This window comes from Silene latifolia, chromosome Y, assembly GCF_048544455.1.
Source record: "Silene latifolia isolate original U9 population chromosome Y, ASM4854445v1, whole genome shotgun sequence".
In the NCBI taxonomy this organism is placed as follows: Eukaryota; Viridiplantae; Streptophyta; class Magnoliopsida; order Caryophyllales; family Caryophyllaceae; genus Silene; species Silene latifolia.
In genome coordinates this window covers 294,664,184-294,733,331 of record NC_133538.1, presented here as the reverse complement: position 1 = coordinate 294,733,331, position 69,148 = coordinate 294,664,184, and the positions used below count along the sequence as shown (strand labels likewise).

Below are 69,148 nucleotides of genomic sequence, written 5' to 3'. Positions count from 1 at the left end.
AATTCCGACTACTATTTTCCGACCATTACTCAAATTAAAATAAGAATCAAGGGTACCATCGTTTGACGTCATATAGGATGATGCACCAGTGTCCATGTACCAGTTGTCATCGGGTTGTTGCAGCGTGATTGTTTGCATAGCAGATGCGATATCAGTTGGTACCAATGCTCCTTGTGGGACCCCAGCCGACCGGGATTGAACAAAGAAGGATTGAGGATACGGGCAAAAAATGTAATACCCGCCCCGTTAGGGACCCGTTGACTAGTCGTTAACTGACCTTAGACACATGGTAGACCCTTGAGAACCTTTCATACAATCGGACTTAGTACTTGGTGACCTTTAGAAGTGGGGACTCGATCTAGCGTAGGCTACTCGATTGAGTAGTCTAGTAACTCGATCGAGTAGAGGCCACTCGGTCGAGTTTGGCAGTTTCAGTGATAAGTTATAAATCATGAAGACGTAAAGCCCAAATCAGTTTTTCATTTCTTCTTTCCTAAACCTAATCGACGATATGCTTTCTGCCTCACAAACCTTCAACCTTTTGAGACCCTCTACACTTAGAGACACCATAGGGATGGAGATTTGAGTCAGGTAGTGGTCTTATCGCCGGAATGCCGAGCATAGGTAAGTCATCATCATCATACCTAGGTTTGTTTGTGGTTATGCTTGTGTGTAATAGGGTTTCCTCTACTGGTTGTGATAGGTGTGGATGGAGTTTGTCTCATTGTCCTTTGGTCGTATGCGGTGTTGCTGCTAATTGCTAAAAATAGGCTTTCCTACTCAGTACTGTTGATTGATTGTCATGCGTGGTGTGTAGTATTGTAGATTGTGTGATAGAAATATTGTGTTTTTGTACGCGGTGCATCCCTGGCTGAGTTGAGTCATCGTCAGTAATGGCTTCGCCATTGATTCGCCCCTTGTGTTTCCCGTCACAAGGGGATGTGCACATTAATGGACATGAGTTATTTGCTCGATGGAGATGAGCGGGGCTTAGGTGGGAAAGGCTGCGGTTCCCCATTGGCAATGTGGAATATCTGTTGCGATGGATATTCTGGCAGGACTTTACCTTCGGGTTAGTTAAATGACTGATGGATGATTGGAGTTGGAGATGGATGTGTGTATGTTGTACCTTGTGTTGTGTGTTTTCTTCAGTTACTGAACTTGTGTGGTTTTATTTGTCTTTTTTCTTTTTATGTGTCTGTCGTGATCTGGTATGGTGAACAGTCAGTCTTAGCAGGTATTGATATGTGGAGCTTAGCCGGGAGCGTCGGAGGGATGAGTCTTTCACTGAGTCTTGGCATGGAGTAGCATCACCATAGTTGATAGTTGTTGTTGATCAGTTGTATCTTTTCTTTTGTTAAGTTAATTTGTAATAAACTTTAAATAGTTCTTTTATTGACATCATGATAGACTTTTCCTCGGGCAACCGAGATGGTAATGCCCGTATCTGCTAGGGAAGGTCTTGTTAAGGCTCCTTGGTAGATGGGGTATTACAAAGTGGTATCAGAGCGACTATTTTGGAACCTGTAACCAATGAACATAATGAACGTGGTGAGTCTAATAAAATGAACCTGGTGTATGTGTGTTGGGAGCCCCTTGAATTGCTTGATTTTGGGTGAGATGGCGCTCTCATTCCAAAATCCCGGCCCCAATATGCTTAGGCCAGCCACTTCGAATGGGGATATGGAGTCGGGAATTCTGTGACTGTGTGTGTAATATGTGATATATATATACATATATATCAAGGTAATGTCTTGTGTGTAGATGATAGAACATGTGATGCGTAACTGCTTATATAGTTGTATATGCGTAAATGTGTGGATGGACGGTAAGGTGTAATGCAAGTATACATGTAATGTAAGTATAAATAAGGCTATTAGGTGATATGTAAGTGATAATTGATTTACGGGTTTGTAATGTTTGATAAAATTGTATGAACATGTATGTTGTGTTGTAATGAAGAATTCGATACGCATATGAATAGGGTATAATACTGTTATCGATATGGGTGAGTATGTCGATTAAAGTATGTAATGTCAAAATCGAATTGTATGTTGTTTCAAAGGTAATAGAGTAGAGCTATAATGTTTAATTGCGGTAGTTGTGTTATATGAAAAGTAATGGTAATCTATAGTAGTAGTATAGAGATAATAAGTGATGAGTTCTAAGTATACCTTAGACTCCGAACGATTTGTTGTTTTGCAGGAACGACCAAACAATTCGTAATCTTTCGTTGAGTATTTTGACTTACTCGACCGAGTACGAAGGACTACTCGACTGAGTAGGCCTTTTGATAGAAAAAAGAATCAATGTTAATTGTACCAACATCAAAACTCGACCGAGCAACATCAACTCGATCGAGTAGAGGCTATTCGATCGAGTACCTCAGATACTCGATCGAGTATCACTGCTATAGTACACCGGTTTCTTAAAAGAATTTTCGAGCCTATAACTTCATTCTCCTCATTCTTTTCTTCTTATTTCCTATTTCAAAACCTAAAAACTCTGTTAATATTCTTTCTCTACCAAAACTTGGTGTATTTGTGCTTGGTTTTCTTCCAAATCCTTCAAGTTCATCCATCAATTTCGTTTGCAAACTTATTCAAGGTAAATCTTTTCTTTGATTTTAAAGTATTTTGAAAGCATGTTTTGGTGTTGGATTTTCTGAAATTTCGGTTTATACCCTAATTTTTTATTGTAATTGTTGTACTTTGATAGAAACTACCTTGAATCATTGTTATTGATGTTAGGAATTACAAATTAAGCCCGATTTGTGACTATCTACCTGGATTTTTCTAGGGTTTGCCCCAAATTTTCGATTTTCTTCATCAAATCCCTTTTAAGGTGTTGAAAAAGGGTAAGGGATGTTAGAAGTATCATATTTGGTGCTTGATTTTGGTTATTTTCATCAAAAAATTCGTCTTAAAACTCTGTCTTAAAAGTGCACAAAGCTGAAATTTTGTCCCAATTCCTCAACAATAATCGACTTACTAAGCCTGTTTTTGGTAGAAATTCAGTCCGATTACTTCTATTACTTGTTTAAACTTCATATTTTGGAAATTTTAAACCATCTTTTATGAATTGTGAAGGGTAAGAGGAATTGACAAAATCTTGTTTTGTCTCCAATTTTTCATGTTTTAGCAAGAAAATCCGTCTTAAGCATCACCTTCATCATATTGTAGACATGGGCCACACCGCGGCGTGCGCAGGCGGCGCTTGAAATAAGCGGGCATTTGTGGAGTCGCCACCAATTTTAATGGAAAATTGGAACCGTTCGAATACCTCGTGCCATGTCAAGACACAAAGTAGTGACATGAACACTAAGAACTCGTTACCCTTAGCATTCTATGTCTAGAATGACTCTCGTGGATGCCAATGAACACGGATGTTCACAAAGATCTGGAGTAAGGGGTGAGGGTATATATTAGGAAGTCCTTTTAATGAACACCTAATCCCACCCGCCTCGATAGCGGCCTCCACTAATGATTAGGGAAGTTGTTCATATTTGATGTGTCGTCGATTATATGCATGCAATGCAACAAACAGTAGATTAATCCTAGCATGTGAGATTAAACTAGGTCGGTTGACACATAATTTAGCAAACAATTGAGTCGAAGTTGATGTTAGATTAATTATATGTGGAAAAACAAGGAAATAAATCATACAAGAGCGATAAACAAACGGTAACTAAATTACAATAATTAAAATTACAAGGATTACAATGGTTTAATTGATTTACGTCAAAAATATACTTGAGACGGAATTTTGAAGATGAAGGTAAAGAAAAATGAAAGGGTTAGAATTAAAGCGATAAAATAGGTCAAATTAGGGGCGATATTACGATTAATAGTTAATTAAACACGTAATTAGAGACTACGTCAAGGCGAAAAGGAGTTCAGGGACAAAAATTATCTCAGAACAGGTGCAGCATATGCTGCGTCCCTTGGAAGAGGCGCAACTCTTCATGCGTCTGTTTTGGAGTTGAGCTCTGCCTGTGAAGTCAGAACCACAATCCGTTAATGTTCGTTGGTAAGTTTAAGATCGATTATTGATTGGGAACTCGAGTAAAAGTGATTTAGCAGGTTATATACATATGGAACTGTCAAAAAAGCAATAGAAAAACGGATTAAATCGAATTAAAACGAATTAGATTTATTTATGACGTCGGAATTAATTTATTAACCAAACTTAGGTTTAAGACGGTTTAAAGAACAAACTAAACAAAATATAAAAAGGTATGTACAAAACACGAATCCCAGAAACTTGATATGGACAAATCGAGTTCCTAAAATCCGAGTTTGATTTAGTGACGAAAACCCTCAAATATCGAATTATAAGAGATTTACCTCTTAATAAAATGTTATAATTAATAAGGAATTATTAAAACATGTTTTGTGTACTGAAGGATGAAAGAAAGTAGGAAAATAAGACGAAAAAGAACAAAACAATGAAAACCCAAGGAAGAAGAAGAAGAGCAGGAGCAGTGATGGAAGGTGTCTTCGTGTCTCCCAATCAAACACATTTATATTCTCAACAAACAACTAGTTAGTGGTTAAGCCGAGGTCGATCCACGGGACGGTGTGCTTTGGGTTCTAAGTCTATCTATATCGATTTATGCTAGTGTCACAATTAATTTGGGTTTGTAGTTGTGTTCTAAACTAATGCAAGCAACAAAGTAGAACAAGCAATAAAGGTGTAGACAAATAATAAAGGATACTAGGACGTCATGCGATCATAAGGGATTCATAGGAGTTGATCATACAAACACGTTCTCAATTATATAGCAAGCACTTATTGTTGTGATGGGATCGAGTTGGTTTATAAGCTTACAATCCCTAAGAAGGTTTAGGTCCCGGAGCCAAATCGATTAGATTGTATAACACCTATAAGTCGACTTAGTCCTTCCTATTCAATTCTATATGTGGTCTAATGAGACTCGAGTTGGTGTATAAGCTACAAGTCTCATTGAAAAGATAAGTGATGGGTAAAAATACAAGGATTCATAGGCTCGCATTTCATCAAACATAACATGTGAATGAGTTGAAACCACAACAAGCAAGCAATTTAATTATGAAAATATATTAGATTAAGCATGGATCATTCCCCATGTTTGTTTCCCCTAATTTCCCATTAATCCTAGCTAAAGAACTACTCACTCATTATCATGGGAAATATGTCATTAATGGTGTCAATCATCACAACAAGTATAAACATGATAAGAAGATGAGGAAATCCACAATAAAGAGTAAAGAGTAAAGAGATTATATCAAACTTTAGATGATCCAAATAATAAAGCAAAAAATAAAATAAGAGAACTTGATTGAGTGATGAAGAGTTGTCAATCCTCCAATAATAACCCAATAATCTTCAATTACCTAATAATAATAAACTTGAACAATAATTAAGGAAAGATTAATGTGTGATTTTGTGGAATGATTAAAGGATACTCTATTCTAATCTACTCCTAATCCAATCTAAGAGGATTTTCTATTATGGGGACCTCTTGGTGTCCTCTTGAATATTACAAATGGAGTATATATAGTAGTACATCATTATGTTAAGTAAGGATAGATTAGTAAATAACAATGCTAAGTTTTAAAGTGGAGAAATGCAAGTCTTGCGAGGAGATAAGCATATCATGTCGCTAGTGCTACCACGATCCGCTCGGACCAGGAGAGGAGACGCTCGGATCAGGAGGGAATAATCCGCTTGTCTCTTGTACGGGACGCTCGAATCATGATATGTCAGTCCGCTCGTCTTGCGCCTAAGCCGTTCGGATTGTTGCACAGTGTGATCCTTTTGCTTCACGGCCTTTAATCCTTGCATACTCCTTATTCTTGCTTTGTCAGTCGTTGTTCTTGCCTCCTATTCATACTAGCCCATCTAAGGTTGTCAACATCCTTCCAAATGTGCATGGGGGATGGGAATTCCGCCTCATTATCCTCTTTCCTGCAAAGCATATAAAATGCACTAGGAAAGTAAAGTAGAAAGGATTTGACGGACATAATGGCCATAAAATGTTATAATAGTATGCAGAATAGGATCAATTAGGGGACTAAATATACGCAAATAAGAGTCACATCAAACATCCCCAAACCGAACCTTTACTCGTCCCGAGTAAAGAGGTGACTAAAACTAGACCTTTATTTAAACTATTCTAATAATATAACCGATGTGAGACAATTAGCGGGTCTCACTCCACCCCTTCAACTCACAACAAGACAACCATGAGGTAAGATGCCTTCTTGCAAGGCAAGGTGGGTCTTGCCAAAACGGCGATACATCCAAGCATTAAGCACACAAAACAAGTAATGGATACATCTACAAAAATGAATAGCCACTTTCCTCATCTAAGTGGCGGAAATTATCTACAAGGGAAGCAATCTAAGGGTACACACTCGATCATAGATATGGTTTCTTCAAACTACTAAGCCTATAAGGATACCAATAAATCACCTCCAAGTTGTGTCAAGCTAGGGTACCTTTGTCCTCAATTGTTAAATGATTTTGTCAAGAGTAGGCTCATTATGGTGTTAGAAACACTGGAGGATCGCAGAATTCCCCTTCTTTCCTAGACAAGAAGAAGGGTCGTCCCCTCTCCACCATCCACAAAAGTGGATTCGAAGAAAAAGGGATCAATAGATTTTGAGTTTCATATGGGAGTTTGCTTTTGTTGTTATTTTTTCCCCTCAATTTCTTGTGGCATTTGACATTTTGAGAACATTTCTTTTTGCCATTTCTTTTGATGTTTGGCATTTCAATACTTGACAACTTTCAATTTTTTGCATTTCTTTTGAACATTTTCAATTCTACCCCATTTGTAGTGAGGGTGCTTATATTTGAAGCATAGGAGTTTTTATTTTTGTTACTCCTCCTTTCTTTTGATGCCATTGCAAACTTTTTTACTTTCATTTCAATGCTTGAACTCAAATTTGAACAATTTTTGTGCGCATTCCCTTTTTGATGACAAAATGTGGTAGAATATGGAAGATGGTTGCATGGTTTCAAGGGTCACCTTGGAATAAACGGTAGCCAAGGAGTTATCACATCATAAGGTACTCTTGACTAGGCCTTAATCCATGGGTCAAAGGATACTAGCATGACACATCCTAGGGTGTTTTACAAGCATTCTAATGAGCAATGTCTCAAGAAAAAAAAAGTATCTACAAGGGCCTTATATACACTTGTCAAGCTTCCCAAATAGGCATTTTCACAAAATTTTCTAACCATGCAACTACATGCCATGATGCGACTAACATTTATACAACCTAATGCATATGCTTCTACCAACTAATATGCCATATAAACTAAATGCAACTCCTAACAACACATAGATACACAAATCGCAACAACAAAATATACCACATCCTCCTTGACATGTAAGCCCATCCTCCTCATAAATAATGAAAAGAAATGGAAGGGAAATAGGGATTAGAATGATCATACCAAGCGGTCTTCACATTCCCTTGCCAATACCTCAAATGTAGTGTTGTATCTATATGAGAAGAGAACAAAAACACAAGTATATACAATTCTACAGTACTAAATTAAAGAACATGTTTTTGATTTTTGAAATTTTCAAATTTTTATAGATTTTTGTTTTCATGAAATTAAAAGGACATATTTTTGGGTTTTTTCGAAATTTTTCAATTTTTTGTATTTTTGGAATATAAATTCCCATCCCCCACTTTATTTTGGACATTGTCCTCAATGTACATGTAAGGGTAGGAATGAAAAGGAAATACATGTTTTTGGATTTTTGATTTTATGGAAATGAAGTACAAATGCAATGATATGATATGAATGAATGCATGCTCTAACTAAATGCAATCCTATATGTCGTATATAACAAATGAAGGCAATCTAAACTATATTATAAGATGCATGATTTCTAGTAAACTATGGTCACCTATGATCAAACCTCCCTAAACCGAAATAAACACTATTTCTAGTGTAGAAAGAAATAGGTTTGGTCATTAGTGACTATGCATGAATTCTAGTCTATATGCAACTAACTACATGAATCATGTGAGATATATTACAATGTAAACTATACTATATGAACTAACTAATGTGCAATGCAATGTGGAATATAATACAAATGTAAGATAATTGAAAATGCAATACAACTATACATGAGAGAAAGGAAAAGAAGGAGTATCATACAATTGGAGGTGGTGTGGTAGACACCTCTTGCCATCTCACTCGTCATCATCATCATCATCATCGCGGTATCTTTACCCGCTAGAACCTCCTTGGTCATACCCTCCTCCTTGGCCAAAAAATCTTCCACCTTGGCTGCCAAAGTTCCCGTCTTGGTTCCCTTGATTAGGGAACAAAAGGTGCGGTTGAGCCCAATATGGGCGAGGGCCTCTAGGGTCGATATACCCCTGTTGAGCCAGATTGTAGTATTGAGGATAAAAGGGCCAAATAGTTTTCAACCCTCCCATCATACACTCCAAGATCGACTCGTCGCATAAGCTTCATCAAGTCATCCATGTCCGGAGCATCGAGAACTTGGGGAGTGAACGGTACATGTTGAGTGGGGTAGGGTGGAATGAGTACATAGGATGGTGGTGCATTACCCCGTACCGGCATCCCACGAGGTTGTTGAGGTTTACGAGGTGCTTCTTCTCTTTGTGGTGGGTTGGGGTGAATCTCAATATCGAGTAGGTAGCTCGGTTTAGATGAGTACCGACTCAACCGTGGCTCGGTAGGTGGTACGTTCCACCCTATGAGGACAATTGAAGAGCATCCCTTTTTAAACCACTCTACACTTCCGGTTTGAGTGTATGTGCACCACCGGTGGTGGTTGAAGATAGCATCTTCATCAATCAAAGTGCTCCCTTCGAGCTTTTCATAAGCCCCATGTAGGTAAAACCCAGAGCAAAGATAATTTTCCAACATTGTGATTAGGCTCCCATCACAAAGGACTTAATGTTAGAGTTCCCTTGAGAATAATCAAAGAGCTTTGTAAGCATCTCAAGGGGTGTGTTGAAATTGTAAGCCCTTGTCCCTTGAACATTTAAGTAGGACTCTAAGAAGGTCAAGTCAATAAGAGTGCGCCTATCTTGTTCTAGCCTTCCATTGATGGTGCCGGCTATAAAGCGCTCGGTGATTCGAATCACCAGATGTTGAATGGCAAAGGTATAGCATTGTTTCAAGGCAAATTGGTCCCTCCCGGAGATAGCTCTCCAAATGTGGTTAACGTTGAAGTCGGAGGGTTTATCGGTGTTTTCCCTCGGAACTTCAAGACCAAAAATGTTTGCAAATTGGTCAAGGGTCAATCTATGGTCTTGAATACAAAGTTGAAACTCCATAGAAACACTTCTCCGTGTATTAATGACGATTAGAATACGACACAAAAACCCGAGGGTAAGACTAAGGTAAGTATCCTCATGGGCATAGAATAGCTTCCCGAGACCTAAACCATCGAAGAACATTTCAGTTTGATACCTTATGACTAGAACTTCTAAAACAGCGGTATCAATAAATTGAGTGGGCTCGTAACGCTTACCTAGCAAATGAACGAATTTTTGGCGGTGTTCATTGCAAGTGAAGATTACATCGGGGAAGTATTCGAGTTGTTCAACACCTTGTATCATGACATTGCGATGGCCCCTTGCCTCCTTGGAGTGGATGAAGAAGTACCCTTGCACTTCTTAGGTGCGGTCTCGACGGATTTCTTGCACTTGCCTCTTAGGTTCATCATTTTCGATTGAAAAGTTAGGGTTTTTGGGTTGATTTTTGTGATGGGGATTTTTGAGAGATGATGATATGAGATTTTAAGGAGATACGATAAGGAAAATGAGGGATGGTGGGGGTGTTTATAAAGGAAAACAGGTGGAAGTCGAGCAGATAAGGGCCGGGCTCAGGCGGATTCTACGAGGTTTCAGCAAAAATTTAAGCCGATCCGAGCGTCCCGTACTGGAGACGAGGGTCTTGATGGAGTAATTCGAGCATCTTGCTAAGAGGACGCGTGGATTCATACTCAGGGAGTCTGGTTGTTTTAATTACAGCTGAAGACGAGCATCTTGTGGGAGAGACGAGCGTCTTTTCTGGGACGAACAGATTCATGTGAATCTGAGCTGATTCTCATCCAGCATAGATTTGTTTCCAAGGCTATGCTCAAGACGAGCTTCTTATAGGAGAGACGAGCGTCTTTCTTCTGAGACAAGTCGTCTCCTGAGGAATCCGAGCGGATTGCAGGTCACTGCTGAATTATGCTCATGGCAAGGCTCGGGACGAGCGTCTCCTGCCACTCTTCGTCAATTCCTTATTTCTTTCATTCAAATTCTTTCCCTTGCACCCTTTTGAGATTCCTTCTTATCTTTTTTTTTGAAAATATGCTCAATAAATGGGTAAGAAACCCTCTCTCACTACTCTCATGTAAGGAAATGTAAGAAATGCGAAATTATATACAATATTATACAATGCAAAGATTATGGGAAGGAATATTTTACAAATGGTGGTTTGAGATAGGACTCCACCAAACTAGTTCAAATTGTCGAGATTCCTTGTCCATAGAGCTCAAGGCTCTTAGAAGAAGGTCAAAGGCTTGTGAACAAGCCCCAAATAAGCATAAGTATGGTTTGCTCAAATTCAAAATAAAGCTTGGCCAAGGAAACTTGTCATCCATTCTCTTTTTCACCTTTCTCTTGGCACTTGAATATTTGCAATGTTTCAAACCAACAAGCCCATGATTCTTGTCAATGCTAGGGATGAAGTATGTTTCAAATAATGATGATAGCATTTTGATTACTCAATCCTTCCAAAGTAGAAGGAGAATTTTCACAACATTGATGATCGTGTTCCTTTATATGATGATTTGACTTTTTGGAGAAGGTCCACCATATCATCTCCAACAATCATACGTTCCATGGTGGGTGCGAAATGGTCTTCATAGGCAATAGGGAAGAGGCATTCATCTTCTTCATGATAAAAAATCTCAAATTTCTCAAGGATGGGTTCCTTAATTAAGGTGATCTCACATGTCCATCCGTCTTCCCTATTCGAAAGGTCCTTGCAAAACACATAAGCTTCTTTCACGATCTCGTCATAATGGCTATCCTCATAAGAATCATAAATGGGGGCTTCATCTCTCTCCAATAATCGTTCCTCCACCATCTCAAAAGTCACATCAAAAGACACACCCTCATACTCGCAAAGGCTAAGAGTATTTGGCTTACTCAACCTCGTGTCCTCTTCATCGAGCACAACACTTTCGTACTCACAAGAGCTCAAAGGGATTGGCTCTTCCCACTTCACATCTTCCATATCAAAGGTCACTCCTTCAAATTCGCATTTATGGACAATGTTGAAGTATTGGTGGGGAGTAGCCACTTGGGTTTCCTTTATTTGGGCAATTTGATTTGCCAACTCCTCACCATGGGTAACAATATTTTGAAGAACATTGTCTCTATTTTGGCTCTCCTCTAGCACTTGTTTGAAAAAGTTTTGTTGATCTCCCATCAATTGGAGGATCATACTTTGAATGTCAAAGTCAGGCCCATCTTTTTGTTGTGGGTGGGTGTGAAAGTGGTTGTATTGTGGTATTTGGAATTCATTGTAGGGTGGGTCGTGGATGGGTGGTTGTTGTGGATATTGGATGTGATGATTTTGGTGGGTAAATTTGGGGTAGTAGTTAGGATTTTCATTGTATGAGTAGTAAGGTAGGTTTGTGTTGACTTGCTTCTCAAACTCCCCATACCCATAGTCATACTCCAAAGATCCAACATATACTCCATATGTCAAGTCTTGAGCCATCATAGCTAAAACAAGGAAACAACTACAAGCATAGAAACTACACAAAAATGGTGAGAACAATCCTTGAGGAACAAGTTCCTCAAGGTTAAAGCAAAATTGAAATGGACAAAAAATTAAGAACTTAATCACATAACACTGTCCCCGGCAACGGCGCCATTTTGATGGAAGGTATCCTCGTGTCTCCCAATTAAACATATTTATATTCTCAACAAACAACTAGTTAGTGGTTAAGTCGAGGTCGATCCACGGGACGGTATGCTTTCGGTTCTAAGTCTATCTATCTCGATTTATGCTAGTGTCACAATTAATTTGGGTTTGTAGTTGTGTTCTAAACTAATGCAAGCAACAAAGTAAAACAAGCAATAAAGGTGTAGACAAATAATAAAGGATACTAGGATGGCATGGGATCATAAGGGATTCATAGGAGTTGATCATACAAACATGTTCTCAATTATATAGCAAGCACTTATTGTTGTGATGGGATCGAGTTGGTTTATAAGCTTACAATCCTCAAGAAGGTTTAGGTCCCGGAGCCGAATCGATTAGATTGTACAACACCTAAAAGTCGACTTAGTCCTTCCTATTCAATTCTATGCATGGTCTAATGAGACTCGAGTTGGTGTATAAGCTTACAAGTCTCATTGAAAACATAAGTGATGGGTAAAAATGCAAGGATTCATAGGCTCGCATTTCATCAAACATAACATGTGCATGAGTTGAAACCACAACAAGCAAGCAATTTAATTATGAAAACATATTAGATTAAGCATGGATCATTCCCCATGTTTGTTTCCCCTAATTTCCCATTAATCCTAGCTAAAGAACTACTCACTCATTATCATGGGAAACATGTCATTAATAATGTCAATCATCACAACAAGTATAAACATAATAAGAAGATGAGGAAATCAACAATAAAGAGTAAAGAGTAAAGAGATTATACCAAACTTGAGATGATCCAAATAATAAAGCAAAGAATAAAAGAAGAGAACTTGATTGATTGATGAAGAGTTGTCAATCCTCCAATAATAACCCAATAATCTTCAATTACCCAATAATAATAAACTTGAACAATAATTAAGGAAATATTAATGTGTGATTTTGTGGAATGATTAAAGGATAATCTATTCTAATCTACTCGAAATCTAATCTAAGAGGATTTTCTATTATGGGGACCTCTTGGTGTCCTCTTGAATATTACAAATGGAGTATATATATAGTAGTACATCATTAGGTTAAATAAGGATAGATTAGTAAATAACAATGCTAAGTTTTAAAGTGGAGAAATGCAAGTCTTGCGAGGAGATGAGCATATCACGTCGCTAGTGCTACCACGATCCGCTCGGACCAGGAGAGGAGACGCTCGGATCAAGAGGGGAGAATCCGCTCGTCCCTTTCACGGGACGCTCGGATCATGCTATGCCATTCCGCTCGTCTTGTGCCTAAGCCGCTCGGATTGTTGCACAATGTGATCCTTTTGCTTCACGGCCTTTAATCCTTGCATACTCCTTATTCTTGCTTTGTCGGTCGTCGTTCTTGCCTCCTCTTCATACTAGCCCATCTAAGGTTGTCAACATCCTTCCAAATGTGCAAGGGGGACGGGAATTTCGCCTCATTATCTTCTTTCATGCAAAGCAATAGAAAACAATGATATTCCCAGTATCCAATGTTTATGTGCAAATACCATGCTTCAGAACAAAAAGAACATGCCTATATCAATATCAGTGTCAAACATTGCACCATTTACGAATATACGTAAATTCCTAACAACTTAAAATGGCACATATCAAAATAAGGTCGGAGTGTACTTATCTCTTGTGGTATTTCCATTATTGATCTCGCAAATACATAAATGTCATCAAGCAAAACTGTCAATCGTTCCGCTCCACAAACCCATGCATTCAACAACACAAACCCATGTGTATAACAAACGAACATGTCGTCATCAAAGCGTATGAAAATCCAGATTTGGACACTGTCTCTAGTACCATTTCCGCCATTATCATATACGAAATTACTCAAAGAATCCTTCATTGTCATTTCCTTAACATTCGCCAACTTGACATATTTCGAAAATATTCTATTAGATTGTTAGATTTTTGAGTGTGCACGAATAAGGATTGACAATAAAACCGCACCGAATCGACTTCGCTTTCCTAATAGAATAATTCGACCCTTAACAGTGCCTGGGTATAATCGAACTTTCTACTGAGATAAGACGGTGCCCTCTGATTTTTGGCACAAAAAACAGAGACATAATATAGAAGTATTTTGTTGTAGAATGTTACGTCGTTCGTTCTTTTTGATGCAAAAGAAGATTTTTCTATATCTTTCTTTTCTTCTTATCCCTTTGCCTATTTATAATGACAAAGAACCTGGAAATTCGGGGATTGGGAGATGCATTCATGAAGAGTTACAACTCTTCAGAAATTCCGGTTTCAATTAATTAAAACCCGAGTAATTTAATTACTGCCAACCTCCGTCATTGTTATTCGAACCAAAAACTATACCGTAAATAATTATGCGAGTGTACATTCCGTACTTCCCGAACTCGCATTATATTAATTAGAAATTACCCATTACGAACCAATCTTAATTACGCCAAATCACCAACACCACATTTTGTTTCAACATTTTTTTCGATCATCTCTCTCACCTTCAACAAAATCAAATCCCCCCTTTTCCGATTTAGGGTTTCTCTTCAATCCATTCCAGGCGTCTGATCTACTTCGATTGCTCACATTGGATCGATTTGATCTAGAACGTTAAGAAGAAGAAGTGTTGAAGAAGTTGCCATTAATGGAGGCGATTGAAGAATTGTCGCAGCTTTCCGATTCAATGCGGCAAGCTGCTGCTGTTCTTGCTGATGATGATCTCCATGACACTTTCGATTCTCCGTCGAGGCGAAATTCCACTTTCCTTAATGCTGTTACCTTAGGCAATGTTGTATGTTACCGTTATCTTATTCTTTTGAATTCGGTTTCAGTTTGATTGCTTTAATCGTCGCAGATCTAGGCAATGTTGTATGTTACCGTTATCTTATTCTTTTGAATTCGGTTTCAGTTTGATTGCTTTAATCGTCATAGATCTGCTTGGTTTTATGTGATTTCGGCTGTTTGATTGAATAATTTATGATTTGGTAAGTTATTGTTGGTGATCATTGTTATTGTTGAATTGAAATCATTGTGATTGAATCAATGCGTGTGTTAGAAGCTTTTGTTTTGCATTGTTAGTGCCAGTAGTTCGGCTAACTGCGATACTAGAGTTGAGTTTCTGGTGTGACAGCTGAAATACTTGACCCCCAGGACGAGGCAAAAGCTGTGGACTTGTAGATATGAGTTTGTGATTATGGTTGAACTGATGCTTGTGGATCAAGCCTTGATGCGTTGTTGTGCTTGTCGTAATGTAATGTAAGTATGATTAGTTCAGCTGACTGCCCACTAGGAAGTAGTTTATATTGTACTTGTCGTTTTACTAAAACTTCGGCTACACAGATATCATGGAACTGTAGTTTTTTGTTACAAGCCTGATCTACTCCGGTTTCGAGTGTTTACCTTATCTTCCCCCGAGAACCTGACACGGTGTACTGTCTCAACGATCATCAAGACTGATAGGTAGTTGTTGTGATCTGTTTTTTGAAGATCGGGGAGCAGTGATCTAACAGTCGACTATAACATATAGTTAACTGCCAGTTGAAATATGTAGCATAGACTTTTAAACATCTTTGTGATGGTAAGAGATAATGTGTGCATGTAAGTTTCGGGTTAGTTTCCCTGTGTTAGTTTCCCCATGTAGATCTTTGATTATTGTATCTTTTCTGATTTGCCGATTGACTAGAAACATTCCTATTGCCTAAGGGCTTCGGTAGATAATAGGTAGGGGGTCAGATGTACGTAATCTTTGTGTGAGAGGCTTGTTAACTCATAGAGGCTGTTTTGGCATGACTTGATTAATGGATTTTTATTCGTTATTTCTTCATAATCCTTTTTGGTGGTGGACTACGTATCGTTGTTAGATACATTCTATGCACGCAGTGCCTCATGGTGTTATAATAGAAGATACTTTCAAATGAATACTTTTAGCCAAGTATAGAAACATGTATCTATGTAGTACAATTTGTCTCTGAAATTGGTACAAATTCTCTGAGTTCGTAACACAAAGAGGTTGTTTCCGAATAACCCAAGATGAAAATTGCATAGAACTACATCGAATGACTAGTACCTTACAATAGAAAGAAGCGTTATAAATGAGTCATTTTACTTTATTCCATCACAATCCAGAACCAAGGGGCTGTGTCTTTGGCTTCATTGGAAATAGAAAGTGAGACAACTATGTGGCAATAAAGTAGGAAAAAGACATGTGATTTTGAAAGAGTTCAGAGGATCGTACATAAAAATTTGCAGTCCTTTGTCTTGTGTCTTTGTCTTTGTCTTGTGTCTGTGATTTGCATATTTACCTCACGGCAGACGCCCGGTTGTAATTGAGGTTAAGAAGGCCATGCTACGATAACTCACTTATGTATTAGAATGGATTCAGGCTACTGAATTTAAGCATTTTTGAAAGGTATTTAGAGATCACTCAACCTTGTGAAAGCAGATATGAAAAACCTAATTTAATTGCTGTTTATGGGGATTGGTTGAACTATGTGGCTACCTTCGTCCTTATCTATCATAGACATGATATGTAAAAGAATTGACACATTGAAAATATGCAATTGTACAAAGACGAATCTTGTCAGAAAAAATAAGGGAGGGGGAAAGGGTGAATCCATGATGAAAATTAGGGGGCCGCACTTGATTCATATAGATTACAATTACCAAAAACACAAAAACATAAGTTTTAGGGCCCTGCTCAGGCTTCTAAGGTCTTCTCGTGTTTATAGATATACAAGGTTGCAAAGTTAATTTACCAGGTTGATGATAATTCTAAACAAAATGGAATTTTATCATACGTAACTTTGAGATCAGTAACGTTCATAAGATAAATCTGGTAGAGTGTGTGTATGATACAGTGGCATGTGTGCCATCTAAGTAAGCATCGATTGAAGATAGATGATTAAGGAGAGAGTAATATTTGCATTTAATAAAGATAAGAGAGATCCGCCAAAGGTTGTTTGGTGTGGTCTTGTGAGACAGATCAGGTGGTGCTGTGGTTAGGAGGCTTGGACGTTGGGAACTGAGAAGATAGTTAGGGGTAGGTGAATGCCTAAGGAAACATGAACACGATACAAGTGACCGGAAATATTTCAAGTCTACTTATTATGGAAAGAATTTATTTATACGTGGAGTTTTACTTCGTTGGTTATCATTCTTTTTTCCTTTTTTGTTTGAACTTTATAAATTTTAATTGTTTCACGTGAGTCTTTGCTTTGTTATCGCTCCTAATTTTTTGTATTACTTTCTTCTCATGGTTATTCTTCACATTTTTTTTTTCTCCCTTATTTGTTTATAACTCTTATTAAAAAAGATGGGGAGTTAGGCGGAGATGTGGCTCACGGAATTAAAGTAGGATGATTGAAATGGAAAAGTGCTACAGGGTTTGTATGCGATAAAGATATGCCCCAAAGATTAAAGGGAAAATTTTATCGCACGACGATTAGGCCTGCCTTACTTTACAGCTCCGAGTGTTCGGCCGTGAAACATTGTCACATTCAAAAGATGTGTGTGGCGGAGATGCATATGTGAGGTGGATGTGCGCCCATACAAGGAAAGATCAATTAAGGAATGAGGTGATTAGGGAAAGGTGAAAGTAGCGCCAATAGAGGACAAGATGATGGAAAACCGACTAAGATGGTTTGGTCATGTGAGAAAGAGACCTATGGACGCACCCGTTAGGAGTTAGGAGGCTGTTCTCTTGGGGAACAGAAAAGGTTGCTAGGGGTAGAGGGAGACCAAAACAGACATGGTTGAGAGTGATAGAGCACGAGATGAGATTTCTCGGGCTTGATGAGGGAAAGGTGTCGGAGAGGGCATAATGGAGGGAAATGATACATTTGAATTTTTAGTATTTGATGTTATTTGAAATATTTATTGTTTTTATGTAATTTTAAAAATTTATTTGTTCTTTTCGAATTTATTACACCTTTTTACTAACAATTTTCTTATATTTTAATTCTTGGTTCAACTTTTAAGGTATTCCGGACCCTTAAGTTTTACTTCGGTTTTCAAAATCGTTTTAATCTTTATTCTCGATTTAAATTCTTTTTTATAAAAGAAATCTGGACTTTGATTTTAAAACCTATAAGTTTAACTTGGCTTTTGTATTTTGTTTCACTCCCCTTTTGTTTTTCACCCATGGACAGTTCTAAAGGATGATTCATGTAAGCCGACCCCAAATCATTTTGGGATTAAGGCTCTGATGTTGTTGTATTTGTTCATAACTCTTGTTGAAAAAGTTGTTTTTTTTTTTTTTTTTTTTTTTTTTTTTCTATCTTGTTTTACTATAGTTTCTTTTTCCACTTTCATTTTTCCGTTTCACTAATATGATGGAATAATGTAAAAGGGATCAATAATCCCCCAGCTCGTCTTTTGTTTATGAAGTAACCGTAATTCGATGTTGTTTTGGGCGGAAATTTCACTTTGTGTCATTGTTCAGAAACAACCTTTTTGTGTTGCTAACTCAATGGTTAGGCTATGTACATCCCACCCAACCCAACCCGACCCAACCCACTTCTCCAGCATTACTGTGATAATGTTGTTGTACTAATATTCACCCGAGCTGGCCCCAACTCATTTTTGGTTCAATGCTTTGACATTGTTCTTATGAGCTTAGATTATCCAGCTAGCATTGGACTATTTACGTTTATGTTCGCATATGGCACTGTTGAAGTTAAGGCAAGTCTTAAGAGAGGGCTGTGTTGGGCTGGTGGGGTAATGGCCTAAAGGGGTTTAAAATAAGGGACGGATGACGATGAGTGGTTGGGTTAGTTTTGAGGAGGGTTGGAGAATTGGTGTCTTTCACCAGCGCCATCGCCCTTCAATCACCTCCATCTCCAACCATAGTTGTTGCTTATTTTGGTCCTATTGCTTCTTTATTACATGAGCTTTGATCCAAACATGCCCAAATGGAAACTTCGGTATATTAGATTGGTTACCTTTTCCAATATTTGCTTTTAGAGCACATTCACTGAACTTTAGCAAAATAGCGTGCATACTCTTATGTCAAGGGAAAAGTTATCCTCTTTATGGTGAAATTCTAAAATTTTGTTCTTTACAGAATCAAACCTTGTGCAGAACTTGTTAACCTAATATTTGGGATTCAAATGTTACTAGGGTTAGGCGGTTAGCTTAGTTTTGGATTCAAATGTTTTGAAGAACGATTTGTTATAATTGTCAACAAACTTGTATGTGCTTGTAGGATATTTGGACCCCCTTTGTTTTTTAACTAGCTATGGATCATTTAAATTTTGATATACCCACCCTAGATTATAAAATAAGGTTAAGCGTATCTCCTTTGGGTATTTATGCCATATGGGGCTTACTTAGAAGCAGTATCTTTTCCATGGTTAGTTTTTTGCTTTTACTGCCATTTTTTTGCAAGATTGCACTACGGCATGGTTTTTTAGTATTTGATGTTTTTTAGTATTTGATGTTTTTTTGACAGATTTAGTGTTTTTATTTATTTATTTAATTTAAAGAAATTAATTTATTTATTTTTCTCTCCTTTATTACACACTTTTTCAACAACCACTTTCTTATAGATTTTACTTGGTCATTCCGGATCCTTAACTCTATTTCGGTTTTTAAAAATCGTTTTAATCTTTTCTCTCGATTTAAATTTTAAGTTTTTATAAAAGAAAGACGGAATTCGATTTTAAAACCCCTAAGTTCACCTTGACTTTCCATTACATTTTCGTTCTCCCTTTTGCTTTTTATCTTCCCTTTTTATTCGCATTTTGAGGCGTGCGTTCACCCATGGACGGTTCGAAAGGATGATTCATGTCAGCCGACCCCAAATCATTTTGGGATTAAGGCTCTGATGTTGTTGTTGTTGTTGTATTGCACTACGGCATGGTTCAAAATTCAAACTCTTGGCGAAATGTATTGTATCACCTGAGATGTATTGGTATCGGCCTATGCAAGATATCGGAAGTGGCCAATACAAGATATCCCGATATGTATCGGGTAAATTATAAACGTAGTTGCTCATTCATGTACGAGTTTTACTCATTCATGTACTTTTTTTCATTGAGTTATCAAGTGAGTTTAACTCAATTCCAGTACAGTTAAATAAATGAGTTATATGTATTATATTTGCCATATACGACCCATGCATTCTAACCTTGTACGACCCATATACGACCCATGCATTCTAACCTTGTATGACCCATGCATTCTAACCTTGTATGACCCATGCTTTTGCCATATACGACCCATGCATTCTAACCTTGTATGACCGGTAAATATTACTTTTGACCCGGTATAAACCAACAAAAAAATAATTTTGACCCGATAAGAATTGTCACGTGACATGTTAGCTGAACTAACCTGATTCTGTAACAACCGAAACCCGACCAAGAGTTACCAATCATAACCCGATACCCGAACTAAGCCATGACCCGAAATGGGCCGGCCGAACCCGATTCGACCCAACAATGCATGTGAGCCAAAAAATCCGAAAATATAATAACCCGAATCCGAAACAACCCGACTCGAATCCGACTCGGCCCACCCGATTGCCACCTCTATGCTAACGTATTAGACTATCAACAGTAGAAAGCATGGACACTTTGATGTCTTAACTAATTTGTGTGTGTCGATATGTATTGATAAACAGATTGAATAATATAGATGGTTGGTGTTTATGTCACTCTATCTTCTACTGTATGCACTTCCTGACTAATCTGTATTTCTCTGTTCAGCTCCACCTTTAAAATTAATTGATCTACCTGGGTTGGATCAACGGATTGTTGATGAATCAATGGTGAGTTATATTCTTTTTTCTCACGATTTTTGCTGGAGTTAATTGTACAGAACTACACACACAATGATGCGTTTGTATATACTTTTTTCTCACTTCTTTACTTAATCTTTGGTTCTGAGAAGTTTCCCTACAATCATAATCTTTCCTTATCGTAGATAAGTGAGTATGTGGCACGCAACAATGCTGTTTTGTTGGTGATAATTCCTGCTGCTCAGGCGCCAGAAGTTTCTTCATCAAAAGCTCTCAGGCTAGCTAAGGAATATGATGCCGAAGGTGACTTTTTGTATTTACTCGTATTAGAAAGATTAGGTTGGGGTCTGATGTGCTTGCTCTTTGGTCGACATTGTGTGCTATTATTGAGCCAGTCTTTTATTTATTTCTAGGAACTAGAACAATCGGTGTTATCAGCAAAGTAGATCAAGCTGCTTCTGAATCTAAAGCGCTCGCTGCTGTCCAGGCTTTACTGCAGGGTCAAGGACCTAGAAGTACAGCTGACATCCCATGGGTTGCTTTAATAGGTCAGTCGGTTTCAATAGCTACTGCACAATCTGGAAATGGTGGATCTGAGAACTCCTTGGAAACTGCTTGGCGAGCTGAAAGTGAGAGCCTGAAGTCAATTTTAACCGGGACACCCCAAAGTAAACTTGGTAGAGTAGCTTTAGTTGAAGCGTTGGCTGCTCAAATACGCAATCGTATGAAAGTCAGGCTTCCAAATCTCCTCTCTGGGTAACTTACGCTCTTCATTACTGAATATCACTATGCTTGTAGAGCAGATAAGTGTCTGTTCATTCGGTTTCTTTCTGTTTGTTCATGAATATCTATTCTGTGTGTACGGTGTAATCCAACTTTCTTCTTCATTATGTTACTTGCAAGTTGCAATGTCTTCAGCTTGCCTAGATTATTTATGCGCCTTAATGTTTGACAAGAAATACCATGTTCCGTGATGTCTTGGGTGGAAGAGTTAATTACTTTGAAATTTTAATACTCCCTCCTATTCACCATTTTCTTCCCTATTTCCTTAAACGGATTATTCAGGTTTTCTTCCCCTTTCCTTTTTTGGAAAACTTTTACTCTTATTTTATTCATTCCTCTCTCCTATCACCAAACCCCACTCAACTCACAATTCCTTATTTAATTCTTATTTATTCATTCCTCTCTCTTATCATCAAACCCCACCCAACTCACAATTTCTTATTTAATTCCTATTTATTCATTCATCTCTCCTATCACTAAACCCCACCCAACTCACACAATTCATACTTTATTCTCCTCCTAAAATCTTGTGCCCATAACAAAGGGGAACAAAATGGAGAATAGGAGGGAGTACTTTGTAATTTTGTATTGAAAAATAAAGAAAATCAACATGTTCTTTCCCACTTAGACTTAAAGTGGTTGTCTTCAAATCCTATACTGATGATGTTACCTTAAATAAATATAAATAATTTTTGGTCCTTGATTCACGAAGCTCTAGTGATGGTTGATGTATTGGACCTAGAAGTGTGGCATTATCCTGATAAACAGAAAGTAGTATTGCTATAAAATTTACCAGTTAATTTGATTAGGTTATTGATGAATAAGGTGATAGTGGTTTCAAGGAGTAGAAACTCATGTTGTCAAGTTTCGATGGATAAATGATCGATTATGTTTCTGAATCTCTTACATGGCTTTTCTCTTTTAGGCTTCAAAGCAAATCTCAGATTATTCAGGACGAATTAGTAAAACTTGGCGAGTCCATGGTTTCTAGTATCGAGGGTACACGAGCCTTGGCATTAGAGCTTTGTCGTGAATTTGAGGAGAAATTTTTGAGGCATATCAATGGTGGCGAGGTAAAGGATATACAACTTCTTAGTGGAACATATGTTGTGTATGGTAGCCTTATGCTGTCTTTCTTGAGTTTGCATTTGATATGCCACCACAAGATTTTTTTTTCTCCAATTCTTATTAAAAAAGAAATTTCCTCGCAATTTGGAGCTGACTATACTTGTTGCCTGAAAGATTTAAGTTTTTATTTTAGGGTAATGGGTGGAAAGTCGTTGCCAGTTTTGAGGGAAATTTTCCAAACAGAATCAAGCAGCTTCCCTTGGATAGACACTTTGATATTAACAATGTCAGGAGGGTACTTGCTCTTTTTGTCCCTTTCTTTGTCCTTACTCATTGCTGCAAGAAAAATGTTCAGTGCTTTTTACTTCTTAGTAAACTAGTTGATTGAAATAGCAACTAACTTGCTTTGTATGCCTTTCTCATTTTATCAGATTGTTCTAGAAGCAGATGGTTACCAGCCATATCTTATATCTCCGGAGAAGGGATTAAGATCCTTGATTAAAATTGTCCTCGAAATGGCAAAAGAACCCTCAAAGTTGTGTGTTGATGAGGTGAATCTTATATCTCTGGAGAATTAATGTTTCTTTATGTTAGATATGTGTATACTGGATCCTCAAGCTTTCTGCATCTAATGAAGGCTTATCTTCAACACTTTAACTTCGCTAATTGTGCTGCCAACTCGTGTACAATAGGTGTACCATGTCTTGGTTGATATAGTGTCTCAAGCTGCAAATGCGACACCTGGCCTTGGAAGATACCCACCTTTTAAGAGGGAGGTAATCATATCTTCATCACTGATGAATTCGATCTCTTATCATAGGACACATATCTCCATCAATGGTTTATTGTAAGAAGAGATTCTACATATTTTTCATTTGTTTTGAACAGAAATATAAATGGGCAAACAAACATGGGAAAAAACAGTTGATATTCAGAATATTGGTTTCTCTATCTGACAAAACTTTTATAAAACTAAAACAGGTGGTTGCAATTGCAACTGGAGCACTTGATGTCTTTAAGAATAAAGCAAAGCAAATGGTTGTTGACTTGGTAGACATGGAGCGTGCTTTTGTACCACCGCAGCATTTTATTCGTTTGGTGCAAAGACGGTATGCTTAATAATAAACTTTCCTGGATAATTATCTGAATTGAAGTTATATACTCCGAATGTGGTGGTCAACAATACTTTAGATTACATGTTTTGCTTATTAAGAGTTGGAGTTTTATTTCTAAAAAGAGGTGTAAATCGAGTGAAAGATTCTGCTACTATCTTTGGAAAGCTTAGGCAATAAATTTGGTTGTGTTGTATTTCAACATTTATGGTTTCAAAAAGATGTGTTTGATGGTTTCTCTAATTCCAAAAGGTTGTTTGACTATTGCAAGTATTTATTGTGGTTTGTTATGGGATCGCTAATAAATAATGTATATATGTGCTGAGTACATGATTATTTAATTCTTTATTCTGAGCCCTATGAGTCGTGTGATCAGTATAACTATTATATATCTATATGTATCATTTTCTATTAAAAGTTCTCCAATTCCAACTGATCAAGGACCCACTACTATTTGGTGTTAGAATATTACTAAATAAGAAAAATGACACTAAATTTTTTGCTGTTCTCATCTTGCAAAGTGAGACAAATTGCAGCCTTTTCGAAGTAGTTTGTGACCCCATTTTCGTTATGGGTCATCCGATGATAAAGCTTTGCCGTTTTAAACACATACATAAGGATGTATGTGACTAAACCCAACACCCCCCGAGCGCCTTAGATTAGAGCCTTTGAGGCATTGTAGTAAATAGTAATGTTGTTAGCGTCTTAGATTCAAAAGTTACAAGGTTGTCAATTGTCATAGTGTGATATACCTATTATATTAGAATAATTATTGTGAAGAAGAAAATGGTATTTGTATGTGTAGCTTAGAATGACCAACAACAACAACAACATCAGAGCCTTAATCCCAAAAAGATTTGGGGTCGGCTGACATGAATCATCATTTCGAACCGTCCATGGGTGAACGCACGCCTCAAAATGCGAATAAAAAAAGGGAAGATGAAAAACAAAAAGGAAGAACGAAAATGTAATGGAAAGTCAAGGTAAACTTAGGGGTTTTAAAATCGAATTTCGTCTTTCTTTTATAAAAACTTAAAATTTAAATCGAGAGAAAAGATTAAAACGATTTTTAGAAACCGAAATAGAGTTAAAGGATCCGGAATGAACCACGTAAAATCTATAAGAAAGTGGTTGGTGGTAAAAAAATGTAATAAAGGAGAGAAGAATAAATAATTTAATTTCTTTAAATTAAATAAAAAAACACTAGATCTGTCAAAAAAACATCAAATACTAAAAATCCACATGTATCCTTTCCCTCCATTGTGCCCTCTCCGTCACCATACTCTCCTCAAGCCCCAGAACTCTCATATCGTGCTCTATCACTCTCAACCATGTCTGTCTCGGTCTTTCTCTGCCTCTAGGACCTTTTCTGTTCTCCAAGTCTCCAGCCTCCTAATCAAAAGGCCCATAGGTCTCCTTCTCACATGGCCAAACCATCTTAGTCGGTTTTCCATCATCTTGTCCTCTATTGGCGCCACTTTTACCTTTTCCCTAATCACCTCATTCCTTAACCGATCTTTCCTTGTATGTCCGCACATCCACCTCAACATGCGCATCTCCGGCTTAGAATGACCAATCTCCATTATTTCCTCTGAATCTCCAGGATAGAGAGACAACGGCGTGAAGATGAACTAAAGAATCGATCTTCCAAGAAAGCCGTAGATGCAGAGCAATCAATATTGAATAGGGTAGAATCTCGTTCTTTTTCTGGTTTATTTATCATCTAATCTGTACGTGCTTATGATTTCAGGCATGCTGTTATTTGCTATAGAAGTTTCTAAGCATCTGTGTTCTTCAGGCGACAAGTCCGCAGACAGGCAGCCAACAAAGTAGTGGGAGTCTAAAGTCAACTAAAGACAAGTCTGGTCCGTCTGATAAAGAAAAAGATAAAGACAATGATGGACAAGAGGGATCTGGCCTGAAGAAAGCGGGGACTGAGGGAGAGATAACAGCTGGTTCTGTCAAAATTTCTCTTTTATGCATTTTACATTTTCATTTGTAGGCTCATTTTTACTCGTATATCAAGTTAAAAATACAAATAAACATGATGAGTACGTTGACCCACAGTTTTATTTTCTCATATTAGTTAACATTAGTTTATGCCTCAGAAGACCAATCATTATACCCACTATTTCTGATGGAAATTGCTAGTGTGGAATTTTTGTTTTTCTATTTCTTTTCTAAAAGAGTCACTGTTGAGTTTTAAACTTCTACCCAGTAAATGAGTGTTTGCATTCAGATTGTAGGCTTATCTACTCTGTGCATAGCTTGTCATCACATAATATGTGTGCTCTCTTTGATATATGCAGGATTTTTGTTAAAGAAAAGCGCAAAAACTAACAGTTGGAGCAGGCGATGGTTTGTGTTGAACGAAAAGAATGGAAAGGTTTGTAATGCAAACCCCCTTGGTATAAGGGCTGTGATTTACTGTTAAGTCCTTTACTTCACCAGACAAACTGTTTCGCACTAGCAGCGTGTAGTGTATGTGAATGAATGGCTTGATCTTGAATACATGTGGGTATATATTGGGATGCAAGTAAAAGCAAGAATGTTAAATTTGAAGCAAATTTTTAAGGTCGCCATGGAATATATCATTTTAGTGGCTCATTATTACAGAAAACTGCATAGTGAACTGTGAACCTCTGAATGTTGGAGGTGTTATCTCCCGATTTAGTGCTTGCTCTATCTCTCCTTATAGCTACGTATCTGCCACTCTTGAGGGAGAAATGATATAGTGGCGGATAAGTTTTGCTTGTTGGATACCACTTTTGAATCTATGGCAAAATTATGTACTAAATTTTATATTTGTTTAAATATCGTGTTCTTTTTTCGCAGCTCGGGTACACCAAGAAACAAGAGGAAAGACATTTCCGTGGTGTCATCACTTTGGAGGTATGGATCATTGAATATAAACGCTGCACGAATGTAGAATACTGTTAAGTTTGTGTCCAGCATGTTTCTCATGTGCTTGCGTAGTACCACAGCCTGTGCAAACATTGAACTCTCTACCTATGATTTCTTAGGATTGTGTGATTGAAGAAGTAATGGATGACGAAGATGCCCCTCCGAAGAATTCAAAGGACAAAAAGTCGAATGGACCAGATAAAGGGCCCAGCCTCGTCTTAAAATTGACGGCGAAAGTACAAAACAAGGGTGTTCTTAAAGGTACGACAATTATTAGATGATGCCCACCCCTTCCCCCCCACCCCCCCCCCCCCCCCGCGCGAAATTTGTTATCTGACTTTTGTATGTTGGTGTTATACAAAATGGTCTCTGGATCATGCAGCTCATAGTGCTGTTCTGTTGAAAGCCGAGAGTATGGCAGACAAGGTTGAGTGGTTGAGCAAGTTGAAAAATTTTGCGACATTCAAAGGTGGTCAAGGGATAGGTAAACATGGACTTTCAATGCGCCAAAGTCATTCTGATGGTTCTCTTGTGAGTTCATTTCTCTGCTTTTTTGTTTTCCCCTCGTATTTTAGATTGTTCTGTGAAGAGGATCTGTAGGAAATGCCTCAGCATCATAAAATATTGTACTTCTTTGTGTTTATATTTGCAGCTAGTGTAGTCTCGCTACCCTTTAAAACAATAGCCCCACATTTTTGTTGTATGAAAGGAAATGGGGAGATCAAGATTGAATGGAGCATAACGATGTCTGTTACTCTGTTCTGTGATTGACTTATTATGTCTTCCACATCACTTGGCAATTAGGATGAATTTGATTGCGGCTTTCTGCAATGTATTAGGATACAATGGCTAGGAGGCCTGCAGATCCGGAAGTAGAGCTTCGTTGGATGTCTCAAGAAGTGCGTGGATATATTGAAGCAGTCCTAAATAGCCTTGCTGCCAATGTACCAAAAGTCAGTAAAAGTATCTGTTATCAAACTTCCCTCACCATAGGCATTATCTCGTTTCTCTGACTTTCCTGGCAACCTTTTTATGAACAGGCTGTCGTGCTTTGCCAAGTTGAGAAAGCAAAGGAGGATATGCTAAATCAACTGTACAGTTCAATAAGGTCAGTTGAAATGCCATCTTTACCAAAAGTGAAATTGTACTCTCACCTATCCATTTCAATTCTTTCTTTAATTCTGGATAATATAGAAAGTTAACTATCTAAAGTTTTTTATAGTCTCAAATTATCAATTCTTTGGGACTTATCAGAATGGAATAGTTATCATTTCTTTTTGGCCGAATGGTGTCAAAGATTTGCAATTAGTATTGACTCTGGACTCTTAAGACAGAAATTTTTTCTGATTCCAAGTTTCTCCGTGCCGAGTTTCTTCTTGTGGTTTAACTGCCCATCGTTCATTTTCACGAAGTCCTCAAGAGCTTTCCTTTTTATTTTTACTTTTAATGAATTTATGTTTCAGTTTTTAATTAGATTGCAGTGCAGTTATTAGGCTGTGTAATGCAGTATCACGGTTAATCTTCAGTTTAATTTATTTTGCTCTATTTTAAAACTCTGCAGTTCCCAGAGCTCGGCAAAGATTGAGGAACTCCTTCAAGAAGACCACAACGTGAAGCGTAGAAGAGACCGTTATACAAAGCAGTCTTCTATTCTATCAAAACTAGTGAGACAACTAAGTATCCATGATAACCGAGCAGCAGCTGCATCAGGCTGGTCTGATAGTGGGGTTAGTGCAGGTAATAATGATGTCTACTTGTACCATTGTACTTTTTTTTATCTTCTTAAGTGAGGATTCAGTTGTCTCTAACATCCTATCCAGCATAGTTCCTTGTCACTGCTTTTAGGTTCTCGTAATTCATTATATCAAGCGCCGTACATTCTGTTTGTAGGGTTTCAACGCTAAACAAGCAATCACTTTAGTGAAGGAATTTTGGCCACTTGGTTCAAAGCATTCTCCCTTTTGTACTATCTGCACAATGCATGAGATATCCTATGTTACTTCTACACTCCTAGGGTCATATTCGTGTTACCAATTGGATACTTGTCTAGTGGTAGGCAAAAACAATGTGTGATAAAGTTAGAACAAGACGTGTTGTATGAAGAAGTTATTAGTGTGATTTTTAACTATTTGAAGCCTCTTTATCTTAATCGTCTCTGTTTCATGACAAGTGTTGCAAAATATTTGGAACAAACTTTATTTTTTGGGATTTTCCTAATTCTAACATATACCCTCGATTTTTAAGAAACATCTGATATACCCCTAAACTTTCAGATTAACTCCTAAAATACCCCTAGTATCCAAATTTGAGTTTTTTAGTAGTTACATACTGTCTGACATTTATTGTGCCTGTTTGTATTCATGTACAGCTGTACAAGTAATATAAGAGCTATCATTCATCCCAGGACAAGGAGGTCTTGTCGTTTACAACACTTATAGGAACATCTTTGGTTGAAAGTATTGACCTGCGACTTTTCATGAAAGGAATGGGTTACAGTTTTCCCCGTTTCCTTATTCTGATCTTTTTGTTTGATTGATAGTCAATCATATTGCCGTTACTTTGTGTTGATGGATTACCCTATTTGTTAAAATACTTATTTCTTCCTCATGGATTCCAAATTCCATTTCGAGGTAACACTTATCTGTTCCATAACAACTCTCTTCTCTGCCGTCCCTACCACCCTCTCATCTTCCGGTACGTCCATCACCTTCCTGTGCCATTACCATAACACTCGCTCGCTCTCTATCATCATCATTACAACAACGCCACCTTCCTCCTCCCTCACCACAACCCCCTCTCAATTGGTGATCACCACAAGTGTCATCTTCTTGGGTCATGCCCATCACCCGAACTTGCTACCACTACTAGGGATATTGTGATCTCTGCCATCACCTTCATGCATCATTTTGGCAACTTTAACTCAAAAAGAAAGTCCTATTTGAAATATTGACTGAAAAACAACCGCCAAGATGATCAGCAATTCTTGATTTCACTGTTACATCTGTTGCCTATGAGCCTATAGTAGTTTAGTTCTTGGTCTTTGATCATAGTGCCTATTATTGAGGACTTGTTTAATTCTTTATGTCGCAGAAAGCAGTCCCAGAACTGGGGGTCCAGGAGCTGGTGATGGATGGAGAAGTGCATTTGATGCTGCTGCAAATGGGCCCACAGATTTTTCGAGATCTCACAGTCGGCGAAACAGTGATCCGGCCCAGAATGATGATATAGGGGGGTCTGGCTCAAACTCGAGCAGCTGCCGCACGCCAGTTCGACTGCCACCAGCACCACTTCGATACTAGAGATTCACATGAAGATTATATGGATGAAAAAGATGATTATGATAATGACTTATTTTGTCATCAATGCATTCTTGTTGGGTGAGATGTACGGATGTTACTTCCTGATATTGAGCATTTCCTCTTCAGCTCTGCTTATATGTTATCATAGTTTTGTAGATGGGAAAGGAAAGTAGATGTAGATAGATATCGGCTGCCAGGGCTGAGCAAAAGCGGTTATCCGCACCGGTTTTGCAATTCGGAGCGGTTAACCGGTTTTAAAAGTTACTAGTTTTATGCCCGTGCAAATTGCACGGGGTTGTAGTTTAGGGTTGAGAAGTAGGATTGTTAATAGGAAATGCTCTTTCATGGTAGTATTAATTTTGGAATTCTAGAATTACAGAAAAAAAAAATCTCAAAAATTATAAAAGTTAACAAAAGTAGACAAATTGCAAAGAAATAAGTACAACAAAAAGTTGTTACGGGGTACAATCATAAGTTAATTGAACTATAGCTTCTCAAAAACTTCTTTATACACTACGTTGTTTGTTCTATTGGACACACGCGTTTATCATTATCGCAAATCAGAACCTTCAATCCCTTTTTGCTTGTCACTCTTGAAATAGCGACATAGAGCTGACCGTGCGTAAACACCGACCTTGGAAGATAAAGCCCAACATGTGCTAGTGACTGTCCTTGGCTCTTATTTATCGTCATTGCAAAACACACCGCAACAGGGAATTGTCTTCGTCAAAATCGCATCGGAACTTACTGAATCGGATGGAGTAAGTGTAATACTGGCAATATGCACTTTATCGCCCTTATGACTACCCGATAAAATCAAGCTGTTGCTCTAATCACACGTGATCCCAAATCATCACTATCGGGCCGAGTGCCATTGCACAATCCGCGAGATTGGTCAATGTTTCAAGAAGCATAACTATAACACCAACCTTGACTTTAATTCATGATTTGGAAGCCCCGAGCACTTAATAGAGTTAAGAAATTCTGTGGTGTACAAATCACGGACCCCAATATTACTCTCATCTTTACTAACCTCGCCTCGAGGCCAAGTAAATTTTCTCTGTTGCATCTATTCGAGATAATACGTAGTCATTAACCAAATCAACGATCTCATGTGTAGGTGCAAGGATGGCCCTCTCCTGAAGATACTCGGGATTCGATAGTTGATTCTCGAGGGATGGGTAAATGGCATCTACAATCGAAGCGATAGGATCTCCAGTGTCTTTGAATCAAAATGTCATTCGGAACTCTAATTCAACTTCTCCATCATTCGGATCTCCGCTTTCCCCGTCTCCAACTTTTAGTATCCATTCAAAAACTCTTTTATCCGAGCAAGTTCGAACACGAATCTCCGCCTCGAAGGCGCATGTTTTTTGTCAATTTCAAAGACCTTGTAGGAATAAAAAAATATGTAATTTATGAGGTTATATGGAGTAAATAAATTTTTAACCGTTACATATAGATAGTTAATTCAAAACGTGCATTTTTTTTTTTTTGTACCTTGCAAGGCACCACAAATTTGAAGCACATAGTGACGCATTCACGATTTCCGATCTACTGCCTTTAGGGATAACGGGAAGTATTTGTCGAAAATCACCTCCAAATACGACAACCTTACCACCAAATGGTTGATTGATATCTCCGTCGTTCGAAAAACGCATGACATCTCTTAAACTCCCAACAATGACCTCGAAAGCATATCTGTGCGTCATTGGTGCTCCCATATAATAAGCTTTGTCCTAATTAAGAGTTCGGCTAAATCACTTCCTGGTTTAATCCTTGAACACGTAGAATTTTCAACTACATTGAGTGGGATACTAAGTCTCGAATGAGCAGTTATTCCACCGGAAGTAAAGTAGCCGCAATGCCGCCGGATGCTACAGAAGCACAATCATCCTCTACTTCTCAATGCCGCACATAAGGTTCGCCAAATAAAAGTTTTACCCGTCCCTCCATATCCATATACAAAAAAAAACACCTCCGCGATTATTACGGACTGCGTCCATTATCTCATTGTAGACAACCATTTGCTCGTTAGTCATGGAAGATAAAAGGTGCACATGTTCTTCCCCTAAAGAAACTCTGTCATAAGATAGCTCGTCGGATACTAACGTGTTCACAGGATGAGGTGTGGATGATTCGGGAAAAGGCATGTCTTCAAACCTACGTAAGCTACTGCCGTTGCGTTGAAGACATGCTTCAATATCTAGCAATGCATAATTCTTAAGTTCATCCTCCGTTAATCGCAACGCTGTGAATTTAATAGGCGCACACCATTTTAAAAGTATATTAAACAATTATTACACGGTAGTGCTTAAATAAAAGGGGAGTTAGTATAATATTATATGAATTTACAGTAATCACAAAATGCTCATTTAACAACTAACCTTGGTTTTGCAGCGCATTACGTTGTTGATATAGGATGTCATCTGAAAGATGCTTCCAAGTTTTCTCCCACACTTTACTTGGCATCGCTATAGCAGCAGACAACAATAAAGTGACAAAGAGGTTTCTTAAATAAGACCCGGAACCCCAACGGCTTGCTTCCTCTATAGCATCAATGTACTCCTTATCATCTCCAAGCAAACCACGCGCATAACATGCAGCTCTGAAAGTAGGATGCAAAGTATCATCAAACCACCTTAAATCCTCATAAGATTTAGGACCCTTGACGAAATTTAATAGAGTCCTCATATAATATAGTTCACCACAATTAGGGGAAACATTATGCATTCTTCCAAGAGCAAAACCACTTTTTCTAGGATGCCAAGCACGTTCTTCTTGTTTCCACACCTAATTTCGTCGAAACTGGCTATATAATAGTTGTTGTGCCTCCTCGCTAGATTTATTACAATCCATCCAAGCCAAGAACTTTGTCATACCGATTGTGGGATTATCGATGACTGAATCAATAAGGTCTTCGTCGTTAAAAACAACGCTTTGCTCATCAGGAAGGTGAAAGCGCAATCTTTCAACATGAGGAGTCCTATAATGTATTTCAAAGCCAAAGATTCTCCACACGACTTCGCATGCTGAGATATAACGACAATCATGGAACCTCTGTATCTCATCTATTTGGTCGGGATTCTCCTCGTTTCGACGACGATAAGAAGATTGCATTGTGGCTCGATCAGGGCCCTTATTTATGTACTTGAACAAATACTTGATTGATCGAACTTGATTGCACCATTCGACATTTATGTGGGCACGATATTTTAACAATAATTGCGCATTATATGGAACTACCCACTCATTGCCCAGTTTCCGTCCACTCTTCACCACGGTAAATCCCTTTTCCCTCCTCTTATATACAGGATACCCGTCGTCGTCAACCGTTGTGCTTTCGATGCACCTCTTCGGAAAGTTTCTGGAGCACTTAGATGCAACCATACACGGGCAAGTAGGGAAGTCTTTGCCACATGGACCGTGTATCATATGATCCTTCACAAGAGCATATAACAAAGGGTTTTCATCAGGATCGGGTATCTCGGCACTAATAATTTTATCTACATTTGCGGCCTCCGGGAATTTGTCGTCACGATGAAGAAATATTAGAATATGAGCATGTGGCAATCCACGTTTTTGAAATTCAATAGTGTACGTGCCTGAAAGATTAGCCAAAACAATTATAAGTTTTTTTCATACAACATTAGGAAGAAACATGAATGGTAGTGCTCGAAAGATTTATGTGTAACCTCACCTCCAATGACACGTCCGAATATGTGACGGTCTTTCAAGTCTTTCATTAATTCCGCCAGTTTCATCTTGAAAACACGACTAAGAATATCAGGTCGATCCTCCGGCCTCAAACCTCTTTTAGAGACAAATCTCATTATTTCTGGCCATTTTGGATTACATGTAAATGTAATGAACAAATTTGGATACCCATACCACTTGCAAATGGTCATAGTATCTTGGAAATTACCTATAGTGTACCCATCTGATTGCAAAACCGATGAAGACATGAAAATACGGCTCCCGGCAGAGGATGGTTCGGTTTCTCCACGGTCGACCGCATTCGCAAGATTTTTATACGTTTCCACACAAAGCAACCCTTGATTATGACGAAGAAATGACAACCTCTGCGACTCAACCATCATATAACCATCGACAATAAATTGTTGAAGTAATTTAGCAGCTAACAAAAGAATTGCAGATTGAAGGAACGAAGATCTATCCTGGAGATGAAATGCAAGCCACTCTCTCATTGTTACTTGATTTCGTGGGTTCTTTTTCTTACTTCTGTTGAGAGAAGCTTCGCTATGTAGGATGCCCGGCCTCCAACCGTCTTCGCCATGCGGAAACAACAAAGGATACTTAGTGCTAAATATAAAGGGTGCAACTCGGATATACGCCAAGTTCACCACTTTCCTTCTCAATAATAATATCCCTCTTTTCCACGGCGTTTCCAATGTCTCCTTCAATAAGAACGGCAACCTCAGAAGCTGTAGGACGGTTATATGTTCTGCCATCAGTTTCTCGTCTTGAAACAAGCCGAATAGAGACATCTCTTTCTATATCATCTGATAATCTATCTCTCGCCATTCTGAATCGCATAGCTAATATATTTTCCTCATCGATCATTCTTTGCAACAAAAAAATTAGGTCATCGTTAAACCGTTCCGGATTATTCGGGCTGCAAAATATAAAAGAATAATTACTCCGTAGGAAGGTTATCATGAGGCGCAGTCGTATATTGTATTAAATTCGCAAGAACATATAATTTGTAGTTATACCTATGAGCATTCTTACGGTTTTGAACTTCTTCTTCTGTGTCATATATGTACAGCTGGCAAAACTTTGGAGTATTTCGATCCGACGGCAACAAACTCCCGATGCGGTGTACATTTTGGCCTCCCATCCGAAAAGTATATGGTCCTCGACCTTGATTTACAGAATTATCGATCTTTCCTCCCATTGACGTGAACGAAAACATCATATTGTAAGCTCGAATGTTATCAATAAAGTGGTTGCTTAGTGGGTGTCGCCGACTTAAAAGATCCAACAACAATTGAGGTGGTTGTTTAAGAAGAGGAAGAGTAATTTTGCCATCAGAACAACACAATGAGAATGTAGGATGTAATGTATTCCTATCCTTACGTACGCGTTCTAAGTACCACAACATTGCACCGCATTTGTTACATGAAACGTCGGGGTCTCCAATATCCCAATATCCTTCGAACTCTAAATCTAAAAATTAAAAAATTAAAAAAATTGAAAAAAAAAATGGGACGACATTTATGATGTATAAACGGTTAGTGTAACAATAATAATAAATAATATGTAATTTTAAGAACTTAAACCTTCTTCATTAGCTCCCCTGCTTGATGAATCATCATATTCTTCGCTTAAATTTCTAACCAAATTACTCACCAATCTAGCCACAGGATCGAGAGCTTGTTGACCTGAACAGCTTGGTCGGGAACTGGTACCTAAAAAATCAACAATAACATTGACAAACACTCTGACAATACCACATACCTATTTAAGAACTAAAGCATCCCTTCAATCAAATAACATAAATAATATAAGAAGTTAAACCTTCTTGTGGATTAACCCAACTCGATGAACTTTCGTTGGTTGGACTTAAGTCTCTGATCAACTCATTGACTAATCTTGTTACGGGATCAGGTTCTTTTAGACTCGTACAACTTGGTCGAGAACTACTGCTGCTACCTACAAAATATGACATCAAACATTACATTAACATAAACGTACTTAATTGTTGAAAAATATTCCAAAATCGTTAAGAGTAACGTAAATAACCTGCGGCTGTACAACTTGACGGTCTAATCGGTGTATCGAATGAACCGTTCCTAAATTTCTTATTGCCATGTAATTCTTTTCTGTTAATTCTTGCCATCTTTGAACGTAATGACGCAGGTAGGTTGTTATCATTTTCCGTAGATGGTGTAGAGGGGATAACTGGCCGGGTTGTCAATGTAGTTCGACATGCCCTTTTGTTACTGTGGTTTGAGTCACTACCTTCTCCTGTGACACGGGTGACTTAAAAGAAGACGGGATTATATAACATGTGGTTAAATTAAAATGGGAAAAGTTTAATTTTTAAATTTTTAAATAAATATGTAAAATTACTTAGAAAATTAACATTTATTATTGAAAAGTAGTAAATCATATTGAACTAAATGTACAAAAGTACAAATAAAAATTAAAGCAGATTATTTGAAATTGTGCTACTAAATAACAAAAGTAATCTACGATTAAGGTAAAAGAAATTACCATTGGTGATATCGGACAACGGAACACGATTAGTGTATCTTGAATCTTGCGTTGTTGAATTAGATATGAGTTCGGACCGATTGTTATTAGCTACATGTAAGGATGCAAATGAATCAGAAAAACAATGAACCCAAATAAATGACCCACAACAAAACTAATATGCGGCCCAAAGTTACAGCCAACATTTGACCCAAATAGACGGACTCAATTAAGAACAAAAATTCCAGCCCAAACCCAATGAAGTAAACCTATCTAGCCATCCTATAAATACACTAAGAAAGCCAAACCCTAAAATTATTACCAGTTCACTCACTCACTCACTCAAACTCTTACCGCCGCTCTGCCTCTCTCACTATACTCCACTCTCACACCCTAAATTTATTACACTCACCATACTCCGCTCTCAGCCTCCCTTCTTCATCTCATTCACTCACTTTCTCCCTCCCTGTTTCACCGCCGCTGCTCTCAGCCTCAACCTCTCACTATACTCCGCTCAAAGCCTCTCACCATACTCCTCTGCTATTCCGTCCTCCTCTAACATTCCGGTCATTTACCTTGCCGGATCATTGTTCAATATAACAAAGTCGCCGGATCTTATACTAACAAAGTCGCCGGATCATTTTATTGAGGTTAGCATCAAATGTTTAATAGATCTTATACTAACAATGTTCAATATAACAAAGACGCCGGATCTGAGGCGATTTGTTTCAAAATTTGCGTTTTTAAATGCTCAAACTTTCTTATTTGTTAATAATGGTGTTAATTCATATATTAAATAGAAAAAATAATCATTTTTTGGAGAAATGCCTATGTATTCATCTCTAAAATTGTGATTTTCATTAATCTTTTTGGTTATAAATCAAGTATTTCGATCATTTTATTGAGTTTTCATGTTCATTTTATATTATAGTATTAGATCTAATGAGTATTAAATCTGAGGCGATTTTTTTTCAATTTTTTCATTTGTAAGTGCTCAAAGTTACTGATTTGTTGATACAGGTGTTAATCCGTTTGATTTCATAGAAAAAGTGCTCTTTTTTTTGGGTTATTGTATATGTATTCATCACGAAACAAATGGGTTTTCTTATTTTTTGGGTATTTATTCAAGTATTTCTCCCATGTATTCTGAGAAAGTTATTGTTACATTGGTTTTCATGTTCATGTCCTCTTAATCTGTTAGATCTATTGAATATAAACCCTTATTTTGTTATTATAGGTTTCGAAAGTTCATTTATACACATTGGAATCTGGTAACGTCGGGACCGTGGTCGTCCGTCACCGGTAGCTGCTTTCCTCTCCTTAGTCGAATTCTTTATGTAAATAGATGATTAATTATTCTGGTAAATTGTTTTACATTTTAATTTTTGATTTTTGATGATTTTTTTGTTTTAATTATTCTAATATAAATGAAAAATGTTTTTTTTGGAACAGGCCGAGACAAAGTAACGCTCTGTTCGAATTCAAGTATCATATACTACATCCCATTATGCAGGTGATTATCTTTTTTTAACAATCATTTTTGTCAACACTTACGACGGTGGGATTTTATAATATGTTAAAAGTATGTATTTAATTTGTTTGCTAAATATCAATTGTTAACCTTTGCTTCTACTGTGACCTGATTACATAGAGTAAGAATCAATTTTTTTGAGTATGGTTTTCTAAAAATCAATTTTGCTTCTTCTGTGATGACTTTAAATTAACATAGATGGTCAACATTCTATGTAATCAATTTTTGTCTTTCTGCATTTAAAAATTGTTAAATATGTTGATGTATGTTAAAGGCTGATAACCCAAGTTCATTACTTCGAGAAAGAAGTCAAAGTTGCTTAATTGTTAATAAGGGTGTAAATTCCATTAGATTTGAGCCTTTTTTTTTCTGAGCCGAAAATTTTAAATCTTTTTGTAATCGTAATTTGCTGAAACCATAATCAGATAATTATTGATTGCATTATTCATCTTTGTTTTCCCTAATTTATAAGGACACACTGTCCATGTTAATGCTTTATAATTTATTTCGATACATAATTTTTTTAATATTGGTTTAATATGTTTTTTATGTATTTTATAGGTATATTATTTGGCTTTAAAAAAATTTGGATCCTGATCATACCAGAACTCCTACTAATCTCAGGTACTGTCTTATCAATTTTTCTGATTAAATCCCCAAATTTTAATGTTTCTTATTTTTTACATGGTTTGAGGTTTAAGTACCATAATCATATAATGAAAAGTTTCTAACAAAAAACAATCTTGTGCAGTGATCTTTCAACACCAAGTTTATGCATCCGACCCGAATACAACCAAATAAAGATAAGTATCAAATTTACCTCTGTTGATTCTCCTGCTTTTTCTGGTTTCGTTGTTCTGAGAAGTCGAACTTTGATTGTTTTCCATGATATTCAACCCTCTATTTACTTCAATTCCTTTGTAGTTTCAACCTTAATGTAGTTGGATCATTATAAATAAATTTGGTAATAGTACTGGATTGAAATTGATGAGGTTAATGGTGTGCTTTGGTGCTTGCTAGGTTTTTGGTTTGTGGTAAATGATGAATGACGATGAATAATGATATTTCCGTTTTGTTGTTGCTGCAACTTTTTGTATTTGTGTTGTGTAACTTCTGTTGGTTTCTCAATATTTGTATTTTTTATATTATTATGATAGTTGTGGTAAGTTTTCATGATAAATAATGGTAGTAGTGGTCAGTTTTCATGATAAATAATGGTAGTAGTGGTCAGTTTTCATGTTAAATAATGGTGTAAGTGACAACTAATTACAATTTACTGCTTTTAATTCGTGTTCTTTCCAAATCTGAACTGGTCATTAAAAATTGAAACCCGTGCAAGTGAAAAAATGAAAAAAAGTGAGATTTTATGAACTGGTCATTAAAAATCTGAACTGGTCAAACAAAAATTAAGTTCGTGGTAAATTCAGACGTTTTATGAGATTTTGCATGTGGTATAAAAGTGAAAAAAATAGTTCAGATTTTAGGTCACATTATTTCAGATTTAGAATTTAAATTCAGTATGAAATCCCTATCCTATTAATCCACATTTTAGTTTTAGGTTTGTAGTAAATGTTATTTATATTTTGTTGTTGCTGCAATTTTTCTATCTGTGTTGTGTCACTGGGGTCGGTTTCTCAATATTTATATTATTATGATGGTAGTGGTCAGTTTTCATGTTAAATCATGGTAGTAGTGGTCGGTTTTCATGTTCAGTCATGGTTAGAGAGTTTTATAATTAATAATACGTTCAATTCTCTACATTGTTACTTAACTTAGTTAAATTTTACGGTCCAAAAATGTAGATTTTTAATCGATGTCCCCTTGAATTATAAATTTAAATATAAAAATTTAAATATAAAAATAAAAAACCAATATTTCATTGTAAATTTTTTTACTAATTAGACAATCTCTTATTTATTTTATGTTTTTATGTCCTAATTTATTTTTTAAGATTGGAAGATTTGTGTTGCACCAACTTGTGTTTTGTTTTCAAAATCACTGTTTATGTAAAATTAAACTATTAAACTAATAAGATTACCAAATGTGGCTCTGATGATACACTAAATATGGCTGTTGAGTAACTGGACTGCGTTGCTCCATGTACGCTTTTAAATCAAGTTGATGTAGTAGTGATGAAGTGACTGCATTGCGTTCATATTTTGTTCACATCTTAGTTCACTTTTTATTTCTGATTTTTAAGTTTAGTTCAGATTGAAATTGCTATCCTATTAATCCACATTTTAGTTCAGATTTTGCCAACCGGTTTAGTTCTAATCCACATTTTTTTACCCTTAATTAAAATTTACTGATTTTGATTCGTGTTCTAGTTGCCAAATCTGAATTGGCCATTAAATATTTATACCCTTAAAATTTTTGTTCATAAATCAGTCTTTGATTTCAGATTTTAGTTCATATCTTAAAAATTTTGTTGGAACAGTTGCAGAAATACGTACTGCTATTTGTAGGTATAATTTAAAGTTATTTTTAGCCGCTCATTTTGTTGGAACCGTGCAACTCTTGCTAACCCAATTCATAAATCGACCCTCTGTGATATTTTTTGCTCATTTATGTCAGTTTTCCGTAGTAGGTACAATTTGAAGTTATTTTTCGTGGTATAATGTGATGGTTCTTATATTTGGTTGAAGATTGTTAAGATAAGTTCCCTTCTTTATATTTTGCGAATTAACTGTTTAACAAACAATGTTCAACTAAAATACGAAAGCACTACCGTACTTATAAAAACAAACAAACTTCAAACGTCATACAAATTGTTCGAAACGTAAACAAATACGAAAAGTACTAAAAAGTCTTCAAACGTAAACTGAAAAGCATACTTCAAGATAAGGCTCTTGTAACAACACAAAGAGAAAGACTACTTCTCAATTTTAATGTTCTTGATTGGAATAGTTGCTTTGCTTGATGACCCTTGATCCGCTGACATTTCTCTTACTTCAGTTATTTCGAAGCCGTCATCTTCCAAGCGTGCTCGCTTTTGAGGCAATTTGCTAATTGGTGTGTTTTCTATCTCCTCGTCATACGTCTTCACGTTTTCCTGATAGTACAATAATAGAAAGATCATTAAAATTGGTCTTTAAAATAATCTAAGCATATATCAATGAATGGATTTACTTACCAATAGCAAGAGTTCTGTGTTACTGATTTCACTTCCAGAGATTGTTATTGCTGAATTTTTTCCGCTGCTTTCCGCTGCCTTTATTTTCAGAATGATAGGTGTTAGTCATAGTTGTTAGTCTTATGAATTGAATTTTGGAATAATTTTTCGTGTTGTAAGTGATGATAAAGTACCTTTCCACATTCTTCTAGTTCTTTCCATTTGGCTATCACATCCTTGTCGCCACACAATTGGGTTGCTTTGTAGCATATTGATTTTTGTCGTATATTGTACTCTTGATCGACCAAGATTTTGGCGATGAACACACGATCCATAATCTCACGAAATTCAAGGGGCACCGCCTCTTTGTCCCCTTCCTGTTTTTTCACATGAGTTGGTCAAGTTCCACATGCAATAAAAATGAAGACATATTTTAAATCACTGATATTGTACCCTTTCTTGTGCCTCTAGTATTGTTGATGCTTGTTTGCCTACAATTTTAGAGATTGGGGAGTCCCACAACATAAGTTGCGCCCTAACCTGATCCCCATCACTTGCCTCGACTTTTAGCTGGAACCTGTTTTTTAAATCGGTTAAAAATATTAGTAGTTGTTAGTTTTAGCTACATTTTCGTTTTAGATTTTAAATTACCTTGGGTATGCCTTGGGGACCCCAATATTTTCTACTTTACAACCGGGTTTTTTGCAATACCATAATTGATCAGCTTCTTGAGTAACCTTTCCTAGGCATTTGCCGCATGAGTTAAAATACCAATGAACAGATAAGTTCATTTCTTCAATGTAGACTAATGTCACATAATATCCGGCCTATAATTTAAAAAGAAAGTTGATTCATTGAAGTGTTATTAATCAAAAACATCGACTTATGAGTTAGTTTAAAAGTTTAGAATGTTTAGTAGCATATCTTTACCTTATTAGTTCCTTGGATTGATGCTAATGATTTTATTTTTGCACCTGCGAGGATGTTACTTTCCTTGGATGCTTTCCCAATTGGACCAGAAATAGCATCATTTGATATGGCCTTGATCCTTCAAAGTTGCATTATAATCAAATTGTCATCACATTATAAAAGGTATGTCATTAATTTATGCTACTTAGAATACTATAATAATCTAATGGGTTAAATATCGAGTAAAACATACACCAACGACTGAGTTTCACAGATTCTTGTAATCATAATATAAACGGCACTCTCCTACCAGTCACCGGTGAAAGGGTTGTGTCATTTGTATTCGGGTTTGGGTCATTTTGGAAGGTGCGAAAAAGGGTGTTCTTGTTGTAATTTCCTCCCTAGTGTAACCATAGTCTTAAATATAAACCATTCATTGGCTGTTTTTTTGGCAGATTCAGATCAGTAGATAATCTAAACATGAACTTCAGTGTTTTTACTTTTGTTATCATCATCAAATTATAGACATTATGTGTCATAAAAAAATAACGGATAATTTCCTTCCTAGTGTAACAATAGTTTTAAATATAAACCATTCATTGGCTTTTTTTTGGCAGATTCAGATAAGTAGATAATCAAAACATTAAGTTCAGTGTTTTACTTTTGTTGTCATCATCAAACTGTACACATATTATGTCATAGTTACGTAAAAATGTATAAGTTCAAAATTGTAGGGATTTAACATTGCATGGACATAAAAGTTTTAAAGGTTCCGTAACCACTAACTATTATACACCACCATAGAAGTAAAATTTAAAAGTAAGGCTGTTTGTAAAGAGAATATGAAACCTGTTTTTGAACTCCTCTACTTGTGGAATGTTTGGATTGAGTTCAAATTTTGTAGCCCCTCTTGTTGTTGAAAGCGACACGTTACCTGTTGTAATACGAAATTTATAAGGTGTAAGGCAATAAATTTAAATGTAAATATATTCTGAATGTTTGGAAATTGGGTGAATTGATACTTACCAAACCATTCCTTCCTTTGGACACATTTGAGGACCAAAATTGGTTTCTCATCCAAGTACTTGCATTGTTCTTGTATCTTAGCTATCTTGGGAAAGTAGCGTTCCCAAACAGTTAGCTTTATTCTCCTTTTCCTGTAAATGTTTGTAATTTAAATTTAAATAATGAGAAAGTTAACTATCTAAAGTTAACTATCCATTTCAATTCTTTCTTTAATTCTGGATAATATAGAAAGTTAACTATCTAAAGTTTTTTATAGTCTCAAATTGTCAATTCTTTGGGACTTATCAGAATGGAATAGTTATCATTTCTTTTTGGCCGAATGGTGTGAAAGATTTGCAATTAGTATTGACTCTGGACTCTTAAGACAGAAATTTTTTCTGATTCCAAGTTTCTCCGTGCCGAGTTTCTTCTTGTGGTTTAACTGCCCATCGTTCATTTTCACGAAGTCCTCAAGAGCTTTCCTTTTTATTTTTACTTTTAATGAAGGGTTATTTAATATAAATACTCCAAACTATATGGGCTCTTCTCATAATACTCCGAACTATACTTTAACTCAAAATAAAACGAACTTTGAGTACCCTCTTCTCAAAATATACTAACTCAATTTTTGACCTGTTATACCAAGTTAAAGCTTATGTGGCATCCCATGAAGTCAATGTGGCATTAATACCCCTCCAATTACTTACCTCTTTATCTTTTCCTCAATCAAATTAGCCCCACCCTCCTACCTCACCACCACCGCTAATCACACCTCACCACCGCCATTAATTTACGTCAATAATCCACCACCACCACAACTATCCAAGCTTTACAACCACGCCTAATCGCCACCTACAGCGTTTCGCGTTTCCCTACGCTCTATCAACCACAACAATTTATGTCACTCAATAAACTAGTGTCAATCACCCATATTGCTACAATCCCTCTCATTATCTGCATCTATGAACACCATTTTCGCAGTCGCTTACTAAATTAATCGAGTTGAACTGTTGAATGGAACAAATCCGAGGTTAATGTATCATTCCGCTGCTGCTAAACTTGAACAACTTCTCCTTGATTGTAAATCTCATAGTTGCTGAATTGTTGTTGTTAGAAGGTGATAAGGGGAACGTTTTTTGTGTGTTGATTATTATTGATTCCATCAATGGAATATATAGTTACATGAGGAAATGCTAACAGCCAAAGCCAAACGTAAATGGGAAAGCCAACAGCTAAAACAATAACTACCGATACAGAATACATAATCCTAACACCCCCCCTCAAGCTGGAGCATGGAGATCAAGAGTGCCCAGCTTGCGGAGAAGGCGATGAAACTGGGGCGCACCCAAAGCTTTAGTACAAATGTCGGCCAATTGGTCATGCGTAGAAACATGAGCCGTGGTAATGAGCTTGTCCGTGATCGCATCGCGAACAAAATGGCAATCAACTTCGATGTGCTTAGTACGTTCGTGAAAAACCGGATTTTGGGCAAGATGTAGAGCGGACTGACTATCACAAAACAATTTCATGGGCAAGGGAACTGTGACACCCAAACCAGTTAAGAAGCCTCGAAGCCATTTCAATTCACATACGACAGCGGCCATGGACCGATACTCAGCCTCCGCGGAAGAAAGGGAGACAGTTGTTTGCTTCTTGGTTTTCCAAGAGATAGGGGACCCACCAAGAAACACAAACCATCCAGTGGTTGAGCGACGAGACAGAGGGCACCCGGCATAGTCAGAATCACACCAACCGGATACAGAAAAATCACCATCAGATCGGAGAAGGATACCTTGACCCGGACTGCCTTTCAAATACCGAACCACGCGCAAAGCAGCCATCATATGTGCTTGCCGTGGTTGATGAAGAAAGCGAGATAATATGTGCACCGAATAAGTTAAATCTGGCCGTGTAACAGCAAGATAAACAAGGCGCCCAACAAGGCGACGATATGACTCAACATCAACCAGGACCTCACCATCGTCAATACCTAGCTGATGATTTTGTTCGAGAGGAGTAAGAGCCGGTTTGGCTCCCAGTAAACCCGTTTCGGTGATAATATCAAGAGCATATTTGCGTTGACTAAGATAGATGCCGTCAGCACTACGAGCCACTTCAAGACCGAGAAAATATTTAAGAGGTCCCAAATCCTTCATATGAAAGCAATTCCCCAAATACGTCTTGAAGGTAGAGATAGCGGAAGAATCATTACCCGCAATGACAAGATCATCAACATAAATTAAAATAAATAGTCGTACCTCATCCTGCGAGTAAGAAAATAAGGAATAATCGGAGTAAGACTGGCGAAAACCATACTCGCGAAGTGCCGTGGCCAGCTTCGCAAACCAACAACGTGGTGCTTGACGGATCCCATATAGTGACTTCTTTAACCGACAAACCTTGCCTTCCTTGCCTCGACTAAAACCCGGTGGAAGTCTCATGTAAACTTCCTCATTCAAGTCACCATGTAAGAACGCATTATGAACGTCCATTTGGTGCAATTCCCATTTTTTGATAGCTGCAACGGCCAGAAATGCCCGAATAGTAACCATTTTGACAACCGGAGCAAAGGTTTCTCCATAATCCAATCCTTCGACCTGGTGATTACCAAAAACAACAAGACGGGCTTTAAGTCGTTCAATAGTACCATCGGATTGATATTTAATGCGATATACCCATCTACAACCGAGTGCCTTTTTGTCAGGCGGAAGATCAGTAAGCTCCCACGTTCCATTGCGTTCAAGAGCATCTATCTCGTCTTGCATAGCTACACACCATTTTTTATCACGAATGGCTTCCTTAAAAGTGGGCGGCTCAATTCCAGCCGTGACTGCAGCAAGGAAAGCACGGTGGTTCGCAGAAAAAGAATGACAGTCAACATAGTTTGCTAAAGAGTAAGGCGTACCTGAGGATGACGTTGGAGAGGACGGAGAGCTCGAAGGCGGGGATGGACTTTGTGCTGTGTCAAGAATGTACCCACGCAAGCGGGAATTGGGAAATTTGAGCCTTCGACCACGGCCTAGATCAACCGTTTCAGTGGTCAAATTATCGGCAGAATTAGCAACATCATCACCCGAGGCCGAGGCCCCCTGTTCCTGTTCTGTACCACCGGCTGACCCCCCCTCGACAGTGGGACCAGGTGACCCAGCAGCACCATGCTCCGTGGCTGCATTAGTCCCGGCCACATGGTCACTTGGAGACCCGCCAACATCAGGAAAAGGATCAAAAGTACCATTGAAAGGTTCATCCGAGACAGTGGAAGGGGAAGAGAGGTCAGGCTCAGGAGCGGGTTCAAGAGGAAATTGGGATTCATGAAAGATGACATCACGGGACACAAAGTAAGACTTCGTTTCAACATCAAATAATTTCCAACCTTTCTTGTTATGAGGGTACCCGACAAAGATACATTTGCGACCCCGTTTGGCAAATTTGTCACCGTGGGTGTTTTGATTATGGGCGAAAGCAAGGCAACCAAATACTCGTAAATGAGTATAGGACGGAGCGACCCCAAACAAGCATTCATAAGGGGTCTTGTGATTTAAGAGTTTAGTCGGGGTACGATTAATTAAATATGCCGCTGTAAGGATACACTCGCCCCAAAAAGACTTGGGTAAATGGGCCTGAAAAAGAAGAGCCCGAGCAACTTCCAAAAGGTGACGGTGCTTACGTTCGACACGGCCATTTTGTTGAGGCGTGCCAACGCAAGAGGTCTGAAAATGAATCCCATTTTTGAAAAAATAACCCGCCATACAATTAAACTCCGTGCCGTTGTCACTACGCACAAATTTAAGGGTCTTAGAAAATTGAGTATGGACCATAGAAATAAAACTCATAAACATGTCGGTCACTTCCGTTTTATCAAGCATCAAATAGACCCAAGTAGCCCGAGAATAATCATCCACAATCGTCAAAAAATATTTCGCTCCACAAGAAGAAACAGTCCGATAGGGTCCCCAAAGATCGCAATGGATTAATTCAAAAATGTCCGTGGCACGTTTATCATTCAAAATAAAAGGAGTACGATGATGTTTAGCAAATTGACAAGCATCACAAATGAAATCTTTATTAAAACTATGAATAAAGGGTAAAGTCTTGACCACATTATCGGAAGGATGACCCAAACGTCGATGCCACAAGTCAGCCGAACCGGATTCATCAACTTTATTCACCGTAGTCCGAGCATCAGCACACAGCCAATAAAGTCCATCCCGCAGCTCACCAACTCCAATCGTCTTCCTCGAGGAACGGTCCTGAATATGACAAGAAAATTTAGCAAACTCAAAGGAATAATTATGGTAAGAGGTAAGCTGTGAAATAGAGATTAAATTGCACGTCAAACTTGGAACATAGAGAACACGACGTAGGGTCAGGGAATTAGTAATAACAGCCGACCCCATAACAGTGGAAACAACTTGGTGTCCGTTTGGAAGGCCAACAGGCCGAGCAGGGATAGTAATGCGATCAACCAAACAAGACAAGTCACCAGTCACATGATTGGAAGCCCCCGTATCGAGTATCCAATTACACATACCGCTTAAACGATCGGAAGCAAGGAGATTGTTGACGGAGGCGCCTGTCAGTACCGCATTAATATGAACACCAGGTTCAGGTGGGTTAGACCCACGACCAGCAGAAGAACCTGCACCACCCGAGGAGGACCCTGAACCAGAACTACGGGAGGAGCGAGCACGACGCAACTCGGCAAGTGTCCGTGGCCTGTCACCCCACCACTCGGGAAACTTCTGAGTTCGGATAAAGCAATTGGAGACGTCATGGCCACGAGTATCACAGTGGTTGCAGAGAAAGAGACGCCGCTGCTCAGCCCGTTCCTTGTCACGAATGGCACGCCATTCAGCAGGAGAACGAGAAGACGGCGTGGCAAACGCGACCACATCCGAGACATCCGGAGCAGAAACAGAGCCTTCACGTAATCGTTCCTCTTGTAGCACGGCATGGTAGGCACGATTAAGAGAAGGCAAAGGATCAAGTTGGAATTGTTGGGACCTTATATTCGCATACAACGTAGCATCAAGACCCATAAAAAATTGATGCAACCGTTCGTTGTCGAGACGCTTGACAGCAGCAGGACCGATTTCACATTCACATTTGCCGCATTTACAAGCAAACGGTGGTTCGTGAACGACAATCGAATCCCACAGAGCCTTCAGTTTTCCGTAATAGGTGCTAACGTCCATACCTTTAAGTTGTTTGCAGTTGTGAAGCTGAGTCTTGAGCCCGTGAATTTTGGTACCATCGACTACCGAAAATTGCGCAGCCAAATCAGCCCAAAGAACAGAGGCATCCTCCACATACGAAATCATATCCAAAAGAGTCGGATCAATGGTGTTTCGAATCCACTGAACAAGTGTGCAATGGACAACTTCCCAATTTTCGAGGGAAGCAGCATCAGTCGGTTTTTTTATCGTACCATCAACGAAACCGAATTTTCGGCGGGATTTGAGAGACATCTTCATATTGTTCTTCCAGTCGTCATAATTGTCACGATGGAGAACAACGTTCGTAATTTTCGCATTCGGAGTATCATGCGATCCGAGGAAATAGGGGTTGGAGAAATCAATTTTTGGTGATGTTTCGGGGATCGGATCATCAATTGCCATGGCGGCAGCGCAGAGAATTTTGTGGTGGCTGTTTTAGGTTAAAATTGGAAGAGTTTTGATAATCCCTGATACCATGTTAGAAGGTGATAAGGGGAACGTTTTTTGTGTGTTGATTATTATTGATTCCATCAATGGAATATATAGTTACATGAGGAAATGCTAACAGCCAAAGCCAAACGTAAATGGGAAAGCCAACAGCTAAAACAATAACTACCGATACAGAATACATAATCCTAACAGTTGTGCATATATTTGCTTTATCTTTATTTTGTTTGGAGATTGGTAATTTAAGTAGCTTTTGAATGAAATTGTGTTGGTGGTGATTAGGGATAATTATCGACAAGGTCAGAAATCAGCTGTCAAATGGTTTCGACGGCGTGATGTGGGGTTGGTGAGGCGAGATGGAGAAGAGGTAAGGGGAGTTAGTGATGTCTGATGACACGCCGCCGATTGTGCGACGAATATGTTGACAAGCCGGCGAGGAAGGGCTGGGTTGCGGAGGATGGGTGGAGGACAAGGATGAGTCTATGGTGGTATTGTGGGTTGGTTGAAAGATCTAATGGTTATACGAGAAAGAGGGGAAATTATTGTCCTCCATTTATTAATTTTTGGTTTACAAAAACAAAAGGTTAGAAAACACTACGAGAAGAGGGTACTGTTGTTAATGGGGGAAAAAGCTTCATCATTAAAAAAAAAATTAAAATTACAATGACCTTTAAATGGGTGAGTCGGTCACCCGATTCTATTTTGAGAAGAGGGTACTCAAAGTTTGGTTTATTTTGAGTTAAAGTATAGTTCGGAGTAGTATGAGAATACCCCATATAGTTTGGAGTATTTATATTAAATAACCCTTTAATGAATTTATGTTTCAGTTTTTAATTAGATTGCAGTGCAGTTATTAGGCTGTGTAATGCAGTATCACGGTTAATCTTCAGTTTAATTTATTTTGCTCTATTTTAAAACTCTGCAGTTCCCAGAGCTCGGCAAAGATTGAGGAACTCCTTCAAGAAGACCACAACGTGAAGCGTAGAAGAGACCGTTATACAAAGCAGTCTTCTATTCTATCAAAACTAGTGAGACAACTAAGTATCCATGATAACCGAGCAGCAGCTGCATCAGGCTGGTCTGATAGTGGGGTTAGTGCAGGTAATAATGATGTCTACTTGTACCATTGTACTTTTTTTTATCTTCTTAAGTGAGGATTCAGTTGTCTCTAACATCCTATCCAGCATAGTTCCTTGTCACTGCTTTTAGGTTCTCGTAATTCATTATATCAAGCGCCGTACATTCTGTTTGTAGGGTTTCAACGCTAAACAAGCAATCACTTTAGTGAAGGAATTTTGGCCACTTGGTTCAAAGCATTCTCCCTTTTGTACTATCTGCACAATGCATGAGATATCCTATGTTACTTCTACACTCCTAGGGTCATATTCGTGTTACCAATTGGATACTTGTCTAGTGGTAGGCAAAAACAATGTGTGATAAAGTTAGAACAAGACGTGTTGTATGAAGAAGTTATTAGTGTGATTTTTAACTATTTGAAGCCTCTTTATCTTAATCGTCTCTGTTTCATGACAAGTGTTGCAAAATATTTGGAACAAACTTTATTTTTTGGGATTTTCCTAATTCTAACATATACCCTCGATTTTTAAGAAACATCTGATATACCCCTAAACTTTCAGATTAACTCCTAAAATACCCCTAGTATCCAAATTTGAGTTTTTTAGTAGTTACATACTGTCTGACATTTATTGTGCCTGTTTGTATTCATGTACAGCTGTACAAGTAATATAAGAGCTATCATTCATCCCAGGACAAGGAGGTCTTGTCGTTTACAACACTTATAGGAACATCTTTGGTTGAAAGTATTGACCTGCGACTTTTCATGAAAGGAATGGGTTACAGTTTTCCCCGTTTCCTTATTCTGATCTTTTTGTTTGATTGATAGTCAATCATATTGCCGTTACTTTGTGTTGATGGATTACCCTATTTGTTAAAATACTTATTTCTTCCTCATGGATTCCAAATTCCATTTCGAGGTAACACTTATCTGTTCCATAACAACTCTCTTCTCTGCCGTCCCTACCACCCTCTCATCTTCCGGTACGTCCATCACCTTCCTGTGCCATTACCATAACACTCGCTCGCTCTCTATCATCATCATTACAACAACGCCACCTTCCTCCTCCCTCACCACAACCCCCTCTCAATTGGTGATCACCACAAGTGTCATCTTCTTGGGTCATGCCCATCACCCGAACTTGCTACCACTACTAGGGATATTGTGATCTCTGCCATCACCTTCATGCATCATTTTGGCAACTTTAACTCAAAAAGAAAGTCCTATTTGAAATATTGACTGAAAAACAACCGCCAAGATGATCAGCAATTCTTGATTTCACTGTTACATCTGTTGCCTATGAGCCTATAGTAGTTTAGTTCTTGGTCTTTGATCATAGTGCCTATTATTGAGGACTTGTTTAATTCTTTATGTCGCAGAAAGCAGTCCCAGAACTGGGGGTCCAGGAGCTGGTGATGGATGGAGAAGTGCATTTGATGCTGCTGCAAATGGGCCCACAGATTTTTCGAGATCTCACAGTCGGCGAAACAGTGATCCGGCCCAGAATGATGATATAGGGGGGTCTGGCTCAAACTCGAGCAGCTGCCGCACGCCAGTTCGACTGCCACCAGCACCACTTCGATACTAGAGATTCACATGAAGATTATATGGATGAAAAAGATGATTATGATAATGACTTATTTTGTCATCAATGCATTCTTGTTGGGTGAGATGTACGGATGTTACTTCCTGATATTGAGCATTTCCTCTTCAGCTCTGCTTATATGTTATCATAGTTTTGTAGATGGGAAAGGAAAGTAGATGTAGATAGATATCGGCTGCCAGGGCTGAGCAAAAGCGGTTATCCGCACCGGTTTTGCAATTCGGAGCGGTTAACCGGTTTTAAAAGTTATCATTTTCTTGCACCGAATAGAATTAATCCGGTAAACCGGTTTTTTTTTTTAAGAATTGAAACCGAATCCGGAAACCGGATAATCCGCACCGGTTTTGCCACCGGTTTCATTTTTTTTTTGGTGCTAAAGAGGGGCAAAGCCCCGAAAATTAACTACGAGCTATTACACGGGGAATAGCTACCCCAAAAATGTCTTTCCTAAGAATAGAACTAAAATCGCTAGTAGGATAATTCAAATGCGTAATTAAAGAACTGGAGTTGACTCCTTTATTTGCGAGGAAGTCGGCCGCTTTGTTGGCTTCTCTATATGAATGTTCCAGCTTGACTGTCCAATGATTTTCAGCTATCAATTCTTTGCACCTCTTAGACGATAAACTTCAGACCGTTGCTTACTAGTTGGTCTTCGTTAATAAGGCTAACACAAGGGGAATTGTCCATATGGATCAGGAGCTTTGAGATATTAAGAGACTTCGCTCTCTCCAGCCCGGCTAACAATGCAAGAAGCTCAGCTTTCATAGATGTACAAACGCCACAAGAAAAATAATAAGCCACCATCAGTATTAAGGAGATGCAACCCGTGGGGTGGTGGCAACCAGCGAATATAAATTTCCGTACTCTGGTGTCTTGGAATTGGGATAAAAAGGTTATGTTGATCGAAGGCTTGTTTTGTTACCTCAAATTGTTGATAAAGGAAAGCTCGAGGGTCTATAGGATTTTCCCTGTCTCTGCCAAACACAACATTATTTCGCCATCTCCAAATCCACCAACAAGTAACTGCAAAATAGATAGGCCAATCCGCTGTGGAGACTTCCACATCATTACTCGCGTTCTTGGCTAGCCATTCGGGGAAAGGAGTAAGGAAAAAGAAGTTGTTACCAGGACTAACACCGACTAAGGACCAAATTTGTTTTGAGATAAAACATGAGCGGAGAAGATGGTCTACCGTTTCCTCTCCTTCGCCAAAAGGGGACAAAGGGGATCATCGCCCATATTTCTTCGTACCCTATTGACGTTAACCATTAAACGACCATGTGCAGCTAACCATAGAAACATACGGATTCTTTGTTGAATTGGGAGCCTCCAAATAGTGCGCCAAACGGGAGACTCGGGTATATCATCATAATCGAAGCCTTTTAAGTATCCAAGAGATGATTTTAAAGTGAATTTACCAGATGACGTACCTTGCCAATATAAAGAATCTTCCAAATACGGGTCGTTAGATAGAGAAACGGACGACATTTTTTGTAGAATATTCTGTGGAAGCAAGTCGGCAAAAATATCCCATTTCCAACAATTCGATTCACACCACATATCACTAACTGTAGCTCCTAGGATTGTTTCGGGAATAGGAGCTATATTATGGTCAGATAAGCAAACCCCATCGACCCAGGCATGGTCCCAAAAGAGGGTTCTTCTCCCATTACCTACCGCAGTAGCTGTGCCCCTCACAATCGTTTTTGCCTGAGCTGAGATTCCTGCCCATACATTTGACATGTTCTGTTTAGCTTGAAAAATGTCAATATCACACCTGTTGCTGCAATACTTGGCTCGTAGAACGCGTGACCAAAGACTATTCGGTTCAGAGATAACTCTCCAACCCAGCTTTGTGAGGAAAGCTGCATTAGCTTGTCTAGCTGAGACAATACCTAGACCCCCACGAGACTTAAGTTTTTGGATCGTTTCCCAATTAATAAGGTGGATAGACTTCTTACTTTCATCTCCTCCCCAAAGAAACCGGCGAGCTTTCCTGTCGATCGAGTCACAAACTGTCTTAGGAATTTTCGCTGTCTGCATACTGTAACTAGCAATAGTAGTTAAAGTGGATTTAACCAAGGTATCTCGTCCGGCTAAGGAAAGACGCTTCGTAGCCCACCCTGCTAGTCTTGAATTAATTTTATCTTCCAAATGAGCAAAGGTATGTCGAGTTACTCTTCCATTAATAGTTGGCATGCCCAAATAAGTGCCGAGATCGCCAGTCTCATCAATCCCGAGAGCATGACTAATCGAAAACCGAATAGTAGCATCAGTGTTACCGGAAAAGAAAACCCGTGACTTGGCTAAACTGACTTTTTCGCCTGAAGCTTGACAAAAGCGATCCAAAACATATCGCATGACAAGGGCTTGATCTTCCGTAGCTTCCCCAAATAACACCATATCGTCGGCAAAGAATAAATTAGTAATTCAAGGCCCATTTCGACCCAACACTATCGGTCTCCAATTCTTGTTTCGCACTTCAAAATCGATCGCTTGTTGTAACTTTTCAAGGCACATCACAAAGAGATAAGAGGATAAAGGATCCCCTTGTCGAGCTCCCCTAGAAGGGACAAATTGCTCTGTCGGTTCTCCATTCCATAAAATTTGCATTCGCGGGAAGTGACACATTCCATAACGTCGTCTACCAATAGTCCTGGGAACCCTATATCAGTCATCGTGTCTCGGATGAAGCTCCACTTTAGACGGTCATAAGCTTTTTCTAAATCTATTTTGATAGCCATAAAACCCAGACGACCATTCTTTTTCCTCATTAAGTGTATAACTTCTTGAAATATTACAATATTGTCCGTAATTTGCCTCCCCGGGACAAACTCACTTTGAGTCTCAGATATTACATGAGGCAGTACTTTTTTAATACGATTAGCTAGGGTCTTACTAATGATCTTATAAGCCACATTGCATAAACTTATCGAACGAAATTGGGAGATAAATTCAGGGGAATTTACCTTAGGTATAAGAACAATATGTGTATCGTTGAGGCCTTCTGGTAAGCCTTTTCCTTCGAGTGCTTTTATAACCATATCACAAAGGGGCTCTTGGATAAGTTCCCAATTTTTTTTGGTAAAATAGAGATTGAAATCCATCCGGGCCTGGAGCTTTTAATGAACCCATGTGATTAATAACTTGTTCAATTTCCGCAAAATGAAACGGTCTTGTTAACCAATTCCAATCTTTATTGTTAAAATCTTGGAAAATACCCCACTGTAGTCCGTCGTCTTCAATATCTGGGCCATCATCAGAATATAAATCCTTAAAGTAGTCCACTACTAACTTTTGTATTTCCCCCTGATCCTCTATCCATACCCCTTCTGCATTTTTTAAACTGGAGATTCGGTTCCTCCATCGTCTTATTAAGGTACTCACTTGAAAAAAAAGAAGTGTTCCGATCACCGTCTTTGATAAAATCCACACGTGACTTCTGGTACCACAGAAGCTCCTCTCGGGCAAACACTTCCTCTAATTCTTTCCTCAACCTTACTTCTAATTTGATAAGATGACTTACTCGGGTTTTGGAAAGTTCCCGCTGACAACCTTCGATCCTTGCCATAAGCTCCCTTTTTTTTCGAAATATATTACCAAAAACTTCCTCATTCCAAGTTTGTAATTTATGTGAAAGCTCATCGAGACGGGTGGGAAAAATACCTTCAGAAGGCCAATTAGTGTCGATGAAAATTTTAAAGTCTTCATGAGTTAGCCAACAACCTTGAAAGCGAAACGGTCGATTTACAGCGCTCAATGGCACAAACCCGTTAGGTGAGATAAAAAGCGGGCAATGATCAGACGATATTGCAGGGAGATGTCTGACCATAGCTTCCTCAAACTGAATACCCCAATCAGAATTACATAATGCTCTATCAAGACGGGCACTTTGACGAGTTTCCATTGAATTACCTCGAGCCCAGGTGTGGTTTGGGCCGGTGAATGCTAATTCTATAAGCTCGCAATCTTCAATCCAACTGTTAAAACGTTCACATCGTCTAGCCATATTCTGATCACCACCGTGTCTCTCACTGAGTGACCTTGTTTCATTAAAATCTCCCGCAATAAGCCATGGCTGATTATTAACCCGCGCGAAATTCTCAAGCTCAGTCCACAGTTCCCTCCTATTCGAAGGGTCGGGGCTCGCATAAACAGCTGAAAAAATCCAGGGAAGTTCACCATTTCTAGCGACTTCGAACGTTAAATATTGAGCGTGCTCTGTTATTGGAGTAACAGAGACGAGATCATTTCTCCAGTAGACCCAAATTCCTCTGCTAAAACCCACTGTGTTTACTCTAGCATGACCGTCATAGCCTAGAATATTACCTAATTTGATAGCATGTTCTCCTCCCATATGGGTCTCAACAAGAGTCAGAACCGTAGGTTTATTGGTTTTTACTACTTCCTTAATAGCGGAAATTTTATTTTTGCTTTCAGTGCCTTGCACATTCCATACCATGAAAGTGATATGGGGTAAGTTGGGTGACAAATTTGGGATTCTTGTACTCATATGATCTGGCAGATAATTTAAAGACGATAAATAAGCGCGACTTACTAGATTGAGCACGTTATCAACACTCCATGGTATCGATAACTCCAGCATTAACTTCGATGAATTGTCCTTTGAAACTTGGATCTTGATGTCCATTATTGGACTCTCCGACACCATGATCCCCAGATAGGGTGCCGCCATCTCCGGCCATGTCGAGATCGATACTACCTGGGTTGGTGGGATTATTTCTATCTGGGGGTTTTGTGGAAGGCAGTGAGGTTGAGGGAGGGGGCGGTCTAGATAATAAAAGTATGGGTGAGGATTCATTGACTTCACCTACAACTCGAGTTGATGAAACAGAGGGAACAGAGGAGGAAGAAGCAGGAGTATTTGGAACTTTTTTGGCTTGTGCGGGGCTTGTTTTAGATAAAGGGAGATTTGTAATATCTTGTAGGGTTGGACTCTGGGTTATGGGAGTATCAGTATTAGTTTTTTGGAAATTATTAGATTGGATATTTTGGAAAATATTAGATTGGGAGTTAGAATCTTTTTTTGTATAGGTTTTTTGATTTTTGGAAATAATAGATTGTGCTAAAAGAGTATTGGTACGTTTATTTAGAGAAGCGATTTTTTGCTTGATTCTAGGGGTTTGAATAATATTCCTTGGATAAGAAATATTAGTAATTGGGAGAGATTCAGGGATTGTGGGAGGATTTTGCGGGATATTATTAGAAACAGAATTATCTTGAAGGACCCCGAATCTTGACCCGGAATTCTTCGAAGATTGACCTGAATTAAGCACATGTTTTTCATTACTTAGTCCTCCGGGTTGGTTGATAGTCGGGGTGGCTGGCTTTCTCCGTGGTGGCTTCTTAACCAACATCCAATCGCCGAAGTCCGTGCTTTCTTCTGGACGAAGCCCAGCTTCCAACGAATGTTCGTTGGGAATAGCTCTGGGACCTTCAGTACCCTGATTTGGATTGATCTCTTCCATATCAGTAGTTGTACTTTCATTTAACGAGCAACCTTCGCTAGAATGACCTAATTTCCCGCATTTAAAACAAATCATCTTAAGGCCTTCGTACTGAATACCATAAACTTTCCCGTACAATCTGAATTTCGACAATAGGGGTTTGGAGATATCGACTTCAACACTTAAACGAGTAAACTGACCGCGTTGGGAGTAGCTGTATTATTATCAATTCGTACAACTTCTCCTATTTTCGACCCTATCTTCTTTAGGAACGTAGCATTGAAATATTCGACTGGCAAATTCGGAATCCGAACCCATGCTGTTAGCTTGGAAATATTATCCTCCGAGGGCACGAAATTCGGGACCGATTTCCTGATGGTTAGATAGTGATCATCAATCATCCAAGGACCCTGGGTCATAACAAAATCGTAATCTTGTTTGGACGAGAAGCGTGCCACATAATAGGAGTGTGTGAGATCCGTCAGGGTGAGTTTACCCTTGATCGACCATTTTGGTGTTAAGTTTTCACATAAGCGAAAGATACCCGATATTTTTATCGAACATTTTAATAATGATCGAGTGTCGCCGGGGTTTGCGTAGGATGGCTTTTTCTTGCTTTGTGAGGCATATACGAGGACAAAGAGAATCATCATCACTATCCTCATTGTCATCATCTGAATTGAAATCAACATCATCTAGGGTGAGATCCTCTAACGAGTCGAAATCCGCTCCGAAGCCTTGCACTTTCTCTTTATAAGAGAGTGCTGCACCAGCGTGTGATGCAACTTGAATTCTTGCTGATTCAGCCGGAGGAGATTCAGGCGGGACTCGTGAGGATTCTGCATTAAATGTTTCAATATGCATAGTCTTCCTCTTTGAGTTCTTTTGCAATGGAGGAAAGGATGAATCAGTGTTGTTAGTTGTCGAGTTTCCTTATGTGAAGGTGAAAACAGGGGTGTTGTTGGTCTCCGGCGGGAGACCATGGTTAGGGTCAAGCATTCAAAAAGGAAGGATTTTCTCTCTCAAGGATTTTCTCTCTCTAAAGGATATTCTTTGACTTGTATAGCAATTCTCATAGTACTAACATTTTGCCACCGGTTTCATAAAAACAAAGAGCTTGTTCTTCTCTTAAAGCCCCTGTCTTGTTTTTAAAAACCTAAGTTTTCCATAATAAATGTTCAAAGTTCATGCATACAACTTTAAAATAAGTCTTTATACATAAAGAAGTCCTAAAATACAAATAAAAGTAAAACACATACAAATTAACTCGAAAGGTAACAAATTACATAACAAATTGTCCATAATCGAGAACTCCAAAACAGAATTAAAAACTTGCATCTTCGAAGAAGACATCAACCATCCATCTCATCAATAACCATAAGAGGTTGTTGTAACACAAAATCCGCCATACCTACAATTTTTAAGGAAAATGAAAGCAAAAATTAGATATTCATATTAACACAACACAATGAGTTAACAATTGAAATGTAAAAAACAACTACAAAACAATGAGTTAGCAATTGAAATATAAAAAACAAACTTGCCTCCGCCTTCTTCAATATTCTCCATCGCAAATAAGATCTCTTCAATAATCATTGGAGTATGGGAGGTACGAAGCCAATCTTGGGCACATATAAGAGCTTCCACCATTCTAGGGTTCAAACAAGTACGAAACGAATCAAGAACCCGACCTCCCGTGCTAAAAGCGGACTCCGATGCCACCGTAGAAACGGGAATGGCTAGCACATCCCGAGCCATTTTAGCAAGTATTGGGTATCGTTTTTGGTTATCCTTCCACCATTGCAAAATATTAAGAGTAGAGTGCCTACTTTCCCGATCATCAGTCAAATACTTCTCCCATTCACTTTTACTCTCATTTTCTGCCCCACCCATTTCCATTTCAAATTTGTTCCCCAAGAGAGCACCAAAGTTAAATGTATCATCTTGCTTATTAGTTTGGGGGAATATATTAGTAGTGGTGGAAGAACTAGATGCACTGTTTGAAGTTTTAGGAATAGAGGAAGCATAAAAATCAAAGAAAGTCTCGAAGAAGTATGTAATATTCATGGCGAGAAGACGGCCTTTATCATTACCATATATGGTTTTAACCATCCATTCCACACAAGTCATTTTATATCTTGGATCGAGAATAAGAGAGACAAACAAAAGCAAATTGAGATTCTCAATCTTACCCCAATACTTGTCATACTTCAACTTCATTTTAGAAGCCATATTCCGAACTCCTTCTTCCTTGTGACTAAGATGTTGAGAAATCACTTCACCAACCCCAAATATAATCTCCACATAATAATTACTAGTAACATAACGACTACCGGACAACTTTAATGTTGCATCATAGAAAATTTTCAAGAAAGGCAAAAAGTAAGACACTTGTTTCCACTCATCAGTTGTAAGGTAGTCACCAACCTTCTTCATTTCCTTTTGAAGATTAGAATCTTTTACAAGCAAACACCCAAAAGCTTTCTTTAATTTTATCGCAATATCAAGCATTAAGTAAGTGGAGTTCCATCTAGTTTCAACATCCAAACATACAAGACTCTTACACTCTATTTTCTCTTCCACAATACAAGCTTGAAAATTTTCCTTTCTAGGGGGTGAAGCTTTCACATATTTACAGAGAGTACGGATTTTTAGTAATTGCATTCTCAAGATCATGCAAGCCATCTTTAACAACCAGATTTAGAATATGAGCCGCACACCTCATGTGTAAATATTTCCCACCCATAACATCACATTCCGAGTTATTAAATTTTCTCTTCAAATAATCAACAACAACATCGTTGGAGCTAGCATTATCGACCGTGACTGTCAAAATGTTCTTTAAGTTCCATTCACTCAAGCATTTCTCAACAGTTTTACCAATTATCTTACCCGAATGACCAGAAAGTTGACAAAAGTTGATAATTCTTTTATGCAAAACCCAATTATCATCAATAAAATGAGCAGTGAGACACATATAGGCTAAATTTTGACCCGATGTCCAAGCATCTCAAGAGACATACCCAAGAAGAGAGTCGGCCAAAGAAATCATACAATTTTTTTCTTCCTTCAATAAATAGAGCATAACAATCTCTAGCCAATGTAAATCGTGAAGGAATAATAAATTGAGGGTTCATGTCTTTACAAAAACCTTTAAATCCGTCTTTTTCAACATACATAAAAGGCAATTCATCAACAATTACCATCCTAGCAAGTGATCTCCTAGCAATTTCTTGATTAAAAGTCCATACTTTTGGAACACTGATAGTTTCAGCGGAACCATCATCATTAATAATAGTGGTCGTCTCAATATTGATCAACTTTTGTCTCTTATCCACATTAGTCAGCGCTTTTGGACATCTAACAGTATGACCACTTAAATTACTTGTCCCATTTTTGGATGAGGACGCAAAGTTACGATTACAGTAATTGCACTTAGCAAAATTAGGGTCCTCAGTTTTACTATACTGACACCAAACTTTTGAGGCATTTTTTCTTTTATGAGAAGAAGACTCACCCTGACTTGTACTTGGAACTTTAGGAGGTCTGGGTGGTTTGTTATTCTTTCGAGATTGTGAAGCTCGACGATGAGAAGTTTGAACCTCATCCTCTTCACTTTTGTCATCCAAATTGATCAACCTTTTATTATCGTCATTCTCATCAAAACTCGATGACATCTACAACAAAATTTGAAGCTTTAGATGATAATAAAGCAGTAGCTAAACAATAGCTAGATAGAAATAAAAATGAGTAAGAATAGCAAAGACAGAAAAAACAATGTGACGGAAACAATGAACAAAAATGCGATGGCATCGATGCATCGTATTCCAGTGAATTAATGAACAAAAAGATAGAAATATCAAATATATATGAACAAAAAGACGGAAAAATCGAATTAATGAACAAAAACAGGAGAAAAAACCATTGAGATTTGAGACGGCAACAATCAATCAACTAAAACATAAAAATCGAAATAAACAAATCACCGAGACCGAAACAATGAAAAACAAAATAAAATCCGAATCAATTATACAATCAATACACAATCAAAGCAGTAAAAATATATGATTAAAGACGAAAAAAAGATCAATATGATGTATAAAAGGATGAATACACAAACCTTAGTAGTTAAGAGCTCGAAAATTCCAGTGAATTAATGAACCAAAAGACAGAAATATCAAATATATATGAACAAAAAGACGGAAAATTCGAATTAATGAAAAAAAACAGGAGAAAAAACCATTGAGATTTGAGACGGCAACAATCAATCAACTAAAACATAAAAATCGAAACAAACAAATCATCGAGACCGAAACAATGAAAAACAAAGTAAAATCCGAATCAATTATACAATCAATACACAATCAAAACAATAAAAATATATGATTAAAGACGAAAAAAAGATCAATGTGATATATAAAAGGATGAATATACAAACCTTAGCAGTTAAGAGCTCGAAAATTCCAGTGAATTAATGGTAGATCTGGAGATATTTTGAAGAGGAGAAGAGGAGAAGAGGAAAAGAGGAAAGGTTGCGTTTGGTTTAGGGTTTTCTCAAATGAAAAATGAAAAAGAGTTGGGTTTGGAGTTGGGTTTACGCGTGTTTGGTTTGGACTTTGGAGTCCAGGTATTTATCTTTTTTTTTTTGAAAATTTTAATTTTTATTAAACCGGTTTAAAAACCGGGCACCGATTTCGATTTAGTGAGATCCGTATCCGCTCCGATTCAACAATAAAAAATACGGTTCGGACCCCGGAATTGGAAAAAAACCGAATTTTCGGTCACCTTAAAACGGTTTTCGGTTCGGATTCGGTTTTAAAATTCGGATCGGCTTTTTTTGCTCAGCCTTATCGGCTGGTATCCGGAATATCATTATGTGGCAGTGGAATGTTAGTAATCTGATTAACATCGTTGTTCACTAAATTGGATAATTTATAAATGGGTGGAAAAAGACCCAATTATCAGTCCAAAATTTAATATTGCTACCATTCCCTACCTGCCATCTCAACCCTTTTATAAATAGAGCCCTAAGACTCCTAAGTTTACGTTATTGCCACGAAGAGACTAAATTAGGCTTATGATCAAAGAGTGAACAATTTCTCAGGTATTTTTTAGTAATCACTTTGACCCATATGCTTTCCTTATCCATAAGAATTTTCCATAAGAGTTTCATTTGAAGAGCTTTATTAGTTGCTTCAGAAGATTTTATCCCCAGTCCACCAACCGATTTCGGTAAACAAAATTTATGCCAACCAATCAAATTAGGGGAGCATTGAGAAGGATTCTTATTCCAGAGAAAGTCTCGATTAATTTTATCTAATCTATTGTGGATTGATGAAGGAAGAAGGAAGCTTTGCATTTGAAAAGTTCCCTTCGCGGCTAAATTAGCATTTACCAGAACTAGTCTACCTGCTTGCGATAATGAATTCGCTTTCCATTTCGATAATTGAGTGCAAGAAGATTGAACAATACTTTCAAAAGTATTTTTAGTCACTCTGCTATCAATTATTGGACATCCTAAATACTTACCTAAATGAGCTTCCTTGTTCATACGAAGAATACCCCTAAAAGATTCACGAAGAGAGCGATCAATATTTCTAGTGCATTGAAAAGTAGATTTGTCAAAATTAACAAATTGTCCTGATATCGTGCAAAATTTATCTAATATAGACTTAATGGTTCTACAACTCTGATTTGAAGCTTTAGCGAAAATGAAAGTATCATCCGCAAAAGTAAGAAATGAAATTTTCTCCACCCCAGCTCCAATTCTAATACCAATATCACTAGAACTAAGATCACTATTTTTTTTGTAGTGATCTGCTAAAATTTCGGCACACATAATAAATATATACGGCGAAAGCGGGTCTCCCTGTCGAATACCTCAAGTTGGTCTAAAGACATCGCCTGATGTTCCATTTACTAACACCGAGAAAGAAGCAGTTTTTATACATTCCACAATCCAAGAAGTCCACTAAGCATTAAAACCCATTTGTTTAAAAGTTTCCTCAATAAAGTTCCACTCTAGTCGGTCGTATGCTTTTTCCATATCGAGTTTAATCGCAATTCAACTTCCTTTGTCTTTTTTGCGTTTAAACGAGTTGAAAATCTCGTGTGCTAAAAGAATATTATCTTGAATAAAGCTATTAGGTGTAAAAACACTTTGAAAAGGATGTATAATCTTATGCAAGACACTTCGGAGACGATTAGCCATTATTTTTGAAATAATTTTATAAATTGTTGATCACAGACTAATAGGGCGAAAGTGGTTTGCTGTTTGAGGATGATCAACTTTGGGAATCAATGCTATAAAAATATGATTTATTTCTTTTAGTAATTTATCAGAGTGGAAAAATGTTAAAAACTGCTATAGTAAATGAACTCGCAAGATTTTGTTGCAAATAGACACGTTTATAGTCAAGAAGTGCATCATGCTTTTTCAGCCATCTAAATTGTGCGTTTTCTAAATGGGTAATATGAGAAGAGCCTAGTTGTTTTTGAATATTTTCTCACTTTTTTTTTCAGCAATTGAAAGTTGTCTAAAAATATTACTAAGTGTAGACTGATTCCATTTCTTAGAATTTTGTTTTAAAAATTTGCATTTTTGAGAAAGACAGAACATATACGATCTTTGAAACTGATATTGACAACAACTTTTGACCATTTTACTAAAATAATTCCGGACAGTCCACATGAGTTCAAACGAAAAAGGAGGGGCATTTTTGTGAATTTGGTTTTGGTTATGAAACTTCACTGAGATCGGACAATTGTCTGAGCTAGTGAAAGCATGATGGACAAACTGCATGTTTGGATATATACTCATCCAATTAGGAGAGGCTAAGGCTCCATCAAGAATTTCAAAAATATTTTCAGACCCCGTTTTCTTTTTCCTCCAAGTAAAAAGGTTACCGGAAAAAGGGAGATCTAAACAATTAGTATTACTTAAGAAACTATTTAATCTTAAACAACGCGCATTGGTAACTTTTGTACCCCCTTATTTATCACAAGGACTCTTAATCTCGTTAAGATCTCCTAGTACTAAAAAAAGGCAAATTAAGATTAAGGACAAAATTTTGAAATTCATTCCAAAAGTCCGACTTCTCAGCCGGTTGAGCTGGAGCATAAACAAAAATAAGGCAAAACTTGACATTGTTCGTTAAATCACACAGATCATAAGCAATGAATATATTCGACTTAAATGTGACATTTAATGAAAAATTCATAGAGACAGTTTCTTTCCAAAATAACCAAATCCCACCAGAAAATCCAGCACTAGGAATGAAGTCGCAATTATTAAACCCAAAACTAGCTATAAGTTAAGGGCCGGGCTTAGTAGACGATTTAGTGTCACATATAGCTAAAATTTTAATTCCATTCGAAGAGCTAAATAAATTAAGTTCTTCGGCAAAATTCTTTCTTTTGGTACCCCTAACATTCCAAAAGGCAATGTTCATGGGAAAAAATATTGAGCACCATTTGGATGCAGTATAGCATTATTACCTGGCATTATCTGCTAGATGTAGTATAACATTATCTTGATGCAGTATAGCATTATCAACAGTGGCCTGTAGTTTATTGAGAATTAGCCTTACCAAATAGTAGAAACATCAATCCCAATTTCATAAGGAAGTAGGCTCGGCTCGCCGGGGTGCTAAACTTGTTACGTTGGGTAAGTGGGTGGTAAACTGTTACTACATCGAAATTTGGATTGAGCTCAACGGAAGTATTCGCGACCGTAGCCGCATGTGTTTCGGGCTTAAGATAAATATTAAAGTAATTTTATCGACCGAGAGTTCTAGAATTAGAATCGATTAAAGAGTTAATCCACCGAGTTATATTGATTAGGGATGAATCGGCTCACCGTGCCCGAGTTGATATGAATTTGGATCTCGGAATTATTTATAATAGTAGGGTAGAGGTCACTATTGGAGCTTGTGTCCTCCACAAATTAGTGTGATAACATTTGTAAATCTCTTACAGGTTCACAAGGGTATACTTCGTATATTTAATCAGTTGATTAACGTTTACCTAATAACGGTTGGCTTGCTAGAAAGTTTGACGTTATTATCATACAGATAGCGGTGATCAACTGGTCCCTAAAGGTCACACCTATAGGATGTGTTTGAGAGATGTGATTATAGAAATATGATCACATTGATGCCTACTATGACTAAACAGTTAGTCAATGTGTTGATGAGACAATTATTTAATGAAGATTAAATAATATTAGTTGAGACGAATTAATCACAATTAAATAAATTGAATATAATAAGTTATATTTAATTAAATGTATGTAATGTTAGCTTGGACGAATTAATCTGTTAATTCGTAATTAAATGTAATCGGTTACATTTAATATCAACAAGATGAATGTGTCATAGTGGTAATAGTAAGGGTACACAAACCAAGAGGTCATGGGTTCGATCCTCACTAGATGACAATTTAACACATTTTATACATTTTTTTTTTGAAATCCCTAAGGGGAATTAGATTTCCATATTCAACGAAAGCAAATTACACGGAAGGCAAGCTTCCCAAATTGTCCTACTATCGACCGAATCAGAGAAATGAGCTAAACCATGTGCTACTCGATTACAATTACGATTAACATGTCGCCATACGACACAATCAAAACGTCCCCTAAGTCTTCTGATCTCTTCCACGATAAAAAAGAGGTAGCTCCGTCCCGATCTTCCATCTTGCAAGCACTCAATGACAGTTTTGCAATCGCTCTCTACCCACAGCTTATGCACTCCCCTCATTGCGGCCTCCTTCATCCCTTCCAACACAGCTTCAGCCTCGACTTCTTCCACCTCCACCATCTCTCTTCGTCTTTCCGCCATAGCCCATTGCACCTCGCCCTCACTGTCCCAACACGCGATCCCTAACCCCATACCCCATCCTTCCTTAACCCCTGCATCACACATAATCCTCATACACCCCTCACCCAGGCTTCCCCTACCACTCCTTTCACCTCCTCTGCCACGGCTAAATACTCCCATACCAGACCCATCCCTACCACCTGCCTCCAACTTCTGACCCCCAGTTATCATGGTCACGTCCTTTATCTCCGCCATCAACTCTTCCACCCTACGAACCACATCCCACGTATTCACTCGACGCTCCTCAAACACCCAATTGTTCTGAGCTTCCCAAATAGCCCAACACCCCATCATAAGCTTCCCTCTCTCCTCTACCCCCATCTCCCTCCACACATCTTCCACCCACTCCCTTACCCGCTCTTGCCCGCCTTCCATCTTTGGCTCCACCCCCAACCCATCCCAAAACCCACCCACCCAACCACATCCCTTAACAAGATGAAGACAAGTTTCGACCTCGCTCCTGCAAATCGGACAAACTGGGTCAAAACCTTGTACTCTTCTTGCTAAATTGCTTTTCATGGGAATGGAATCATTGCATAGCTGCCAAAAGAAGCTCTTAACACAGGGTAGAACATCCGCACTCCAAATCCCCTTCCACAACCACTTTTCACGCGTGTAATCTGATGGTCCCTGCTCCCCACCTTCCCCATTCATGAGCAGCCGATAAGCAGAACGAACAGAGTAGTTTCCATCTTTCTCCATCCTCCAACACCATGTATCCTCCATCCCCGCACTGCTAACACGCATCCTCAGAATCATGTCTTGTTCAAAAGGGAAGAAAAGTGAACGTACCTTGTATCTATCCCAACCCGACCCATCCGCGCGAAACAGTTCAGCTACCACCATATCCTCCTGTCCTGCCACTCTAGGAGACAACACATGACCCGAATTCGAACTTCTTATCCAAGGATCACCCCAAATCTTCATTCCTTGCCCATTTCCAATTCTTTGAATGCCCCCTCTCATCACCACCCCTTTCGCCTCCCAAATGCCCTTCCAGGTATAGCTCGGATTACGACCCAACTCCGCTCTCATAAACGATTTGCCTCTGTAGTATTTAGCCCTTAAGAGCCGTGCCAAAAGAGAGTCCGTCTCAGTCACTAGCCTCCATGCTTGTTTCCCAAGCATAGCCATATTAAATTTATGGAAATCTCGAAAGCCAAGCCCTCCCATCATCTTCGACCTACAAAGCTTGTGCTACGCAATCCAAGGGATTTTCTTCTTCCCATTATTTGTTCCCCACCAGAAGTTCGAGACCAAGGACCGCAATTCCTCACAAAAATTACTCGGGAGTTTGAAGACACTCATCGCGTATGTAGAGATTGATTGGGCAACTGCCTTTATCAACGCTTCTCTACCGGCCTTCGAAAGTAACATCCCTCGCCATCCTTGCAATTTTTACTTAACTTGTCTCGAAGCAACGTAGTGAGAGCTTGCTTAGAGTGGCCAATAACAGTTGGGAGGCCCAAATATTTACCCGGATTGTCAACTACCCGCACCCCCAATTCCTGCGCAACTAGCTCCTTGGTATTACCCGCAGTACCCCGACTAAAGGACGCTGTTGTTTTATCGAAATTTACCTGCTGCCCCGACGCTTCTTCATAGGCAGTGAGTATACCTTTCACCACACGCGCCTCCTCAACATTAGCCTTCATGAAGAACAAACTATCATCTGCAAACAAAAGGTGAGAAATCATGGGTGCCTCATGAGCAATTTTAATGCCGTGTATCGTTCTCGCCTCCACCGCCTTGCGCATTAAACTCGATAGCACTTCCGCACACAAAATAAAGAGATACGGGGACAAGGGATCCCCCTGCCGTAAGCCCCTGCTAGGTCGAAACACTCTCGATGGCTTACCATTAATGAGCACAGCAAACGACACCGACGTAACACACAACATCACCCGGTTAATCCATCTCTCATCGAACCCCATACACTCCAAAACCTTTTCAAGGAAAGCCCATTCCACCCTATCGTATGCTTTGGCCATATCGAGCTTGAGAGCCATATGCCCGTCACCCCTGCGCGTATTCTTCATATGGTGGAAAACTTCAAAAGCAATGAGAATATTATCAGTAATTAGTCTACCCGGGGTAAAAGCACTCTGATTCTCCGAGACTATATCACCCAACACCACTTTCAATCTGTTCGCAAGAACTTTAGATACAAGTTTATAGACCACATTACAAAGGCTAATGGGTCTAAACTCACCCATCTTATCCGGTTCTTCACCTTCGGAATGAGGACTATAAATGTTTTATTAATCCCTATGGGCATTGGATCACCTCGTAGCACACCAAGAACCGTCTTCAAAACAGCCGGTCCCACAATATTCCAGTATGTCTGGTAAAACATCCCGTTCATGCCATCCGGTCCCGGAGCTTTAGCTGGATGCATTTGTTCCAACGCACGAATAACTTCCTCCTCCGTGTACTCAGCCCGAAAAACAGCATTCATAGTATCCGTGACTCTACCCGCCACCCCCTCAAGAACCTCTTCGAAGTTGCATGGTTCACCAGACTTGAACAACGTTTTGAAATACTCACAGGCCACCCTCTCAATGTGTACATCACCCATTCGGCAAACACCCTGATCATCAATTAAGGACCTAATTGTATTCTTTTGTTTACGCTGGGTTGCTTTCCGGTGAAAGTATTTCATGTTTTTGTCACCTTCTTTTAGCCAAATAGCCCTCGACCGTTGTCGCCAAAATAGCTCCTCTTGCTTAAGTAGCTTCGAGATATCCCGGACCAAACCTTTTCGCTCTTGTAACAACGCAGCCGTCCTCTCCCCTTCATCGATCACACTCAACCGCTTCCTTTTTTTCTGGACATCCCTCAGAAGCTTCCCTATACTAATCCCCTTCCACGCAAGCAGCTCCTCCCCACACCTTTGCAGCCTACCCATAATGTCCTCATGGCCACCACCCCAAGCCAAACTTATGGTATCTTTACATCCCTCCTCTCCAATCCACACCTGCTCAAAACGAAATAATTTCTTCCCCTCTCTCTGATCCCTCCTACCCTCTAACCGTAGTTTTATTGGGCAATGGTCAGACCATTCCCTAACAAGATGATCAACACGGGCATAAGGAAACAAATCGAACCATGCCTCGTTCCCCATAGCTCTATCCAACCGACATTGCCTATTAGCCTCCTCTGCTTGTCCATTATCGTAGGTAAAAGCATAGCCATCAAAGCTCACATCTCTAAGGCCACATTCATTTACAGCTTCCCTGAAGTTATTCATCTGCCACTGCGCCCTCACTCCACCCTTCATCTCTGTTGCATACAAAATTTCATTAAAATCCCCCATGCAAATCCAAGGGCCCTCATAATCTTCACCTAAGAGTCGTAACAACTGCCAAGACAAATGCCTATCACCTACAACAGGCCACCCGTAAAACCCAGTAAACCTCCAAGCTTTATCATTCCACGTCACCTCCACATCGATGTGATGCAACGATGCAGACCTCAACGAACACCCTATATCCTTTCTCCACATAAGTGCAAGACCCCCCAACCTCCCCGCACTATCCACCTCCACCCCATCATAATTATTTAAGCACGCCCGAACTCTACCAAACTCCATACTGCTAAGCTTCGTCTCGCACAAAAAAGCTATAGCAGGGGCTTCCTTCCTAAGAAGGTTTCGTAATCCGCCTACTGCATCGGGGTTGCCCAAGCCCCGGCAGTTAAGACTCAACAGACTCATGATGCTCGGCGGGGTTGAGCGCCCTCAACCTCCGCCTCAGGTGAACTTACACCCATGCTCAACTTCAATCTTTTTCCAGCAGCTATCCCATCTTCCTTTCTCTCCTATCGGTCTCGCTTTCCCAGGCAGATGCTTGCCCCCACTT

General features: G+C 38.5%; 4 protein-coding genes and 1 long non-coding RNA gene across 5 annotated transcripts; 2 read left to right on the top strand and 3 right to left on the bottom strand.

Moving 5' to 3' along the window:
• Window positions 1-14,353: 14,353 nt before the first annotated feature.
• On the top strand, window positions 14,354-29,959 carry LOC141634022 (dynamin-2B-like). The gene is made up of 19 exons (XM_074446350.1): window positions 14,354-14,712; window positions 20,627-20,688; window positions 20,844-20,961; window positions 21,072-21,414; window positions 22,367-22,514; window positions 22,703-22,804; window positions 22,941-23,060; window positions 23,202-23,285; window positions 23,491-23,618; window positions 25,225-25,309; window positions 25,420-25,576; window positions 25,931-26,007; window positions 26,457-26,513; window positions 26,645-26,786; window positions 26,908-27,056; window positions 27,365-27,478; window positions 27,566-27,633; window positions 28,087-28,262; window positions 29,616-29,959. The coding sequence occupies exons 2-19, from the start codon at window positions 20,686-20,688 to the stop codon at window positions 29,822-29,824; spliced, it is 2,280 nt and encodes a 759-aa protein (XP_074302451.1). The 5' UTR covers window positions 14,354-14,712; window positions 20,627-20,685; the 3' UTR covers window positions 29,825-29,959.
• A 2,658-nt stretch (window positions 29,960-32,617) lies between these two features.
• Window positions 32,618-34,032, bottom strand: LOC141630956 (uncharacterized). The gene is made up of 2 exons (XM_074443688.1): window positions 33,525-34,032; window positions 32,618-33,429 (listed from the first exon to the last, which is right to left on the bottom strand). The coding sequence occupies exons 1-2, from the start codon at window positions 34,030-34,032 to the stop codon at window positions 32,618-32,620; spliced, it is 1,320 nt and encodes a 439-aa protein (XP_074299789.1).
• Window positions 34,033-40,288: 6,256 nt separating this feature from the next.
• Window positions 40,289-43,386, bottom strand: LOC141630955 (uncharacterized). Its single transcript, XM_074443687.1, has 7 exons — window positions 43,373-43,386; window positions 42,622-42,752; window positions 42,445-42,529; window positions 41,140-41,263; window positions 40,881-41,063; window positions 40,708-40,785; window positions 40,289-40,626 (listed from the first exon to the last, which is right to left on the bottom strand). Exons 1-7 carry the CDS (start codon window positions 43,384-43,386, stop codon window positions 40,447-40,449), a joined length of 795 nt encoding a protein of 264 aa, XP_074299788.1. The 3' UTR covers window positions 40,289-40,446.
• Window positions 43,387-49,121: 5,735 nt separating this feature from the next.
• On the top strand, window positions 49,122-51,061 carry LOC141634523 (uncharacterized). Its single transcript, XR_012539247.1, has 2 exons — window positions 49,122-49,364; window positions 50,718-51,061. It is a non-coding gene; the product is annotated as an uncharacterized LOC141634523 (long non-coding RNA).
• Window positions 51,062-54,215: 3,154 nt separating this feature from the next.
• On the bottom strand, window positions 54,216-55,403 carry LOC141630954 (uncharacterized). The gene has a single exon (XM_074443686.1). It carries the CDS (start codon window positions 55,401-55,403, stop codon window positions 54,216-54,218), a length of 1,188 nt encoding a protein of 395 aa, XP_074299787.1.
• Window positions 55,404-69,148: the final 13,745 nt, after the last annotated feature.

Bases quoted from the DNA above. Each gene is read 5' to 3' on its own strand.
- LOC141634022 (XM_074446350.1), top strand. The intron at 23,061-23,201 runs GTGAATCTTATA...CGTGTACAATAG, and splicing joins CAAAGTTGTGTGTTGATGAG to GTGTACCATGTCTTGGTTGA. The intron at 27,479-27,565 runs GTCAGTAAAAGT...TTTTATGAACAG, and splicing joins TTGCTGCCAATGTACCAAAA to GCTGTCGTGCTTTGCCAAGT.
- LOC141630956 (XM_074443688.1), bottom strand. From the start codon at position 34,032: ATGAGAGAGTGGCTTGCATTTCATCTCCAGGATAGATCTTCGTTCCTT. The intron at 33,430-33,524 runs GTGAGGTTACAC...CTAATCTTTCAG, and splicing joins ATTCGGACGTGTCATTGGAG to GCACGTACACTATTGAATTT.
- LOC141630955 (XM_074443687.1), bottom strand. The intron at 41,264-42,444 runs GTTTCATATTCT...TTTAAAAAACAG, and splicing joins GTAGAGGAGTTCAAAAACAG to GTTCCAGCTAAAAGTCGAGG. The intron at 40,627-40,707 runs GTAAGTAAATCC...TTGTACTATCAG, and splicing joins ACACAGAACTCTTGCTATTG to GAAAACGTGAAGACGTATGA.
- LOC141630954 (XM_074443686.1), bottom strand. From the start codon at position 55,403: ATGGTATGGAATGTGCAAGGCACTGAAAGCAAAAATAAAATTTCCGCT.